Here is a 72,089-nt window from a genome sequence, read left to right on the forward strand (position 1 = left end):
CAGAAAAACAGTGACATACCTTTAAACAATACAATACAGAAAAACAGTGACATACCTTTAAACAACACAATACAGAAAAACAGTCACAAACAGATAAACAATACAATACAGAAAAACAGTGACAAACCTTTAAACAATACAATACAGAAAAAACAGTGACATACCTTTAAACAACACAATACAGGAAAAACAGTGACAAACCTTTAAACAATACAATACAGAAAAAACAGTGACATACCTTTAAACAACACAATACAGGAAAAACAGTGACAAACCTTTAAACAATACAATACAGAAAAAACAGTGACATACCTTTAAACAACACAATACAGAAAAACAGTCACAAACAGATAAACAATACAATACAGAAAAACAGTGAGAAACCTTTAAACAACACAATACAGAAAAACAGTGACAAACCTTTAAACAACACAATACAGAAAAACAGTCACAAACAGATAAACAATACAATACAGAAAAACAGTGACATACCTTTAAACAACACAATACAGAAAAACAGTGAGAAACCTTTAAACAACACAATACAGAAAAACAGTGACATACCTTTAAACAACACAATACAGAAAAACAGTGACATACCTTTAAACAATACAATACAGAAAAACAGTGACATACCTTTAAACAACACAATACAGAAAAACAGTGAGAAACCTTTAAACAACACAATACAGAAAAACAGTGACATACCTTTAAACAACACAATACAGAAAAACAGTGACAAACCTTTAAACAACACAATACAGAAAAACAGTGACATACCTTTAAACAATACAATACAGAAAAACAGTGACAAACCTTTAAACAACACAATACAGAAAAACAGTGACAAACCTTTAAACAACACAATACAGAAAAACAGTGACATACCTTTAAACAACACAATACAGAAAAACAGTCACAAACAGATAAACAATACAATACAGAAAAACAGTGACATACCTTTAAACAACACAATACAGAAAAACAGTCACAAACCTTTAAACAATACAATACAGAAAAACAGTGACAAACCTTTAAACAATACAATACAGAAAAACAGTGACATACCTTTAAACAACACAATACAGAAAAACAGTCACAAACCTTTAAACAATACAATACAGAAAAACAGTGACATACCTTTAAACAACACAATACAGGAAAACAGTGACATACCTTTAAACAATACAATACAGAAAAACAGTGACAAACAGATAAACAATACAATACAGAAAAACAGTGACAAACAGATAAACAATACAATACAGAAAAACAGTGACATACCTTTAAACAACACAATACAGGAAAACAGTGACATACCTTTAAACAATACAATACAGAAAAACAGTGACAAACCTTTAAACAATACAATACAGAAAAACAGTGACAAATATTTAAACAATACAATACAGAAAAACAGTGACAAATATTTAAACAATACAATACAGAAAAACAGTGACAAACCTTTAAACAATACAATACAGAAAAACAGTCACAAACAGATAAACAACACAATACAGAAAAACAGTGACAAACCTTTAAACAACACAATACAGAAAAACAGTCACAAACAGATAAACAATACAATACAGAAAAACAGTGACATACCTTTAAACAACACAATACAGAAAAACAGTCACAAACCTTTAAACAATACAATACAGAAAAACAGTGACAAACCTTTAAACAATACAATACAGAAAAACAGTGACAAACCTTTAAACAACACAATACAGAAAAACAGTGACATACCTTTAAACAATACAATACAGAAAAACAGTGACAAACCTTTAAACAACACAATACAGAAAAACAGTGACAAACCTTTAAACAACACAATACAGAAAAACAGTGACATACCTTTAAACAACACAATACAGAAAAACAGTCACAAACAGATAAACAATACAATACAGAAAAACAGTGACATACCTTTAAACAACACAATACAGAAAAACAGTCACAAACCTTTAAACAATACAATACAGAAAAACAGTGACATACCTTTAAACAATACAATACAGAAAAACAGTGACAAACAGATAAACAATACAATACAGAAAAACAGTGACATACCTTTAAACAACACAATACAGGAAAACAGTGACATACCTTTAAACAATACAATACAGAAAAACAGTGACAAACCTTTAAACAATACAATACAGAAAAACAGTGACAAATATTTAAACAATACAATACAGAAAAACAGTCACAAACAGATAAACAATACAATACAGAAAAACAGTGACATACCTTTAAACAATACAATACAGAAAAACAGTGACAAACCTTTAAACAACACAATACAGGAAAACAGTGACAAACCTTTAAACAATACAATACAGGAAAACAGTCACAAACCTTTAAACAATACAATACAGAAAAACAGTGACATACCTTTAAACAATACAATACAGAAAAACAGTGACAAACCTTTAAACAACACAATACAGGAAAACAGTGACAAACCTTTAAACAATACAATACAGGAAAACAGTCACAAACCTTTAAACAATACAATACAGAAAAACAGTGACATACCTTTAAACAACACAATACAGAAAAACAGTCACAAACAGATAAACAATACAATACAGAAAAACAGTGACAAACCTTTAAACAATACAATACAGAAAAACAGTGACAAACCTTTAAACAACACAATACAGGAAAAACAGTGACATACCTTTAAACAATACAATACAGAAAAACAGTGACATACCTTTAAACAACACAATACAGGAAAACAGTGACATACCTTTAAACAATACAATACAGAAAAACAGTGACATACCTTTAAACAATACAATACAGAAAAACAGTGACAAACCTTTAAACAACACAATACAGAAAAACAGTCACAAACAGATAAACAATACAATACAGAAAAACAGTCACAAACAGATAAACAATACAATACAGAAAAACAGTGACATACCTTTAAACAACACAATACAGAAAAACAGTCACAAACAGATAAACAATACAATACAGAAAAACAGTGACATACCTTTAAACAATACAATACAGAAAAACAGTGACAAACCTTTAAACAACACAATACAGGAAAACAGTGACATACCTTTAAACAACACAATACAGAAAAACAGTGACAAACCTTTAAACAATACAATACAGAAAAACAGTCACAAACAGATAAACAATACGATACAGAAAAACAGTGACAAACCTTTAAACAATACAATACAGAAAAACAGTGACATACCTTTAAACAACACAATACAGGAAAACAGTGACATACCTTTAAACAATACAATACAGAAAAACAGTGACAAACCTTTAAACAATACAATACAGAAAAAACAGTGACATACCTTTAAACAACACAATACAGAAAAACAGTCACAAACAGATAAACAATACAATACAGAAAAACAGTGACATACCTTTAAACAACACAATACAGAAAAACAGTGACATACCTTTAAACAACACAATACAGGAAAACAGTGACATACCTTTAAACAACACAATACAGGAAAACAGTGACAAACCTTTAAACATCACAATACAGAAAAACAGTGACATACCTTTAAACAACACAATACAGAAAAACAGTCACAAACAGATAAACAATACAATACAGGAAAACAGTGACATACCTTTAAACAATACAATACAGAAAAACAGTGACATACCTTTAAACAACACAATACAGGAAAACAGTGACATACCTTTAAACAACACAATACAGAAAAACAGTCACAAACAGATAAACAATACAATACAGGAAAACAGTGACATACCTTTAAACAATACAATACAGAAAAACAGTGACATACCTTTAAACAACACAATACAGGAAAACAGTGACATACCTTTAAACAACACAATACAGAAAAACAGTGACATACCTTTAAACAATACAATACAGAAAAACAGTGACATACCTTTAAACAACACAATACAGGAAAACAGTGACATACCTTTAAACAACACAATACAGAAAAACAGTGACATACCTTTAAACAATACAATACAGAAAAACAGTGACATACCTTTAAACAACACAATACAGGAAAACAGTGACATACCTTTAAACAACACAATACAGGAAAACAGTGACATACCTTTAAACAACACAATACAGGAAAACAGTGACATACCTTTAAACAACACAATACAGGAAAACAGTGACATACCTTTAAACAACACAATACAGGAAAACAGTGACATACCTTTAAACAACACAATACAGGAAAACAGTGACATACCTTTAAACAATACAATACAGAAAAACAGTGACATACCTTTAAACAACACAATACAGGAAAACAGTGACATACCTTTAAACAACACAATACAGGAAAACAGTGACATACCTTTAAACAATACAATACAGAAAAACAGTGACATACCTTTAAACAATACAATACAGAAAAACAGTGACATACCTTTAAACAACACAATACAGAAAAACAGTCACAAACAGATAAACAATACAATACAGAAAAACAGTGACAAACCTTTAAACAACACAATACAGAAAAACAGTGACAAACCTTTAAACAACACAATACAGAAAAACAGTGACAAACCTTTAAACAACACAATACAGAAAAACAGTGACAAACCTTTAAACAACACAATACAGAAAAACAGTGACAAACCTTTAAACAACACAATACAGAAAAACAGTGACATACCTTTAAACAACACAATACAGGAAAACAGTGACATACCTTTAAACAATACAATACAGAAAAACAGTGACAAACCTTTAAACAATACAATACAGAAAAACAGTGACATACCTTTAAACAATACAATACAGAAAAACAGTCACAAACCTTTAAACAATACAATACAGAAAAACAGTGACATACCTTTAAACAACACAATACAGAAAAACAGTGACATACCTTTAAACAATACAATACAGAAAAACAGTGACAAACCTTTAAACAATACAATACAGAAAAACAGTGACATACCTTTAAACAATACAATACAGAAAAACAGTCACAAACCTTTAAACAATACAATACAGAAAAAAAGTGACAAACCTTTAAACAATACAATACAGAAAAACAGTGACATACCTTTAAACAACACAATACAGAAAAACAGTCACAAACAGATAAACAATACAATACAGAAAAACAGTGACATACCTTTAAACAATACAATACAGAAAAACAGTGACATACCTTTAAACAATACAATACAGAAAAACAGTGACATACCTTTAAACAACACAATACAGGAAAACAGTGACATACCTTTAAACAATACAATACAGAAAAACAGTGACAAACCTTTAAACAATACAATACAGAAAAACAGTCACAAACAGATAAACAATACAATACAGAAAAACAGTGACAAACCTTTAAACAACACAATACAGAAAAACAGTGACATACCTTTAAACAACACAATACAGAAAAACAGTGACATACCTTTAAACAATACAATACAGAAAAACAGTGACATACCTTTAAACAATACAATACAGAAAAACAGTGACATACCTTTAAACAACACAATACAGAAAAACAGTGACATACCTTTAAACAACACAATACAGAAAAACAGTGACAAACCTTTAAACAACACAATACAGAAAAACAGTGACATACCTTTAAACAATACAATACAGAAAAACAGTGACATACCTTTAAACAATACAATACAGAAAAACAGTGACATACCTTTAAACAATACAATACAGAAAAACAGTGACATACCTTTAAACAATACAATACAGAAAAACAGTGACATACCTTTAAACAACACAATACAGGAAAACAGTGACATACCTTTAAACAATACAATACAGAAAAACAGTGACATACCTTTAAACAACACAATACAGAAAAACAGTGACAAACCTTTAAACAATACAATACAGAAAAACAGTGACATACCTTTAAACAATACAATACAGGAAAACACTGACATACCTTTAAACAATACAATACAGAAAAACAGTGACAAACCTTTAAACAATACAATACAGAAAAACAGTGACATACCTTTAAACAACACAATACAGGAAAACAGTGACATACCTTTAAACAACACAATACAGAAAAACAGTGACATACCTTTAAACAACACAATACAGAAAAACAGTCACAAACCTTTAAACAATACAATACAGAAAAACAGTGACAAACCTTTAAACAATACAATACAGAAAAACAGTGACAAACCTTTAAACAATACAATACAGAAAAACAGTGACATACCTTTAAACAACACAATACAGGAAAACAGTGACATACCTTTAAACAACACAATACAGAAAAACAGTGACATACCTTTAAACAATACAATACAGAAAAACAGTCACAAACCTTTAAACAATACAATACAGAAAAACAGTGACAAACCTTTAAACAATACAATACAGAAAAACAGTCACAAACAGATAAACAATACAATACAGAAAAACAGTGACATACCTTTAAACAACACAATACAGAAAAACAGTGACATACCTTTAAACAACACAATACAGAAAAACAGTGACAAACCTTTAAACAACACAATACAGAAAAACAGTGACATACCTTTAAACAATACAATACAGAAAAACAGTGACATACCTTTAAACAATACAATACAGAAAAACAGTGACATACCTTTAAACAATACAATACAGAAAAACAGTGACATACCTTTAAACAATACAATACAGAAAAACAGTGACATACCTTTAAACAACACAATACAGGAAAACAGTGACATACCTTTAAACAATACAATACAGAAAAACAGTGACATACCTTTAAACAACACAATACAGAAAAACAGTGACAAACCTTTAAACAATACAATACAGAAAAACAGTGACATACCTTTAAACAATACAATACAGGAAAACACTGACATACCTTTAAACAATACAATACAGAAAAACAGTGACAAACCTTTAAACAATACAATACAGAAAAACAGTGACATACCTTTAAACAACACAATACAGGAAAACAGTGACATACCTTTAAACAACACAATACAGAAAAACAGTGACATACCTTTAAACAACACAATACAGAAAAACAGTCACAAACAGATAAACAATACAATACAGAAAAACAGTGACATACCTTTAAACAATACAATACAGAAAAACAGTGACAAACCTTTAAACAACACAATACAGAAAAACAGTGACAAACCTTTAAACAATACAATACAGAAAAACAGTGACAAACCTTTAAACAACACAATACAGAAAAACAGTGACATACCTTTAAACAATACAATACAGAAAAACAGTCACAAACCTTTAAACAATACAATACAGAAAAACAGTGACAAACCTTTAAACAACACAATACAGAAAAACAGTGACATACCTTTAAACAACACAATACAGAAAAACAGTCACAAACCTTTAAACAATACAATACAGAAAAACAGTGACAAACCTTTAAACAACACAATACAGAAAAACAGTGACATACCTTTAAACAATACAATACAGAAAAACAGTCACAAACCTTTAAACAATACAATACAGAAAAACAGTGACATACCTTTAAACAATACAATACAGAAAAACAGTGACATACCTTTAAACAATACAATACAGAAAAACAGTGACATACCTTTAAACAATACAATACAGAAAAACAGTGACATACCTTTAAACAACACAATACAGAAAAACAGTGACAAACCTTTAAACAATACAATACAGAAAAACAGTGACATACCTTTAAACAACACAATACAGAAAAACAGTCACAAACAGATAAACAATACAATACAGAAAAACAGTGACATACCTTTAAACAATACAATACAGAAAAACAGTGACATACCTTTAAACAATACAATACAGAAAAACAGTGACAAACCTTTAAACAACACAATACAGAAAAACAGTGACATACCTTTAAACAATACAATACAGAAAAACAGTGACATACCTTTAAACAACACAATACAGAAAAACAGTCACAAACAGATAAACAATACAATACAGAAAAACAGTGACATACCTTTAAACAATACAATACAGAAAAACAGTGACATACCTTTAAACAATACAATACAGGAAAACAGTGACATACCTTTAAACAATACAATACAGAAAAACAGTGACAAACCTTTAAACAATACAATACAGAAAAACAGTCACAAACAGATAAACAACACAATACAGGAAAACAGTGACATACCTTTAAACAATACAATACAGAAAAACAGTGACAAACCTTTAAACAATACAATACAGAAAAACAGTGACATACCTTTAAACAACACAATACAGAAAAACAGTCACAAACAGATAAACAACACAATACAGGAAAACAGTGACATACCTTTAAACAATACAATACAGAAAAACAGTGACATACCTTTAAACAATACAATACAGAAAAACAGTGACATACCTTTAAACAACACAATACAGAAAAACAGTCACAAACAGATAAACAACACAATACAGGAAAACAGTGACATACCTTTAAACAATACAATACAGAAAAACAGTGACAAACCTTTAAACAATACAATACAGAAAAACAGTGACATACCTTTAAACAATACAATACAGAAAAACAGTGACATACCTTTAAACAACACAATACAGAAAAACAGTCACAAACAGATAAACAACACAATACAGGAAAACAGTGACAAACCTTTAAACAATACAATACAGAAAAACAGTGACATACCTTTAAACAATACAATACAGAAAAACAGTGACAAACAGATAAACAACACAATACAGGAAAACAGTGACATACCTTTAAACAATACAATACAGAAAAACAGTGACAAACCTTTAAACAATACAATACAGAAAAACAGTCACAAACAGATAAACAATACAATACAGAAAAACAGTGACATACCTTTAAACAACACAATACAGAAAAACAGTGACATACCTTTAAACAACACAATACAGAAAAACAGTGACATACCTTTAAACAACACAATACAGAAAAACAGTGACATACCTTTAAACAACACAATACAGAAAAACAGTGACAAACCTTTAAACAACACAATACAGAAAAACAGTGACATACCTTTAAACAACACAATACAGGAAAACAGTGACATACCTTTAAACAATACAATACAGAAAAACAGTGACAAACCTTTAAACAATACAATACAGAAAAACAGTCACAAACAGATAAACAATACAATACAGAAAAACAGTGACATACCTTTAAACAACACAATACAGAAAAACAGTGACATACCTTTAAACAACACAATACAGAAAAACAGTGACAAACCTTTAAACAACACAATACAGAAAAACAGTGACATACCTTTAAACAATACAATACAGAAAAACAGTGACATACCTTTAAACAATACAATACAGAAAAACAGTGACAAACCTTTAAACAACACAATACAGAAAAACAGTGACAAACCTTTAAACAACACAATACAGAAAAACAGTGACATACCTTTAAACAACACAATACAGAAAAACAGTGACATACCTTTAAACAACACAATACAGAAAAACAGTGACATACCTTTAAACAATACAATACAGAAAAACAGTGACATACCTTTAAACAATACAATACAGAAAAACAGTGACATACCTTTAAACAACACAATACAGAAAAACAGTGACATACCTTTAAACAATACAATACAGAAAAACAGTGACATACCTTTAAACAACACAATACAGAAAAACAGTGACAAACCTTTAAACAACACAATACAGAAAAACAGTGACATACCTTTAAACAATACAATACAGAAAAACAGTGACATACCTTTAAACTATACAATACAGAAAAACAGTGACATACCTTTAAACAACACAATACAGAAAAACAGTGACATACCTTTAAACAATACAATACAGAAAAACAGTGACATACCTTTAAACAATACAATACAGAAAAACAGTGACATACCTTTAAACAACACAATACAGAAAAACAGTGACATACCTTTAAACAATACAATACAGAAAAACAGTGACATACCTTTAAACAATACAATACAGAAAAACAGTGACATACCTTTAAACAACACAATACAGAAAAACAGTGACATACCTTTAAACAATACAATACAGAAAAACAGTGACATACCTTTAAACAACACAATACAGAAAAACAGTGACAAACCTTTAAACAACACAATACAGAAAAACAGTGACATACCTTTAAACAATACAATACAGAAAAACAGTGACATACCTTTAAACAATACAATACAGAAAAACAGTGACAAACCTTTAAACAATACAATACAGAAAAACAGTGACATACCTTTAAACAACACAATACAGAAAAACAGTCACAAACAGATAAACAATACAATACAGAAAAACAGTGACAAACCTTTAAACAATACAATACAGAAAAACAGTCACAAACAGATAAACAATACAATACAGAAAAACAGTGACATACCTTTAAACAATACAATACAGAAAAACAGTCACAAACAGATAAACAATACAATACAGAAAAACAGTGACATACCTTTAAACAATACAATACAGAAAAACAGTGACATACCTTTAAACAACACAATACAGAAAAACAGTCACAAACAGATAAACAATACAATACAGAAAAACAGTGACAAACCTTTAAACAATACAATACAGAAAAACAGTGACATACCTTTAAACAATACAATACAGAAAAACAGTCACAAACAGATAAACAATACAATACAGAAAAACAGTGACATACCTTTAAACAATACAATACAGAAAAACAGTGACATACCTTTAAACAATACAATACAGAAAAACAGTGACATACCTTTAAACAATACAATACAGAAAAACAGTGACATACCTTTAAACAATACAATACAGAAAAACAGTGACATACCTTTAAACAACACAATACAGAAAAACAGTGACAAACCTTTAAACAACACAATACAGAAAAACAGTGACATACCTTTAAACAATACAATACAGAAAAACAGTGACATACCTTTAAACAATACAATACAGAAAAACAGTGACATACCTTTAAACAATACAATACAGAAAAACAGTGACATACCTTTAAACAATACAATACAGAAAAACAGTGACAAACCTTAAAACAATACAATACAGAAAAACAGTGACATACCTTTAAACAATACAATACAGAAAAACAGTGACATACCTTTAAACAACACAATACAGAAAAACAGTCACAAACAGATAAACAATACAATACAGAAAAACAGTGACAAACCTTTAAACAATACAATACAGAAAAACAGTGACATACCTTTAAACAATACAATACAGAAAAACAGTCACAAACAGATAAACAATACAATACAGAAAAACAGTGACATACCTTTAAACAATACAATACAGAAAAACAGTGACATACCTTTAAACAACACAATACAGAAAAACAGTCACAAACAGATAAACAATACAATACAGAAAAACAGTCACAAACAGATAAACAATACAATACAGAAAAACAGTGACATACCTTTAAACAATACAATACAGAAAAACAGTCACAAACAGATAAACAATACAATACAGAAAAACAGTGACATACCTTTAAACAACACAATACAGAAAAACAGTGACAAACCTTTAAACAACACAATACAGAAAAACAGTGACAAACCTTTAAACAATACAATACAGAAAAACAGTGACATACCTTTAAACAATACAATACAGAAAAACAGTCACAAACAGATAAACAATACAATACAGAAAAACAGTGACATACCTTTAAACAATACAATACAGAAAAACAGTGACATACCTTTAAACAACACAATACAGAAAAACAGTCACAAACAGATAAACAATACAATACAGAAAAACAGTGACATACCTTTAAACAATACAATACAGAAAAACAGTGACATACCTTTAAACAACACAATACAGAAAAACAGTGACAAACCTTTAAACAATACAATACAGAAAAACAGTGACATACCTTTAAACAATACAATACAGAAAAACAGTGACAAACCTTTAAACAACACAATACAGAAAAACAGTGACAAACCTTTAAACAACACAATACAGAAAAACAGTGACAAACCTTTAAACAATACAATACAGAAAAACAGTGACATACCTTTAAACAATACAATACAGAAAAACAGTCACAAACAGATAAACAATACAATACAGAAAAACAGTCACAAACAGATAAACAACACAATACAGAAAAACAGTGACATACCTTTAAACAATACAATACAGAAAAACAGTGACATACCTTTAAACAATACAATACAGAAAAACAGTGACATACCTTTAAACAATACAATACAGAAAAACAGTGACATACCTTTAAACAATACAATACAGAAAAACAGTGACATACCTTTAAACAATACAATACAGAAAAACAGTGACAAACCTTTAAACAACACAATACAGAAAAACAGTGACAAACCTTTAAACAACACAATACAGAAAAACAGTGACAAACCTTTAAACAATACAATACAGAAAAACAGTGACATACCTTTAAACAATACAATACAGAAAAACAGTCACAAACAGATAAACAATACAATACAGAAAAACAGTCACAAACAGATAAACAACACAATACAGAAAAACAGTGACATACCTTTAAACAATACAATACAGAAAAACAGTGACATACCTTTAAACAATACAATACAGAAAAACAGTGACATACCTTTAAACAATACAATACAGAAAAACAGTGACATACCTTTAAACAATACAATACAGAAAAACAGTGACATACCTTTAAACAATACAATACAGAAAAACAGTGACATACCTTTAAACAATACAATACAGAAAAACAGTGACATACCTTTAAACAATACAATACAGAAAAACAGTGACATACCTTTAAACAATACAATACAGAAAAACAGTGACATACCTTTAAACAATACAATACAGAAAAACAGTGACATACCTTTAAACAACACAATACAGAAAAACAGTCACAAACAGATAAACAATACAATACAGAAAAACAGTGACATACCTTTAAACAATACAATACAGAAAAACAGTGACATACCTTTAAACAATACAATACAGAAAAACAGTGACAAACCTTTAAACAATACAATACAGAAAAACAGTGACATACCTTTAAACAATACAATACAGAAAAACAGTGACATACCTTTAAACAACACAATACAGAAAAACAGTGACATACCTTTAAACAATACAATACAGAAAAACAGTGACAAACCTTTAAACAACACAATACAGGAAAACAGTGACATACCTTTAAACAACACAATACAGGAAAACAGTGACATACCTTTAAACAATACAATACAGAAAAACAGTGACAAACCTTTAAACAATACAATACAGAAAAACAGTGACATACCTTTAAACAATACAATACAGAAAAACAGTGACATACCTTTAAACAACACAATACAGAAAAACAGTCACAAACAGATAAACAATACAATACAGAAAAACAGTGACATACCTTTAAACAATACAATACAGAAAAACAGTGACATACCTTTAAACAATACAATACAGAAAAACAGTGACAAACCTTTAAACAATACAATACAGAAAAACAGTGACATACCTTTAAACAATACAATACAGAAAAACAGTGACATACCTTTAAACAACACAATACAGAAAAACAGTGACATACCTTTAAACAACACAATACAGGAAAACAGTGACATACCTTTAAACAATACAATACAGAAAAACAGTGACAAACCTTTAAACAATACAATACAGAAAAACAGTGACATACCTTTAAACAATACAATACAGAAAAAACAGTGACAAACCTTTAAACAACACAATACAGAAAAACAGTCACAAACAGATAAACAATACAATACAGAAAAACAGTGACATACCTTTAAACAATACAATACAGAAAAACAGTGACATACCTTTAAACAACACAATACAGGAAAACAGTGACATACCTTTAAACAATACAATACAGAAAAACAGTGACATACCTTTAAACAACACAATACAGGAAAACAGTGACATACCTTTAAACAATACAATACAGAAAAACAGTGACATACCTTTAAACAACACAATACAGGAAAACAGTGACATACCTTTAAACAATACAATACAGAAAAACAGTGACATACCTTTAAACAACACAATACAGGAAAACAGTGACATACCTTTAAACAATACAATACAGAAAAACAGTGACATACCTTTAAACAACACAATACAGGAAAACAGTGACATACCTTTAAACAATACAATACAGAAAAACAGTGACAAACCTTTAAACAATACAATACAGAAAAACAGTGACATACCTTTAAACAATACAATACAGAAAAACAGTGACATACCTTTAAACAACACAATACAGGAAAACAGTGACATACCTTTAAACAATACAATACAGAAAAACAGTGACATACCTTTAAACAACACAATACAGGAAAACAGTGACATACCTTTAAACAATACAATACAGAAAAACAGTGACAAACCTTTAAACAACACAATACAGAAAAACAGTGACATACCTTTAAACAATACAATACAGAAAAACAGTGACATACCTTTAAACAACACAATACAGGAAAACAGTGACATACCTTTAAACAATACAATACAGAAAAACAGTGACAAACCTTTAAACAATACAATACAGAAAAACAGTGACATACCTTTAAACAATACAATACAGAAAAACAGTGACATACCTTTAAACAACACAATACAGAAAAACAGTCACAAACAGATAAACAATACAATACAGAAAAACAGTGACATACCTTTAAACAATACAATACAGAAAAACAGTGACATACCTTTAAACAATACAATACAGAAAAACAGTGACAAACCTTTAAACAATACAATACAGAAAAACAGTGACATACCTTTAAACAATACAATACAGAAAAACAGTGACATACCTTTAAACAACACAATACAGAAAAACAGTGACATACCTTTAAACAACACAATACAGGAAAACAGTGACATACCTTTAAACAATACAATACAGAAAAACAGTGACAAACCTTTAAACAATACAATACAGAAAAACAGTGACATACCTTTAAACAATACAATACAGAAAAAACAGTGACAAACCTTTAAACAACACAATACAGAAAAACAGTCACAAACAGATAAACAATACAATACAGAAAAACAGTGACATACCTTTAAACAACACAATACAGAAAAACAGTGACATACCTTTAAACAACACAATACAGGAAAACAGTGACATACCTTTAAACAACACAATACAGGAAAACAGTGACAAACCTTTAAACATCACAATACAGAAAAACAGTGACATACCTTTAAACAATACAATACAGAAAAACAGTGACATACCTTTAAACAATACAATACAGAAAAACAGTGACATACCTTTAAACAACACAATACAGAAAAACAGTCACAAACAGATAAACAATACAATACAGGAAAACAGTGACATACCTTTAAACAATACAATACAGAAAAACAGTGACATACCTTTAAACAACACAATACAGGAAAACAGTGACAAACCTTTAAACATCACAATACAGAAAAACAGTGACATACCTTTAAACAATACAATACAGAAAAACAGTGACATACCTTTAAACAATACAATACAGAAAAACAGTGACATACCTTTAAACAACACAATACAGAAAAACAGTCACAAACAGATAAACAATACAATACAGAAAAACAGTGACATACCTTTAAACAACACAATACAGGAAAACAGTGACATACCTTTAAACATCACAATACAGGAAAACAGTGACATACCTTTAAACAATACAATACAGAAAAACAGTGACATACCTTTAAACAATACAATACAGAAAAACAGTGACATACCTTTAAACAACACAATACAGAAAAACAGTCACAAACAGATAAACAATACAATACAGAAAAACAGTGACAAACCTTTAAACAATACAATACAGAAAAAACAGTGACATACCTTTAAACAACACAATACAGGAAAAACAGTGACAAACCTTTAAACAATACAATACAGAAAAAACAGTGACATACCTTTAAACAACACAATACAGGAAAAACAGTGACAAACCTTTAAACAATACAATACAGAAAAAACAGTGACATACCTTTAAACAACACAATACAGGAAAAACAGTGACAAACCTTTAAACAATACAATACAGAAAAAACAGTGACATACCTTTAAACAACACAATACAGAAAAACAGTCACAAACAGATAAACAATACAATACAGAAAAACAGTGACAAACCTTTAAACAATACAATACAGAAAAACAGTGACAAACCTTTAAACAATACAATACAGAAAAAACAGTGACATACCTTTAAACAACACAATACAGGAAAAACAGTGACAAACCTTTAAACAATACAATACAGAAAAACAGTCACAAACAGATAAACAATACAATACAGAAAAACAGTGACATACCTTTAAACAACACAATACAGAAAAACAGTGACATACCTTTAAACAATACAATACAGAAAAAACAGTGACAAACCTTTAAACAATACAATACAGAAAAACAGTCACAAACCTTTAAACAATACAATACAGAAAAACAGTGACAAACCTTTAAACAACACAATACAGAAAAACAGTGACATACCTTTAAACAACACAATACAGAAAAACAGTGACATACCTTTAAACAATACAATACAGAAAAACAGTCACAAACCTTTAAACAATACAATACAGAAAAACAGTGACAAACCTTTAAACAACACAATACAGAAAAACAGTGACATACCTTTAAACAACACAATACAGAAAAACAGTCACAAACCTTTAAACAATACAATACAGAAAAACAGTGACAAACCTTTAAACAACACAATACAGAAAAACAGTGACATACCTTTAAACAATACAATACAGAAAAACAGTGACATACCTTTAAACAATACAATACAGAAAAACAGTGACATACCTTTAAACAATACAATACAGAAAAAGAGTGACATACCTTTAAACAATACAATACAGAAAAACAGTCACAAACCTTTAAACAATACAATACAGAAAAACAGTGACATACCTTTAAACAATACAATACAGAAAAACAGTCACAAACCTTTAAACAATACAATACAGAAAAACAGTGACAAACCTTTAAACAACACAATACAGAAAAACAGTGACATACCTTTAAACAACACAATACAGAAAAACAGTGACATACCTTTAAACAATACAATACAGAAAAAACAGTGACAAACCTTTAAACAATACAATACAGAAAAACAGTCACAAACCTTTAAACAATACAATACAGAAAAACAGTGACAAACCTTTAAACAACACAATACAGAAAAACAGTGACATACCTTTAAACAATACAATACAGAAAAACAGTCACAAACCTTTAAACAATACAATACAGAAAAACAGTGACATACCTTTAAACAATACAATACAGAAAAACAGTGACATACCTTTAAACAACACAATACAGAAAAACAGTGACATACCTTTAAACAACACAATACAGAAAAACAGTGACAAACCTTTAAACAACACAATACAGAAAAACAGTGACATACCTTTAAACAATACAATACAGAAAAACAGTGACATACCTTTAAACAATACAATACAGAAAAACAGTGACAAACCTTTAAACAACACAATACAGAAAAACAGTGACATACCTTTAAACAACACAATACAGAAAAACAGTGACATACCTTTAAACAATACAATACAGAAAAACAGTGACATACCTTTAAACAATACAATACAGAAAAACAGTGACAAACCTTTAAACAACACAATACAGAAAAACAGTGACATACCTTTAAACAATACAATACAGAAAAACAGTGACATACCTTTAAACAATACAATACAGAAAAACAGTGACATACCTTTAAACAATACAATACAGAAAAACAGTGACATACCTTTAAACAACACAATACAGAAAAACAGTGACAAACCTTTAAACAACACAATACAGAAAAACAGTCACAAACAGATAAACAATACAATACAGAAAAACAGTGACATACCTTTAAACAATACAATACAGAAAAACAGTGACATACCTTTAAACAACACAATACAGAAAAACAGTGACAAACCTTTAAACAATACAATACAGAAAAACAGTGACATACCTTTAAACAACACAATACAGAAAAACAGTGACAAACCTTTAAACAACACAATACAGAAAAACAGTCACAAACAGATAAACAATACAATACAGAAAAACAGTGACATACCTTTAAACAACACAATACAGAAAAACAGTGACAAACCTTTAAACAATACAATACAGAAAAACAGTGACATACCTTTAAACAACACAATACAGAAAAACAGTCACAAACAGATAAACAATACAATACAGAAAAACAGTGACATACCTTTAAACAACACAATACAGAAAAACAGTGACAAACCTTTAAACAACACAATACAGAAAAACAGTGACAAACCTTTAAACAACACAATACAGAAAAACAGCGACATACCTTTAAACAACACAATACAGAAAAACAGTGACAAACCTTTAAACAACACAATACAGAAAAACAGCGACATACCTTTAAACAACACAATACAGAAAAACAGTGACAAACCTTTAAACAACACAATACAGAAAAACAGCGACATACCTTTAAACAACACAATACAGAAAAACAGTGACAAACCTTTAAACAACACAATACAGGAAAAACAGTGACAAACCTTTAAACAACACAATACAGAAAAACAGTGACAAACCTTTAAACAACACAATACAGAAAAACAGTGACAAACCTTTAAACAACACAATACAGAAAAACAGTGACAAACCTTTAAACAACACAATACAGAAAAACAGTGACAAACCTTTAAACAACACAATACAGAAAAACAGTGACATACCTTTAAACAACACAATACAGAAAAACAGTGACAAACCTTTAAACAACACAATACAGAAAAACAGTGACAAACCTTTAAACAACACAATACAGAAAAACAGTGACAAACCTTTAAACAACACAATACAGAAAAACAGTGACAAACCTTTAAACAACACAATACAGAAAAACAGTGACAAACCTTTAAACAACACAATACAGAAAAACAGTGACATACCTTTAAACAACACAATACAGGAAAACAGTGACATACCTTTAAACAATACAATACAGAAAAACAGTGACAAACCTTTAAACAATACAATACAGAAAAACAGTGACATACCTTTAAACAACACAATACAGAAAAACAGTGACATACCTTTAAACAATACAATACAGAAAAACAGTGACAAACCTTTAAACAATACAATACAGAAAAACAGTCACAAACCTTTAAACAATACAATACAGAAAAACAGTGACATACCTTTAAACAACACAATACAGAAAAACAGTGACATACCTTTAAACAATACAATACAGAAAAACAGTGACAAACCTTTAAACAATACAATACAGAAAAACAGTGACATACCTTTAAACAATACAATACAGAAAAACAGTCACAAACCTTTAAACAATACAATACAGAAAAAAAGTGACAAACCTTTAAACAATACAATACAGAAAAACAGTGACATACCTTTAAACAACACAATACAGAAAAACAGTCACAAACAGATAAACAATACAATACAGAAAAACAGTGACATACCTTTAAACAATACAATACAGAAAAACAGTGACATACCTTTAAACAACACAATACAGAAAAACAGTGACAAACCTTTAAACAATACAATACAGAAAAACAGTCACAAACCTTTAAACAATACAATACAGAAAAAAAGTGACAAACCTTTAAACAATACAATACAGAAAAACAGTGACATACCTTTAAACAACACAATACAGAAAAACAGTCACAAACAGATAAACAATACAATACAGAAAAACAGTGACATACCTTTAAACAATACAATACAGAAAAACAGTGACATACCTTTAAACAACACAATACAGAAAAACAGTGACATACCTTTAAACAACACAATACAGAAAAACAGTGACAAACCTTTAAACAACACAATACAGAAAAACAGTGACATACCTTTAAACAATACAATACAGAAAAACAGTGACATACCTTTAAACAATACAATACAGAAAAACAGTGACATACCTTTAAACAATACAATACAGAAAAACAGTGACATACCTTTAAACAATACAATACAGAAAAACAGTGACATACCTTTAAACAACACAATACAGGAAAACAGTGACATACCTTTAAACAATACAATACAGAAAAACAGTGACATACCTTTAAACAACACAATACAGAAAAACAGTGACAAACCTTTAAACAATACAATACAGAAAAACAGTGACATACCTTTAAACAATACAATACAGGAAAACACTGACATACCTTTAAACAATACAATACAGAAAAACAGTGACAAACCTTTAAACAATACAATACAGAAAAACAGTGACAAACCTTTAAACAATACAATACAGAAAAACAGTGACATACCTTTAAACAATACAATACAGAAAAACAGTGACATACCTTTAAACAACACAATACAGAAAAACAGTGACAAACCTTTAAACAATACAATACAGAAAAACAGTGACAAACCTTTAAACAATACAATACAGAAAAACAGTGACAAACCTTTAAACAATACAATACAGAAAAACAGTGACATACCTTTAAACAACACAATACAGGAAAACAGTGACATACCTTTAAACAACACAATACAGAAAAACAGTGACATACCTTTAAACAACACAATACAGAAAAACAGTCACAAACAGATAAACAATACAATACAGAAAAACAGTGACATACCTTTAAACAATACAATACAGAAAAACAGTGACATACCTTTAAACAACACAATACAGAAAAACAGTCACAAACAGATAAACAATACAATACAGAAAAACAGTGACATACCTTTAAACAACACAATACAGAAAAACAGTGACATACCTTTAAACAACACAATACAGAAAAACAGTGACAAACCTTTAAACAACACAATACAGAAAAACAGTGACATACCTTTAAACAATACAATACAGAAAAACAGTGACATACCTTTAAACAATACAATACAGAAAAACAGTCACAAACAGATAAACAATACAATACAGAAAAACAGTGACATACCTTTAAACAATACAATACAGAAAAACAGTGACATACCTTTAAACAATACAATACAGAAAAACAGTGACATACCTTTAAACAATACAATACAGAAAAACAGTGACAAACCTTTAAACAATACAATACAGAAAAACAGTCACAAACAGATAAACAATACAATACAGAAAAACAGTGACATACCTTTAAACAACACAATACAGAAAAACAGTGACATACCTTTAAACAACACAATACAGAAAAACAGTGACATACCTTTAAACAATACAATACAGAAAAACAGTGACATACCTTTAAACAATACAATACAGAAAAACAGTGACATACCTTTAAACAATACAATACAGAAAAACAGTGACATACCTTTAAACAATACAATACAGAAAAACAGTGACATACCTTTAAACAATACAATACAGAAAAACAGTGACATACCTTTAAACAATACAATACAGAAAAACAGTGACATACCTTTAAACAATACAATACAGAAAAACAGTGACAAACCTTTAAACAACACAATACAGAAAAACAGTGACAAACCTTTAAACAACACAATACAGAAAAACAGTGACATACCTTTAAACAATACAATACAGAAAAACAGTGACATACCTTTAAACAATACAATACAGAAAAACAGTGACATACCTTTAAACAATACAATACAGAAAAACAGTGACATACCTTTAAACAATACAATACAGAAAAACAGTGACAAACCTTTAAACAACACAATACAGAAAAACAGTGACAAACCTTTAAACAACACAATACAGAAAAACAGTGACATACCTTTAAACAATACAATACAGAAAAACAGTGACATACCTTTAAACAATACAATACAGAAAAACAGTGACATACCTTTAAACAATACAATACAGAAAAACAGTGACAAACCTTTAAACAACACAATACAGAAAAACAGTGACATACCTTTAAACAATACAATACAGAAAAACAGTGACATACCTTTAAACAACACAATACAGAAAAACAGTGACAAACCTTTAAACAATACAATACAGAAAAACAGTGACATACCTTTAAACAACACAATACAGAAAAACAGTCACAAACAGATAAACAATACAATACAGAAAAACAGTGACATACCTTTAAACAATACAATACAGAAAAACAGTGACATACCTTTAAACAACACAATACAGAAAAACAGTCACAAACAGATAAACAATACAATACAGAAAAACAGTGACATACCTTTAAACAATACAATACAGAAAAACAGTGACATACCTTTAAACAATACAATACAGAAAAACAGTGACAAACCTTTAAACAACACAATACAGAAAAACAGTGACATACCTTTAAACAATACAATACAGAAAAACAGTGACATACCTTTAAACAACACAATACAGAAAAACAGTCACAAACAGATAAACAATACAATACAGAAAAACAGTGACATACCTTTAAACAATACAATACAGAAAAACAGTGACAAACCTTTAAACAATACAATACAGAAAAACAGTGACAAACCTTTAAACAATACAATACAGAAAAACAGTGACATACCTTTAAACAATACAATACAGAAAAACAGTGACAAACCTTTAAACAATACAATACAGGAAAACAGTGACATACCTTTAAACAATACAATACAGAAAAACAGTGACAAACCTTTAAACAATACAATACAGAAAAACAGTGACAAACCTTTAAACAATACAATACAGAAAAACAGTGACATACCTTTAAACAATACAATACAGAAAAACAGTGACATACCTTTAAACAACACAATACAGAAAAACAGTCACAAACAGATAAACAACACAATACAGGAAAACAGTGACATACCTTTAAACAATACAATACAGAAAAACAGTGACAAACCTTTAAACAATACAATACAGGAAAACAGTGACATACCTTTAAACAATACAATACAGAAAAACAGTGACAAACCTTTAAACAATACAATACAGAAAAACAGTGACAAACCTTTAAACAATACAATACAGAAAAACAGTGACATACCTTTAAACAATACAATACAGGAAAAACAGTGACATACCTTTAAACAACACAATACAGGAAAACAGTGACAAACCTTTAAACAATACAATACAGAAAAACAGTGACATACCTTTAAACAACACAATACAGAAAAACAGTCACAAACAGATAAACAACACAATACAGGAAAACAGTGACAAACCTTTAAACAATACAATACAGAAAAACAGTGACATACCTTTAAACAATACAATACAGAAAAACAGTGACAAACAGATAAACAACACAATACAGGAAAACAGTGACATACCTTTAAACAATACAATACAGAAAAACAGTGACAAACCTTTAAACAATACAATACAGAAAAACAGTGACATACCTTTAAACAACACAATACAGGAAAACAGTGACATACCTTTAAACAATACAATACAGAAAAACAGTGACAAACCTTTAAACAATACAATACAGAAAAACAGTCACAAACAGATAAACAATACAATACAGAAAAACAGTGACATACCTTTAAACAACACAATACAGAAAAACAGTGACATACCTTTAAACAACACAATACAGAAAAACAGTGACAAACCTTTAAACAACACAATACAGAAAAACAGTGACATACCTTTAAACAATACAATACAGAAAAACAGTGACATACCTTTAAACAATACAATACAGAAAAACAGTGACAAACCTTTAAACAACACAATACAGAAAAACAGTGACAAACCTTTAAACAACACAATACAGAAAAACAGTGACATACCTTTAAACAATACAATACAGAAAAACAGTGACATACCTTTAAACAATACAATACAGAAAAACAGTGACATACCTTTAAACAATACAATACAGAAAAACAGTGACATACCTTTAAACAACACAATACAGAAAAACAGTGACATACCTTTAAACAATACAATACAGAAAAACAGTGACATACCTTTAAACAACACAATACAGAAAAACAGTGACAAACCTTTAAACAACACAATACAGAAAAACAGTGACATACCTTTAAACAACACAATACAGAAAAACAGTGACATACCTTTAAACAATACAATACAGAAAAACAGTGACATACCTTTAAACAATACAATACAGAAAAACAGTGACATACCTTTAAACAATACAATACAGAAAAACAGTGACAAACCTTTAAACAATACAATACAGAAAAACAGTGACATACCTTTAAACAATACAATACAGAAAAACAGTGACATACCTTTAAACAACACAATACAGAAAAACAGTCACAAACAGATAAACAATACAATACAGAAAAACAGTGACAAACCTTTAAACAATACAATACAGAAAAACAGTGACATACCTTTAAACAATACAATACAGAAAAACAGTCACAAACAGATAAACAATACAATACAGAAAAACAGTGACATACCTTTAAACAATACAATACAGAAAAACAGTGACATACCTTTAAACAACACAATACAGAAAAACAGTCACAAACAGATAAACAATACAATACAGAAAAACAGTCACAAACAGATAAACAATACAATACAGAAAAACAGTGACATACCTTTAAACAATACAATACAGAAAAACAGTCACAAACAGATAAACAATACAATACAGAAAAACAGTGACATACCTTTAAACAACACAATACAGAAAAACAGTGACATACCTTTAAACAATACAATACAGAAAAACAGTCACAAACAGATAAACAATACAATACAGAAAAACAGTGACATACCTTTAAACAACACAATACAGAAAAACAGTGACAAACCTTTAAACAACACAATACAGAAAAACAGTGACAAACCTTTAAACAATACAATACAGAAAAACAGTGACATACCTTTAAACAATACAATACAGAAAAACAGTCACAAACAGATAAACAATACAATACAGAAAAACAGTGACATACCTTTAAACAATACAATACAGAAAAACAGTGACATACCTTTAAACAACACAATACAGAAAAACAGTCACAAACAGATAAACAATACAATACAGAAAAACAGTGACATACCTTTAAACAATACAATACAGAAAAACAGTGACATACCTTTAAACAACACAATACAGAAAAACAGTGACAAACCTTTAAACAACACAATACAGAAAAACAGTGACAAACCTTTAAACAATACAATACAGAAAAACAGTGACATACCTTTAAACAATACAATACAGAAAAACAGTCACAAACAGATAAACAATACAATACAGAAAAACAGTGACAAACCTTTAAACAACACAATACAGAAAAACAGTGACAAACCTTTAAACAACACAATACAGAAAAACAGTCACAAACAGATAAACAATACAATACAGAAAAACAGTGACAAACCTTTAAACAACACAATACAGAAAAACAGTCACAAACAGATAAACAATACAATACAGAAAAACAGTGACAAACCTTTAAACAACACAATACAGAAAAACAGTGACAAACCTTTAAACAATACAATACAGAAAAACAGTCACAAACAGATAAACAATACAATACAGAAAAACAGTGACAAACCTTTAAACAACACAATACAGAAAAACAGTGACAAACCTTTAAACAACACAATACAGAAAAACAGTGACAAACCTTTAAACAATACAATACAGAAAAACAGTGACATACCTTTAAACAATACAATACAGAAAAACAGTCACAAACAGATAAACAATACAATACAGAAAAACAGTCACAAACAGATAAACAACACAATACAGAAAAACAGTGACATACCTTTAAACAACACAATACAGAAAAACAGTCACAAACAGATAAACAATACAATACAGAAAAACAGTGACATACCTTTAAACAATACAATACAGAAAAACAGTGACATACCTTTAAACAACACAATACAGAAAAACAGTGACAAACCTTTAAACAACACAATACAGAAAAACAGTGACAAACCTTTAAACAATACAATACAGGAAAACAGTGACATACCTTTAAACAATACAATACAGAAAAACAGTCACAAACAGATAAACAATACAATACAGAAAAACAGTGACATACCTTTAAACAATACAATACAGAAAAACAGTGACATACCTTTAAACAACACAATACAGAAAAACAGTGACAAACCTTTAAACAACACAATACAGAAAAACAGTGACATACCTTTAAACAATACAATACAGAAAAACAGTCACAAACAGATAAACAATACAATACAGAAAAACAGTGACATACCTTTAAACAATACAATACAGAAAAACAGTGACATACCTTTAAACAACACAATACAGAAAAACAGTCACAAACAGATAAACAATACAATACAGAAAAACAGTGACATACCTTTAAACAATACAATACAGAAAAACAGTGACATACCTTTAAACAACACAATACAGGAAAAACAGTGACAAACCTTTAAACAACACAATACAGGAAAAACAGTGACAAACCTTTAAACAACACAATACAGAAAAACAGTGACAAACCTTTAAACAACACAATACAGGAAAAACAGTGACAAACCTTTAAACAACACAATACAGAAAAACAGTGACAAACCTTTAAACAACACAATACAGAAAAACAGTGACAAACCTTTAAACAACACAATACAGAAAAACAGTGACAAACCTTTAAACAACACAATACAGAAAAACAGTGACAAACCTTTAAACAACACAATACAGAAAAACAGTGACATACCTTTAAACAACACAATACAGAAAAACAGTGACAAACCTTTAAACAACACAATACAGAAAAACAGTGACAAACCTTTAAACAACACAATACAGAAAAACAGTGACAAACCTTTAAACAACACAATACAGAAAAACAGTCACAAACAGATAAACAATACAATACAGAAAAACAGTGACATACCTTTAAACAATACAATACAGGAAAACAGTGACATACCTTTAAACAACACAATACAGAAAAACAGTGACAAACCTTTAAACAATACAATACAGAAAAACAGTGACAAACCTTTAAACAACACAATACAGAAAAACAGTGACAAACCTTTAAACAATACAATACAGAAAAACAGTGACATACCTTTAAACAACACAATACAGAAAAACAGTGACAAACCTTTAAACAATACAATACAGAAAAACAGTGACATACCTTTAAACAACACAATACAGAAAAACAGTGACAAACCTTTAAACAATACAATACAGAAAAACAGTGACATACCTTTAAACAACACAATACAGAAAAACAGTCACAAACAGATAAACAATACAATACAGAAAAACAGTGACATACCTTTAAACAATACAATACAGAAAAACAGTGACATACCTTTAAACAATACAATACAGAAAAACAGTGACATACCTTTAAACAACACAATACAGGAAAACAGTGACATACCTTTAAACAATACAATACAGAAAAACAGTGACATACCTTTAAACAACACAATACAGGAAAAACAGTGACATACCTTTAAACAATACAATACAGAAAAACAGTGACAAACCTTTAAACAATACAATACAGAAAAACAGTCACAAACAGATAAACAATACAATACAGAAAAACAGTGACATACCTTTAAACAACACAATACAGGAAAACAGTGACATACCTTTAAACAATACAATACAGAAAAACAGTGACAAACCTTTAAACAATACAATACAGAAAAACAGTCACAAACAGATAAACAATACAATACAGAAAAACAGTGACATACCTTTAAACAACACAATACAGAAAAACAGTGACATACCTTTAAACAACACAATACAGAAAAACAGTGACAAACCTTTAAACAACACAATACAGAAAAACAGTGACATACCTTTAAACAATACAATACAGAAAAACAGTGACAAACCTTTAAACAACACAATACAGAAAAACAGTGACAAACCTTTAAACAACACAATACAGAAAAACAGTGACATACCTTTAAACAATACAATACAGAAAAACAGTGACATACCTTTAAACAATACAATACAGAAAAACAGTGACATACCTTTAAACAATACAATACAGAAAAACAGTGACATACCTTTAAACAACACAATACAGAAAAACAGTGACAAACCTTTAAACAACACAATACAGAAAAACAGTGACATACCTTTAAACAATACAATACAGAAAAACAGTGACATACCTTTAAACAATACAATACAGAAAAACAGTGACATACCTTTAAACAATACAATACAGAAAAACAGTGACATACCTTTAAACAATACAATACAGAAAAACAGTGACAAACCTTTAAACAATACAATACAGAAAAACAGTGACATACCTTTAAACAATACAATACAGAAAAACAGTGACATACCTTTAAACAACACAATACAGAAAAACAGTCACAAACAGATAAACAATACAATACAGAAAAACAGTGACATACCTTTAAACAATACAATACAGAAAAACAGTGACATACCTTTAAACAATACAATACAGAAAAACAGTGACAAACCTTTAAACAATACAATACAGAAAAACAGTGACATACCTTTAAACAATACAATACAGAAAAACAGTGACATACCTTTAAACAACACAATACAGAAAAACAGTCACAAACAGATAAACAATACAATACAGAAAAACAGTGACATACCTTTAAACAATACAATACAGAAAAACAGTGACAAACCTTTAAACAATACAATACAGAAAAACAGTGACAAACCTTTAAACAATACAATACAGAAAAACAGTGACAAACCTTTAAACAATACAATACAGAAAAACAGTGACAAACCTTTAAACAATACAATACAGAAAAACAGTGACAAACCTTTAAACAATACAATACAGGAAAACAGTGACAAACCTTTAAACAATACAATACAGAAAAACAGTGACAAACCTTTAAACAATACAATACAGAAAAACAGTGACAAACCTTTAAACAACACAATACAGAAAAACAGTGACAAACCTTTAAACAACACAATACAGAAAAACAGTGACATACCTTTAAACAATACAATACAGAAAAACAGTGACATACCTTTAAACAATACAATACAGAAAAACAGTGACATACCTTTAAACAATACAATACAGAAAAACAGTGACATACCTTTAAACAACACAATACAGAAAAACAGTGACAAACCTTTAAACAACACAATACAGAAAAACAGTGACATACCTTTAAACAATACAATACAGAAAAACAGTGACATACCTTTAAACAATACAATACAGAAAAACAGTGACATACCTTTAAACAATACAATACAGAAAAACAGTGACATACCTTTAAACAATACAATACAGAAAAACAGTGACATACCTTTAAACAACACAATACAGAAAAACAGTGACATACCTTTAAACAATACAATACAGAAAAACAGTGACATACCTTTAAACAACACAATACAGAAAAACAGTGACAAACCTTTAAACAACACAATACAGAAAAACAGTGACATACCTTTAAACAATACAATACAGAAAAACAGTGACATACCTTTAAACAATACAATACAGAAAAACAGTGACATACCTTTAAACAATACAATACAGAAAAACAGTGACATACCTTTAAACAATACAATACAGAAAAACAGTGACATACCTTTAAACAATACAATACAGAAAAACAGTGACATACCTTTAAACAATACAATACAGAAAAACAGTGACACAATACAGAAAAACAGTCACAAACAGATAAACAATACAATACAGAAAAACAGTGACAAACCTTTAAACAATACAATACAGAAAAACAGTCACAAACAGATAAACAATACAATACAGAAAAACAGTGACATACCTTTAAACAATACAATACAGAAAAACAGTGACATACCTTTAAACAACACAATACAGAAAAACAGTCACAAACAGATAAACAATACAATACAGAAAAACAGTGACAAACCTTTAAACAATACAATACAGAAAAACAGTGACATACCTTTAAACAATACAATACAGAAAAACAGTGACATACCTTTAAACAATACAATACAGAAAAACAGTGACATACCTTTAAACAATACAATACAGAAAAACAGTGACATACCTTTAAACAACACAATACAGAAAAACAGTGACAAACCTTTAAACAACACAATACAGAAAAACAGTGACATACCTTTAAACAATACAATACAGAAAAACAGTGACATACCTTTAAACAATACAATACAGAAAAACAGTGACATACCTTTAAACAACACAATACAGAAAAACAGTGACATACCTTTAAACAATACAATACAGAAAAACAGTGACATACCTTTAAACAATACAATACAGAAAAACAGTGACATACCTTTAAACAATACAATACAGAAAAACAGTGACATACCTTTAAACAATACAATACAGAAAAACAGTGACAAACCTTTAAACAATACAATACAGAAAAACAGTGACATACCTTTAAACAATACAATACAGAAAAACAGTGACATACCTTTAAACAATACAATACAGAAAAACAGTGACATACCTTTAAACAATACAATACAGAAAAACAGTGACATACCTTTAAACAATACAATACAGAAAAACAGTGACATACCTTTAAACAACACAATACAGAAAAACAGTCACAAACAGATAAACAATACAATACAGAAAAACAGTCACAAACAGATAAACAATACAATACAGAAAAACAGTGACATACCTTTAAACAATACAATACAGAAAAACAGTCACAAACAGATAAACAATACAATACAGAAAAACAGTGACATACCTTTAAACAACACAATACAGAAAAACAGTGACATACCTTTAAACAATACAATACAGAAAAACAGTCACAAACAGATAAACAATACAATACAGAAAAACAGTGACATACCTTTAAACAACACAATACAGAAAAACAGTGACAAACCTTTAAACAACACAATACAGAAAAACAGTGACAAACCTTTAAACAATACAATACAGAAAAACAGTGACATACCTTTAAACAATACAATACAGAAAAACAGTCACAAACAGATAAACAATACAATACAGAAAAACAGTGACATACCTTTAAACAATACAATACAGAAAAACAGTGACATACCTTTAAACAACACAATACAGAAAAACAGTCACAAACAGATAAACAATACAATACAGAAAAACAGTGACATACCTTTAAACAACACAATACAGAAAAACAGTGACAAACCTTTAAACAACACAATACAGAAAAACAGTGACATACCTTTAAACAATACAATACAGAAAAACAGTGACATACCTTTAAACAATACAATACAGGAAAACAGTGACATACCTTTAAACAACACAATACAGGAAAAACAGTGACAAACCTTTAAACAACACAATACAGGAAAAACAGTGACAAACCTTTAAACAACACAATACAGAAAAACAGTGACAAACCTTTAAACAACACAATACAGGAAAAACAGTGACAAACCTTTAAACAACACAATACAGAAAAACAGTGACAAACCTTTAAACAACACAATACAGAAAAACAGTGACAAACCTTTAAACAACACAATACAGAAAAACAGTGACAAACCTTTAAACAACACAATACAGAAAAACAGTGACAAACCTTTAAACAACACAATACAGAAAAACAGTGACATACCTTTAAACAACACAATACAGAAAAACAGTGACAAACCTTTAAACAACACAATACAGAAAAACAGTGACAAACCTTTAAACAACACAATACAGAAAAACAGTGACAAACCTTTAAACAACACAATACAGAAAAACAGTCACAAACAGATAAACAATACAATACAGAAAAACAGTGACATACCTTTAAACAATACAATACAGGAAAACAGTGACATACCTTTAAACAACACAATACAGAAAAACAGTGACAAACCTTTAAACAATACAATACAGAAAAACAGTGACAAACCTTTAAACAACACAATACAGAAAAACAGTGACAAACCTTTAAACAATACAATACAGAAAAACAGTGACATACCTTTAAACAACACAATACAGAAAAACAGTGACAAACCTTTAAACAACACAATACAGAAAAACAGTCACAAACAGATAAACAATACAATACAGAAAAACAGTGACATACCTTTAAACAATACAATACAGGAAAACAGTGACATACCTTTAAACAACACAATACAGAAAAACAGTGACAAACCTTTAAACAACACAATACAGAAAAACAGTGACAAACCTTTAAACAATACAATACAGAAAAACAGTGACATACCTTTAAACAACACAATACAGAAAAACAGTGACAAACCTTTAAACAATACAATACAGAAAAACAGTGACATACCTTTAAACAACACAATACAGAAAAACAGTCACAAACAGATAAACAATACAATACAGAAAAACAGTGACATACCTTTAAACAACACAATACAGAAAAACAGTGACAAACCTTTAAACAATACAATACAGAAAAACAGTGACAAACCTTTAAACAACACAATACAGAAAAACAGTGACATACCTTTAAACAACACAATACAGAAAAACAGTGACAAACCTTTAAACAACACAATACAGAAAAACAGTGACATACCTTTAAACAACACAATACAGAAAAACAGTGACAAACCTTTAAACAATACAATACAGAAAAACAGTGACAAACCTTTAAACAACACAATACAGAAAAACAGTGACATACCTTTAAACAACACAATACAGAAAAACAGTGACAAACCTTTAAACAATACAATACAGAAAAACAGTGACAAACCTTTAAACAATACAATACAGAAAAACAGTGACAAACCTTTAAACAACACAATACAGAAAAACAGTGACATACCTTTAAACAACACAATACAGAAAAACAGTGACAAACCTTTAAACAACACAATACAGAAAAACAGTGACATACCTTTAAACAACACAATACAGAAAAACAGTGACAAACCTTTAAACAATACAATACAGAAAAACAGTGACATACCTTTAAACAACACAATACAGAAAAACAGTGACAAACCTTTAAACAATACAATACAGAAAAACAGTGACATACCTTTAAACAATACAATACAGAAAAACAGTGACATACCTTTAAACAATACAATACAGAAAAACAGTGACATACCTTTAAACAATACAATACAGAAAAACAGTGACAAACCTTTAAACAATACAATACAGAAAAACAGTGACAAACCTTTAAACAACACAATACAGAAAAACAGTGACATACCTTTAAACAATACAATACAGAAAAACAGTGACATACCTTTAAACAATACAATACAGAAAAACAGTGACATACCTTTAAACAATACAATACAGAAAAACAGTGACATACCTTTAAACAACACAATACAGAAAAACAGTGACAAACCTTTAAACAATACAATACAGAAAAACAGTGACATACCTTTAAACAATACAATACAGAAAAACAGTGACATACCTTTAAACAATACAATACAGAAAAACAGTGACATACCTTTAAACAATACAATACAGAAAAACAGTGACATACCTTTAAACAATACAATACAGAAAAACAGTGACATACCTTTAAACAACACAATACAGAAAAACAGTCACAAACAGATAAACAATACAATACAGAAAAACAGTCACAAACAGATAAACAATACAATACAGAAAAACAGTGACATACCTTTAAACAATACAATACAGAAAAACAGTCACAAACAGATAAACAATACAATACAGAAAAACAGTGACATACCTTTAAACAACACAATACAGAAAAACAGTGACATACCTTTAAACAATACAATACAGAAAAACAGTCACAAACAGATAAACAATACAATACAGAAAAACAGTGACATACCTTTAAACAACACAATACAGAAAAACAGTGACAAACCTTTAAACAACACAATACAGAAAAACAGTGACAAACCTTTAAACAATACAATACAGAAAAACAGTGACATACCTTTAAACAATACAATACAGAAAAACAGTCACAAACAGATAAACAATACAATACAGAAAAACAGTGACATACCTTTAAACAATACAATACAGAAAAACAGTGACATACCTTTAAACAACACAATACAGAAAAACAGTCACAAACAGATAAACAATACAATACAGAAAAACAGTGACATACCTTTAAACAATACAATACAGGAAAACAGTGACATACCTTTAAACAATACAATACAGAAAAACAGTGACATACCTTTAAACAACACAATACAGAAAAACAGTCACAAACAGATAAACAATACAATACAGAAAAACAGTCACAAACAGATAAACAATACAATACAGAAAAACAGTGACATACCTTTAAACAATACAATACAGAAAAACAGTCACAAACAGATAAACAATACAATACAGAAAAACAGTGACATACCTTTAAACAACACAATACAGAAAAACAGTGACATACCTTTAAACAATACAATACAGAAAAACAGTCACAAACAGATAAACAATACAATACAGAAAAACAGTGACATACCTTTAAACAACACAATACAGAAAAACAGTGACAAACCTTTAAACAACACAATACAGAAAAACAGTGACAAACCTTTAAACAATACAATACAGAAAAACAGTGACATACCTTTAAACAATACAATACAGAAAAACAGTCACAAACAGATAAACAATACAATACAGAAAAACAGTGACATACCTTTAAACAATACAATACAGAAAAACAGTGACATACCTTTAAACAACACAATACAGAAAAACAGTCACAAACAGATAAACAATACAATACAGAAAAACAGTGACATACCTTTAAACAATACAATACAGGAAAACAGTGACATACCTTTAAACAACACAATACAGGAAAAACAGTGACAAACCTTTAAACAACACAATACAGGAAAAACAGTGACAAACCTTTAAACAACACAATACAGAAAAACAGTGACAAACCTTTAAACAACACAATACAGGAAAAACAGTGACAAACCTTTAAACAACACAATACAGAAAAACAGTGACAAACCTTTAAACAACACAATACAGAAAAACAGTGACAAACCTTTAAACAACACAATACAGAAAAACAGTGACAAACCTTTAAACAACACAATACAGAAAAACAGTGACAAACCTTTAAACAACACAATACAGAAAAACAGTGACATACCTTTAAACAACACAATACAGAAAAACAGTGACAAACCTTTAAACAACACAATACAGAAAAACAGTCACAAACAGATAAACAACACAATACAGAAAAACAGTGACAAACCTTTAAACAACACAATACAGAAAAACAGTCACAAACAGATAAACAATACAATACAGAAAAACAGTGACATACCTTTAAACAATACAATACAGAAAAACAGTCACAAACCTTTAAACAACACAATACAGAAAAACAGTGACATACCTTTAAACAACACAATACAGAAAAACAGTGACAAACCTTTAAACAACACAATACAGAAAAACAATGACATACCTTTAAACAATACAATACAGAAAAACAGTGACATACCTTTAAACAACACAATACAGAAAAACAGTGACATACCTTTAAACAATACAATACAGAAAAACAGTGACAAACCTTTAAACAACACAATACAGAAAAACAGTGACATACCTTTAAACAACACAATACAGAAAAACAGTGACAAACCTTTAAACAACACAATACAGGAAAAACAGTGACAAACCTTTAAACAATACAATACAGAAAAACAGTGACATACCTTTAAACAATACAATACAGAAAAACAGTGACAAACCTTTAAACAACACAATACAGGAAAAACAGTGACAAACCTTTAAACAATACAATACAGGAAAAACAGTGACATACCTTTAAACAATACAATACAGAAAAACAGTGACAAACCTTTAAACAATACAATACAGGAAAAACAGTGACATACCTTTAAACAATACAATACAGGAAAAACAGTGACAAACCTTTAAACAACACAATACAGGAAAAACAGTGACATACCTTTAAACAATACAATACAGAAAAACAGTGACAAACCTTTAAACAACACAATACAGGAAAAACAGTGACAAACCTTTAAACAACACAATACAGGAAAAACAGTGACAAACCTTTAAACAATACAATACAGAAAAACAGTGACAAACCTTTAAACATCACAATACAGAAAAACAGTGACAAACCTTTAAACAATACAATACAGGAAAAACAGTGACAAACCTTTAAACAACACAATACAGGAAAAACAGTGACAAACCTTTAAACATCACAATACAGGAAAAACAGTGACAAACCTTTAAACAATACAATACAGAAAAACAGTGACAAACCTTTAAACATCACAATACAGAAAAACAGTGACAAACCTTTAAACAATACAATACAGAAAAACAGTGACATACCTTTAAACAATACAATACAGAAAAACAGTGACAAACCTTTAAACAATACAATACAGGAAAAACAGTGACATACCTTTAAACAATACAATACAGAAAAACAGTGACAAACCTTTAAACAATACAATACAGGAAAAACAGTGACAAACCTTTAAACAATACAATACAGAAAAACAGTGACATACCTTTAAACAATACAATACAGAAAAACAGTGACAAACCTTTAAACAATACAATACAGAAAAACAGTGACAAACCTTTAAACATCACAATACAGAAAAACAGTGACAAACCTTTAAACAATACAATACAGAAAAACAGTGACATACCTTTAAACAATACAATACAGAAAAACAGTGACAAACCTTTAAACAATACAATACAGAAAAACAGTGACAAACCTTTAAACATCACAATACAGAAAAACAGTGACATACCTTTAAACAATACAATACAGAAAAACAGTGACATACCTTTAAACAATACAATACAGAAAAACAGTGACAAACCTTTAAACAATACAATACAGGAAAAACAGTGACATACCTTTAAACAATACAATACAGAAAAACAGTGACAAACCTTTAAACAACACAATACAGAAAAACAGTGACAAACCTTTAAACAATACAATACAGGAAAAACAGTGACATACCTTTAAACAATACAATACAGAAAAACAGTGACAAACCTTTAAACAATACAATACAGGAAAAACAGTGACATACCTTTAAACAACACAATACAGAAAAACAGTGACAAACCTTTAAACAACACAATACAGGAAAAACAGTGACAAACCTTTAAACAACACAATACAGGAAAAACAGTGACAAACCTTTAAACAACACAATACAGGAAAAACAGTGACATACCTTTAAACAATACAATACAGAAAAACAGTGACAAACCTTTAAACAACACAATACAGGAAAAACAGTGACAAACCTTTAAACAACACAATACAGGAAAAACAGTGACAAACCTTTAAACAATACAATACAGGAAAAACAGTGACAAACCTTTAAACAACACAATACAGAAAAACAGTGACATACCTTTAAACAACACAATACAGAAAAACAGTGACAAACCTTTAAACAATACAATACAGAAAAACAGTGACAAACCTTTAAACAACACAATACAGGAAAAACAGTGACAAACCTTTAAACAACACAATACAGGAAAAACAGTGACAAACCTTTAAACAATACAATACAGAAAAACAGTGACATACCTTTAAACAATACAATACAGAAAAACAGTGACAAACCTTTAAACAACACAATACAGAAAAACAGTGACAAACCTTTAAACAATACAATACAGGAAAAACAGTGACAAACCTTTAAACAACACAATACAGGAAAAACAGTGACAAACCTTTAAACAATACAATACAGAAAAACAGTGACAAACCTTTAAACAATACAATACAGAAAAACAGTGACAAACCTTTAAACAATACAATACAGAAAAACAGTGACATACCTTTAAACAATACAATACAGAAAAACAGTGACATACCTTTAAACAATACAATACAGAAAAACAGTGACAAACCTTTAAACAATACAATACAGAAAAACAGTGACAAACCTTTAAACAATACAATACAGAAAAACAGTGACATACCTTTAAACAATACAATACAGAAAAACAGTGACAAACCTTTAAACAATACAATACAGAAAAACAGTGACATACCTTTAAACAATACAATACAGAAAAACAGTGACAAACCTTTAAACAATACAATACAGGAAAAACAGTGACAAACCTTTAAACAATACAATACAGGAAAAACAGAGACAAATATTTACACAATACAATACAGGAAAAACAGTGACATACCTTTAAACAATACAATACAGAAAAACAGTGACAAACCTTTAAACAACACAATACAGGAAAAACAGTGACAAACCTTTAAACAATACAATACAGAAAAACAGTGACATACCTTTAAACAATACAATACAGAAAAACAGTGACAAACCTTTAAACAACACAATACAGGAAAAACAGTGACAAATATTTAAACAATACAATACAGAAAAACAGTGACAAACCTTTAAACAATACAATACAGAAAAACAGTGACAAACCTTTAAACAACACAATACAGGAAAAACAGTGACAAATATTTAAACAATACAATACAGAAAAACAGTGACAAACCTTTAAACAATACAATACAGAAAAACAGTGACATACCTTTAAACAATACAATACAGAAAAACAGTGACATACCTTTAAACAACACAATACAGAAAAACAGTGACATACCTTTAAACAATACAATACAGAAAAACAGTGACATACCTTTAAACAATACAATACAGAAAAACAGTGACATACCTTTAAACAATACAATACAGAAAAACAGTGACATACCTTTAAACAACACAATACAGGAAAACAGTGACAAACCTTTAAACAATACAATACAGAAAAACAGTGACATACCTTTAAACAATACAATACAGAAAAACAGTGACAAACCTTTAAACAACACAATACAGAAAAACAGTGACATACCTTTAAACAACACAATACAGAAAAACAGTGACATACCTTTAAACAACACAATACAGAAAAACAGTGACATACCTTTAAACAATACAATACAGAAAAACAGTGACATACCTTTAAACAATACAATACAGAAAAACAGTGACATACCTTTAAACAACACAATACAGAAAAACAGTGACAAACCTTTAAACAATACAATACAGAAAAACAGTGACATACCTTTAAACAACACAATACAGAAAAACAGTGACATACCTTTAAACAATACAATACAGAAAAACAGTGACATACCTTTAAACAACACAATACAGAAAAACAGTGACAAACCTTTAAACAACACAATACAGAAAAACAGTGACATACCTTTAAACAACACAATACAGAAAAACAGTGACATACCTTTAAACAACACAATACAGAAAAACAGTGACATACCTTTAAACAATACAATACAGAAAAACAGTGACAAACCTTTAAACAACACAATACAGAAAAACAGTGACATACCTTTAAACAACACAATACAGAAAAACAGTGACAAACCTTTAAACAACACAATACAGAAAAACAGTGACAAACCTTTAAACAACACAATACAGAAAAACAGTGACATACCTTTAAACAACACAATACAGAAAAACAGTGACATACCTTTAAACAACACAATACAGAAAAACAGTGACATACCTTTAAACAATACAATACAGAAAAACAGTGACAAACCTTTAAACAACACAATACAGAAAAACAGTGACAAACCTTTAAACAACACAATACAGAAAAACAGTGACAAACCTTTAAACAACACAATACAGAAAAACAGTGACATACCTTTAAACAACACAATACAGAAAAACAGTGACATACCTTTAAACAACACAATACAGGAAAACAGTGACATACCTTTAAACAACACAATACAGAAAAACAGTGACAAACCTTTAAACAACACAATACAGAAAAACAGTGACATACCTTTAAACAACACAATACAGAAAAACAGTGACATACCTTTAAACAACACAATACAGAAAAACAGTGACATACCTTTAAACAACACAATACAGAAAAACAGTGACAAACCTTTAAACAACACAATACAGGAAAAACAGTGACAAACCTTTAAACAACACAATACAGGAAAAACAGTGACAAACCTTTAAACAACACAATACAGGAAAAACAGTGACAAACCTTTAAACAACACAATACAGGAAAAACAGTGACAAACCTTTAAACAATACAATACAGGAAAAACAGTGACATACCTTTAAACAACACAATACAGGAAAAACAGTGACAAACCTTTAAACAACACAATACAGGAAAAACAGTGACAAACCTTTAAACAATACAATACAGAAAAACAGTGACAAACCTTTAAACATCACAATACAGGAAAAACAGTGACATACCTTTAAACAATACAATACAGGAAAAACAGTGACAAACCTTTAAACAATACAATACAGAAAAACAGTGACAAACCTTTAAACATCACAATACAGGAAAAACAGTGACATACCTTTAAACAACACAATACAGGAAAAACAGTGACAAACCTTTAAACAACACAATACAGGAAAAACAGTGACAAACCTTTAAACAACACAATACAGGAAAAACAGTGACAAACCTTTAAACAATACAATACAGAAAAACAGTGACAAACCTTTAAACATCACAATACAGGAAAAACAGTGACATACCTTTAAACAATACAATACAGGAAAAACAGTGACAAACCTTTAAACAACACAATACAGGAAAAACAGTGACATACCTTTAAACAATACAATACAGAAAAACAGTGACAAACCTTTAAACAACACAATACAGGAAAAACAGTGACAAACCTTTAAACAACACAATACAGGAAAAACAGTGACAAACCTTTAAACAATACAATACAGAAAAACAGTGACATACCTTTAAACAATACAATACAGAAAAACAGTGACAAACCTTTAAACAACACAATACAGGAAAAACAGTGACAAACCTTTAAACAATACAATACAGGAAAAACAGTGACATACCTTTAAACAATACAATACAGAAAAACAGTGACAAACCTTTAAACAATACAATACAGGAAAAACAGTGACATACCTTTAAACAATACAATACAGGAAAAACAGTGACAAACCTTTAAACAACACAATACAGGAAAAACAGTGACATACCTTTAAACAATACAATACAGAAAAACAGTGACAAACCTTTAAACAACACAATACAGGAAAAACAGTGACAAACCTTTAAACAACACAATACAGGAAAAACAGTGACAAACCTTTAAACAATACAATACAGGAAAAACAGTGACAAACCTTTAAACAACACAATACAGAAAAACAGTGACATACCTTTAAACAACACAATACAGAAAAACAGTGACAAACCTTTAAACAATACAATACAGAAAAACAGTGACAAACCTTTAAACAATACAATACAGGAAAAACAGTGACAAACCTTTAAACAACACAATACAGGAAAAACAGTGACAAACCTTTAAACAATACAATACAGAAAAACAGTGACAAACCTTTAAACAACACAATACAGAAAAACAGTGACAAACCTTTAAACAATACAATACAGGAAAAACAGTGACAAACCTTTAAACAACACAATACAGGAAAAACAGTGACAAACCTTTAAACAATACAATACAGAAAAACAGTGACAAACCTTTAAACAATACAATACAGAAAAACAGTGACAAACCTTTAAACAATACAATACAGAAAAACAGTGACAAACCTTTAAACAATACAATACAGGAAAAACAGTGACAAACCTTTAAACAACACAATACAGGAAAAACAGTGACAAACCTTTAAACAATACAATACAGAAAAACAGTGACAAACCTTTAAACAATACAATACAGAAAAACAGTGACAAACCTTTAAACAATACAATACAGAAAAACAGTGACAAACCTTTAAACAATACAATACAGGAAAAACAGTGACAAACCTTTAAACAATACAATACAGAAAAACAGTGACAAACCTTTAAACAATACAATACAGAAAAACAGTGACAAACCTTTAAACAATACAATACAGAAAAACAGTGACAAACCTTTAAACAATACAATACAGGAAAAACAGTGACAAACCTTTAAACAATACAATACAGGAAAAACAGTGACATACCTTTAAACAATACAATACAGAAAAACAGTGACAAACCTTTAAACAACACAATACAGGAAAAACAGTGACAAACCTTTAAACAATACAATACAGAAAAACAGTGACATACCTTTAAACAATACAATACAGAAAAACAGTGACAAACCTTTAAACAACACAATACAGGAAAAACAGTGACAAATATTTAAACAATACAATACAGAAAAACAGTGACAAACCTTTAAACAATACAATACAGAAAAACAGTGACAAACCTTTAAACAACACAATACAGGAAAAACAGTGACAAATATTTAAACAATACAATACAGAAAAACAGTGACAAACCTTTAAACAATACAATACAGAAAAACAGTGACATACCTTTAAACAATACAATACAGAAAAACAGTGACAAATATTTAAACAATACAATACAGGAAAAACAGTGACATACCTTTAAACAATACAATACAGAAAAACAGTGACATACCTTTAAACAATACAATACAGAAAAACAGTGACATACCTTTAAACAATACAATACAGAAAAACAGTGACATACCTTTAAACAATACAATACAGAAAAACAGTGACATACCTTTAAACAATACAATACAGAAAAACAGTGACATACCTTTAAACAACACAATACAGGAAAAACAGTGACATACCTTTAAACAATACAATACAGAAAAACAGTGACAAACCTTTAAACAATACAATACAGAAAAACAGTGACAAACCTTTAAACAACACAATACAGGAAAAACAGTGACATACCTTTAAACAATACAATACAGAAAAACAGTGACAAACCTTTAAACAATACAATACAGAAAAACAGTGACAAACCTTTAAACAACACAATACAGGAAAAACAGTGACATACCTTTAAACAACACAATACAGGAAAAACAGTGACATACCTTTAAACAATACAATACAGAAAAACAGTGACATACCTTTAAACAATACAATACAGAAAAACAGTGACATACCTTTAAACAACACAATACAGGAAAAACAGTGACATACCTTTAAACAATACAATACAGAAAAACAGTGACAAACCTTTAAACAATACAATACAGAAAAACAGTGACATACCTTTAAACAATACAATACAGAAAAACAGTGACATACCTTTAAACAATACAATACAGGAAAAACAGTGACATACCTTTAAACAATACAATACAGAAAAACAGTGACATACCTTTAAACAATACAATACAGAAAAACAGTGACAAACCTTTAAACAATACAATACAGAAAAACAGTGACATACCTTTAAACAACACAATACAGAAAAACAGTGACAAACCTTTAAACAACACAATACAGGAAAAACAGTGACAAACCTTTAAACAACACAATACAGGAAAAACAGTGACAAACCTTTAAACAATACAATACAGGAAAAACAGTGACAAACCTTTAAACAACACAATACAGAAAAACAGTGACAAACCTTTAAACAATACAATACAGAAAAACAGTGACAAACCTTTAAACAATACAATACAGAAAAACAGTGACAAACCTTTAAACAATACAATACAGAAAAACAGTGACAAACCTTTAAACAATACAATACAGGAAAAACAGTGACAAACCTTTAAACAATACAATACAGGAAAAACAGTGACAAACCTTTAAACAATACAATACAGGAAAAACAGTGACAAACCTTTAAACAATACAATACAGAAAAACAGTGACAAACCTTTAAACAATACAATACAGGAAAAACAGTGACAAACCTTTAAACAATACAATACAGGAAAAACAGTGACAAACCTTTAAACAATACAATACAGGAAAAACAGTGACATACCTTTAAACAATACAATACAGGAAAAACAGTGACAAACCTTTAAACAATACAATACAGGAAAAACAGTGACAAACCTTTAAACAATACAATACAGGAAAAACAGTGACAAACCTTTAAACAATACAATACAGAAAAACAGTGACAAACCTTTAAACAACACAATACAGGAAAAACAGTGACAAACCTTTAAACAATACAATACAGGAAAAACAGTGACAAACCTTTAAACAATACAATACAGGAAAAACAGTGACAAACCTTTAAACAATACAATACAGAAAAACAGTGACAAACCTTTAAACAATACAATACAGGAAAAACAGTGACAAACCTTTAAACAATACAATACAGGAAAAACAGTGACAAACCTTTAAACAATACAATACAGGAAAAACAGTGACAAACCTTTAAACAATACAATACAGAAAAACAGTGACAAACCTTTAAACAATACAATACAGGAAAAACAGTGACAAACCTTTAAACAATACAATACAGAAAAACAGTGACAAACCTTTAAACAATACAATACAGGAAAAACAGTGACAAACCTTTAAACAATACAATACAGGAAAAACAGTGACAAACCTTTAAACAATACAATACAGGAAAAACAGTGACATACCTTTAAACAATACAATACAGGAAAAACAGTGACAAACCTTTAAACAACACAATACAGGAAAAACAGTGACAAACCTTTAAACAACACAATACAGGAAAAACAGTGACAAACCTTTAAACAATACAATACAGGAAAAACAGTGACAAACCTTTAAACAATACAATACAGGAAAAACAGTGACATACCTTTAAACAATACAATACAGAAAAACAGTGACAAACCTTTAAACAATACAATACAGGAAAAACAGTGACAAACCTTTAAACAATACAATACAGAAAAACAGTGACAAACCTTTAAACAACACAATACAGGAAAAACAGTGACAAACCTTTAAACAATACAATACAGGAAAAACAGTGACAAACCTTTAAACAATACAATACAGGAAAAACAGTGACAAACCTTTAAACAATACAATACAGAAAAACAGTGACAAACCTTTAAACAATACAATACAGGAAAAACAGTGACAAACCTTTAAACAATACAATACAGGAAAAACAGTGACAAACCTTTAAACAATACAATACAGGAAAAACAGTGACAAACCTTTAAACAATACAATACAGGAAAAACAGTGACAAACCTTTAAACAACACAATACAGGAAAAACAGTGACAAACCTTTAAACAATACAATACAGAAAAACAGTGACAAACCTTTAAACAATACAATACAGGAAAAACAGTGACAAACCTTTAAACAACACAATACAGGAAAAACAGTGACAAACCTTTAAACAATACAATACAGAAAAACAGTGACAAACCTTTAAACAATACAATACAGGAAAAACAGTGACAAACCTTTAAACAATACAATACAGAAAAACAGTGACAAACCTTTAAACAATACAATACAGAAAAACAGTGACAAACCTTTAAACAATACAATACAGAAAAACAGTGACAAACCTTTAAACAACACAATACAGAAAAACAGTGACAAATATTTAAACAATACAATACAGGAAAAACAGTGACAAACCTTTAAACAATACAATACAGGAAAAACAGTGACAAACCTTTAAACAACACAATACAGGAAAAACAGTGACAAACCTTTAAACAATACAATACAGGAAAAACAGTGACAAACCTTTAAACAATACAATACAGGAAAAACAGTGACAAACCTTTAAACAACACAATACAGGAAAAACAGTGACAAACCTTTAAACAATACAATACAGAAAAACAGTGACAAACCTTTAAACAATACAATACAGGAAAAACAGTGACAAACCTTTAAACAATACAATACAGAAAAACAGTGACAAATATTTAAACAATACAATACAGGAAAAACAGTGACAAACCTTTAAACAATACAATACAGGAAAAACAGTGACAAACCTTTAAACAATACAATACAGGAAAAACAGTGACAAACCTTTAAACAATACAATACAGGAAAAACAGTGACAAACCTTTAAACAATACAATACAGGAAAAACAGTGACAAACCTTTAAACAATACAATACAGAAAAAACAGTGACAAACCTTTAAACAATACAATACAGGAAAAACAGTGACATACCTTTAAACAATACAATACAGGAAAAACAGTGACAAACCTTTAAACAATACAATACAGGAAAAACAGTGACAAACCTTTAAACAATACAATACAGGAAAAACAGTGACAAACCTTTAAACAATACAATACAGGAAAAACAGTGACAAACCTTTAAACAACACAATACAGGAAAAACAGTGACAAACCTTTAAACAATACAATACAGAAAAACAGTGACAAACCTTTAAACAATACAATACAGGAAAAACAGTGACAAACCTTTAAACAACACAATACAGAAAAACAGTGACAAATATTTAAACAATACAATACAGGAAAAACAGTGACAAACCTTTAAACAACACAATACAGGAAAAACAGTGACAAACCTTTAAACAATACAATACAGGAAAAACAGTGACAAACCTTTAAACAATACAATACAGGAAAAACAGTGACAAACCTTTAAACAATACAATACAGGAAAAACAGTGACAAACCTTTAAACAATACAATACAGAAAAACAGTGACAAACCTTTAAACAATACAATACAGGAAAAACAGTGACAAACCTTTAAACAATACAATACAGGAAAAACAGTGACAAACCTTTAAACAATACAATACAGGAAAAACAGTGACAAACCTTTAAACAATACAATACAGGAAAAACAGTGACATACCTTTAAACAATACAATACAGAAAAAACAGTGACAAACCTTTAAACAATACAATACAGAAAAACAGTGACAAACCTTTAAACAATACAATACAGAAAAACAGTGACAAACCTTTAAACAATACAATACAGAAAAACAGTGACAAACCTTTAAACAATACAATACAGAAAAACAGTGACAAACCTTTAAACAATACAATACAGGAAAAACAGTGACAAACCTTTAAACAACACAATACAGGAAAAACAGTGACAAACCTTTAAACAATACAATACAGAAAAACAGTGACAAACCTTTAAACAATACAATACAGAAAAACAGTGACAAACCTTTAAACAATACAATACAGAAAAACAGTGACAAACCTTTAAACAATACAATACAGGAAAAACAGTGACAAACCTTTAAACAATACAATACAGAAAAACAGTGACAAACCTTTAAACAACACAATACAGAAAAACAGTGACAAATATTTAAACAATACAATACAGAAAAACAGTGACAAACCTTTAAACAATACAATACAGGAAAAACAGTGACAATTTAAACAACACAATACAGAAAAACAGTGACAAACCTTTAAACAATACAATACAGAAAAACAGTGACAAACCTTTAAACAATACAATACAGAAAAACAGTGACATATTTAAACAACACAATACAGAAAAACAGTGACAAACCTTTAAACAATACAATACAGGAAAAACAGTGACAAACCTTTAAACAATACAATACAGGAAAAACAGTGACAAACCTTTAAACATTACAATACAGAAAAACACTGACATATTTAAACAGCACAATACAGAAAAACAGTGACAAACCTTTAAACAATACAATACAGGAAAAACAGTGACATACCTTTAAACAATACAATACAGAAAAACAGTGACAAACCTTTAAACAACACAATACAGAAAAACAGTGACAACCTTTAAACAACACAATACAGAAAAACAGTGACATACCTTTAAACAATACAATACAGGAAAAACAGTGACATACCTTTAAACAATACAATACAGGAAAAACAGTGACATACCTTTAAACAATACAATACAGAAAAACAGTGACAAACCTTTAAACAATACAATACAGGAAAAACAGTGACAAACCTTTAAACAATACAATACAGAAAAACAGTGACATACCTTTAAACAATACAATACAGGAAAAACAGTGACAAACCTTTAAACAATACAATACAGGAAAAACAGTGACAAACCTTTAAACAATACAATACAGAAAAACAGTGACAAACCTTTAAACAATACAATACAGAAAAACAGTGACAAACCTTTAAACAATACAATACAGAAAAAACAGTGACATACCTTTAAACAATACAATACAGAAAAACAGTGACAAACCTTTAAACAATACAATACAGGAAAAACAGTGACAAACCTTTAAACAATACAATACAGAAAAACAGTGACAAACCTTTAAACAATACAATACAGGAAAAACAGTGACAAACCTTTAAACAATACAATACAGGAAAAACAGTGACAAACCTTTAAACAATACAATACAGAAAAACAGTGACATACCTTTAAACAATACAATACAGAAAAACAGTGACATACCTTTAAACAATACAATACAGGAAAAACAGTGACAAACCTTTAAACAACACAATACAGAAAAACAGTGACAAACCTTTAAACAATACAATACAGGAAAAACAGTGACAAACCTTTAAACAATACAATACAGGAAAAACAGTGACATACCTTTAAACAATACAATACAGAAAAACAGTGACAAACCTTTAAACAATACAATACAGGAAAAACAGTGACAAACCTTTAAACAATACAATACAGAAAAACAGTGACAAACCTTTAAACAATACAATACAGAAAAACAGTGACATACCTTTAAACAATACAATACAGAAAAACAGTGACAAACCTTTAAACAATACAATACAGGAAAAACAGTGACAAACCTTTAAACAATACAATACAGAAAAACAGTGACAAACCTTTAAACAATACAATACAGGAAAAACAGTGACAAACCTTTAAACAATACAATACAGGAAAAACAGTGACAAACCTTTAAACAATACAATACAGAAAAAACAGTGACAAACCTTTAAACAATACAATACAGAAAAACAGTGACAAACCTTTAAACAACACAATACAGGAAAAACAGTGACATACCTTTAAACAATACAATACAGAAAAACAGTGACAAACCTTTAAACAATACAATACAGGAAAAACAGTGACAAACCTTTAAACAATACAATACAGAAAAACAGTGACAAACCTTTAAACAATACAATACAGAAAAACAGTGACATACCTTTAAACAATACAATACAGAAAAACAGTGACATACCTTTAAACAATACAATACAGGAAAAACAGTGACAAACCTTTAAACAATACAATACAGAAAAACAGTGACATACCTTTAAACAATACAATACAGGAAAAACAGTGACAAACCTTTAAACAATACAATACAGGAAAAACAGTGACAAACCTTTAAACAATACAATACAGAAAAACAGTGACAAACCTTTAAACAATACAATACAGAAAAACAGTGACAAACCTTTAAACAATACAATACAGGAAAAACAGTGACAAACCTTTAAACAACACAATACAGAAAAACAGTGACAAACCTTTAAACAATACAATACAGAAAAACAGTGACAAACCTTTAAACAATACAATACAGGAAAAACAGTGACAAACCTTTAAACAATACAATACAGAAAAACAGTGACAAACCTTTAAACAATACAATACAGGAAAAACAGTGACAAACCTTTAAACAATACAATACAGAAAAACAGTGACAAACCTTTAAACAATACAATACAGAAAAACAGTGACATACCTTTAAACAATACAATACAGAAAAACAGTGACAAACCTTTAAACAATACAATACAGAAAAACAGTGACAAACCTTTAAACAATACAATACAGGAAAAACAGTGACAAACCTTTAAACAATACAATACAGGAAAACAGTGACAAACCTTTAAACAATACAATACAGAAAAACAGTGACAAACCTTTAAACAATACAATACAGAAAAACAGTGACAAACCTTTAAACAATACAATACAGAAAAACAGTGACAAACCTTTAAACAATACAATACAGGAAAAACAGTGACAAACCTTTAAACAACACAATACAGAAAAACAGTGACAAACCTTTAAACAATACAATACAGGAAAAACAGTGACAAACCTTTAAACAACACAATACAGGAAAAACAGTGACATACCTTTAAACAATACAATACAGAAAAACAGTGACAAACCTTTAAACAATACAATACAGGAAAAACAGTGACAAACCTTTAAACAATACAATACAGAAAAACAGTGACAAACCTTTAAACAATACAATACAGGAAAAACAGTGACAAACCTTTAAACAATACAATACAGAAAAACAGTGACAAACCTTTAAACAATACAATACAGGAAAAACAGTGACAAACCTTTAAACAATACAATACAGAAAAACAGTGACAAACCTTTAAACAATACAATACAGGAAAAACAGTGACAAACCTTTAAACAATACAATACAGGAAAAACAGTGACAAACCTTTAAACAATACAATACAGAAAAAACAGTGACAAACCTTTAAACAATACAATACAGAAAAACAGTGACAAACCTTTAAACAACACAATACAGGAAAAACAGTGACAAACCTTTAAACAATACAATACAGAAAAACAGTGACATACCTTTAAACAATACAATACAGAAAAACAGTGACAAACCTTTAAACAATACAATACAGGAAAAACAGTGACATACCTTTAAACAACACAATACAGAAAAACAGTGACAAACCTTTAAACAATACAATACAGGAAAAACAGTGACAAACCTTTAAACAACACAATACAGGAAAAACAGTGACAAACCTTTAAACAATACAATACAGGAAAAACAGTGACAAACCTTTAAACAATACAATACAGGAAAAACAGTGACAAACCTTTAAACAATACAATACAGGAAAAACAGTGACAAACCTTTAAACAATACAATACAGAAAAAACAGTGACAAACCTTTAAACAATACAATACAGGAAAAACAGTGACAAACCTTTAAACAATACAATACAGGAAAAACAGTGACAAACCTTTAAACAATACAATACAGGAAAAACAGTGACAAACCTTTAAACAATACAATACAGGAAAAACAGTGACAAACCTTTAAACAATACAATACAGGAAAAACAGTGACAAACCTTTAAACAACACAATACAGGAAAAACAGTGACAAACCTTTAAACAATACAATACAGAAAAACAGTGACAAACCTTTAAACAATACAATACAGGAAAAACAGTGACAAACCTTTAAACAATACAATACAGAAAAACAGTGACATACCTTTAAACAATACAATACAGGAAAAACAGTGACAAACCTTTAAACAATACAATACAGGAAAAACAGTGACAAACCTTTAAACAATACAATACAGGAAAAACAGTGACAAACCTTTAAACAATACAATACAGAAAAACAGTGACAAACCTTTAAACAATACAATACAGGAAAAACAGTGACATACCTTTAAACAATACAATACAGAAAAACAGTGACAAACCTTTAAACAATACAATACAGGAAAAACAGTGACAAACCTTTAAACAATACAATACAGGAAAAACAGTGACATACCTTTAAACAATACAATACAGGAAAAACAGTGACAAACCTTTAAACAATACAATACAGGAAAAACAGTGACATACCTTTAAACAATACAATACAGAAAAACAGTGACAAACCTTTAAACAATACAATACAGAAAAACAGTGACAAACCTTTAAACAATACAATACAGGAAAAACAGTGACATACCTTTAAACAATACAATACAGAAAAACAGTGACAAACCTTTAAACAATACAATACAGAAAAACAGTGACAAACCTTTAAACAATACAATACAGGAAAAACAGTGACAAACCTTTAAACAACACAATACAGGAAAAACAGTGACAAACCTTTAAACAATACAATACAGAAAAACAGTGACAAACCTTTAAACAATACAATACAGAAAAACAGTGACAAATATTTAAACAGCACAATACAGAAAAACAGTGACAAACCTTTAAACAATACAATACAGGAAAAACAGTGACAAACCTTTAAACAATACAATACAGAAAAACAGTGACAAACCTTTAAACAACACAATACAGAAAAACACTGACAAATATTTAAACAGCACAATCAGAAAAAAAGTGACAAACCTTTAAACAATACAATACAGGAAAAACAGTGACAAATATTTAAACAACACAATACAGAAAAACAGTGACAAACCTTTAAACAATACAATACAGAAAAACAGTGACAAACCTTTAAACAATACAATACAGAAAAACACTGACAAATATTTAAACAGCACAATACAGAAAAAAAGTGACAAACCTTTAAACAATACAATACAGGAAAAACAGTGACAAACCTTTAAACAATACAATACAGGAAAAACAGTGACAAACCTTTAAACATTACAATACAGAAAAACACTGACAATAAACAGCACAATACAGAAAAACAGTGACAAACCTTTAAACAATACAATACAGGAAAAACAGTGACCTTTAAACAATACAATACAGAAAAACAGTGACAAACCTTTACAATACAGAAAAACAACAGTGACAAACCTTTAAACAATACAATACAGGAAAAACAGTGACATACCTTTAAACAATACAATACAGGAAAAACAGTGACAAACCTTTAAACAATACAATACAGAAAAACAGTGACAAACCTTTAAACAATACAATACAGGAAAAACAGTGACATACCTTTAAACAATACAATACAGAAAAACAGTGACATACCTTTAAACAATACAATACAGGAAAAACAGTGACAAACCTTTAAACAATACAATACAGGAAAAACAGTGACATACCTTTAAACAATACAATACAGAAAAACAGTGACAAACCTTTAAACAATACAATACAGAAAAACAGTGACATACCTTTAAACAATACAATACAGAAAAAACAGTGACATACCTTTAAACAATACAATACAGAAAAACAGTGACAAACCTTTAAACAATACAATACAGGAAAAACAGTGACAAACCTTTAAACAATACAATACAGAAAAACAGTGACAAACCTTTAAACAATACAATACAGGAAAAACAGTGACATACCTTTAAACAATACAATACAGGAAAAACAGTGACAAACCTTTAAACAATACAATACAGGAAAAACAGTGACAAACCTTTAAACAATACAATACAGAAAAACAGTGACAAACCTTTAAACAATACAATACAGGAAAAACAGTGACAAACCTTTAAACAACACAATACAGAAAAACAGTGACAAACCTTTAAACAATACAATACAGGAAAAACAGTGACAAACCTTTAAACAACACAATACAGGAAAAACAGTGACATACCTTTAAACAATACAATACAGAAAAACAGTGACAAACCTTTAAACAATACAATACAGGAAAAACAGTGACAAACCTTTAAACAATACAATACAGAAAAACAGTGACAAACCTTTAAACAATACAATACAGAAAAACAGTGACAAACCTTTAAACAATACAATACAGAAAAACAGTGACAAACCTTTAAACAATACAATACAGGAAAAACAGTGACAAACCTTTAAACAATACAATACAGAAAAACAGTGACAAACCTTTAAACAATACAATACAGGAAAAACAGTGACAAACCTTTAAACAATACAATACAGGAAAAACAGTGACAAACCTTTAAACAATACAATACAGAAAAACAGTGACAAACCTTTAAACAATACAATACAGAAAAACAGTGACAAACCTTTAAACAACACAATACAGGAAAAACAGTGACATACCTTTAAACAATACAATACAGAAAAACAGTGACAAACCTTTAAACAATACAATACAGGAAAAACAGTGACAAACCTTTAAACAATACAATACAGAAAAACAGTGACAAACCTTTAAACAATACAATACAGAAAAACAGTGACAAACCTTTAAACAATACAATACAGAAAAACAGTGACAAACCTTTAAACAATACAATACAGGAAAAACAGTGACAAACCTTTAAACAATACAATACAGAAAAACAGTGACAAACCTTTAAACAATACAATACAGGAAAACAGTGACAAACCTTTAAACAATACAATACAGGAAAAACAGTGACAAACCTTTAAACAATACAATACAGAAAAACAGTGACAAACCTTTAAACAATACAATACAGAAAAACAGTGACAAACCTTTAAACAATACAATACAGGAAAAACAGTGACAAACCTTTAAACAACACAATACAGAAAAACAGTGACAAACCTTTAAACAATACAATACAGAAAAACAGTGACAAACCTTTAAACAATACAATACAGGAAAAACAGTGACAAACCTTTAAACAATACAATACAGAAAAACAGTGACAAACCTTTAAACAATACAATACAGGAAAAACAGTGACATACCTTTAAACAATACAATACAGAAAAACAGTGACAAACCTTTAAACAATACAATACAGAAAAACAGTGACAAACCTTTAAACAATACAATACAGAAAAACAGTGACAAACCTTTAAACAATACAATACAGAAAAACAGTGACAAACCTTTAAACAATACAATACAGAAAAACAGTGACAAACCTTTAAACAATACAATACAGAAAAACAGTGACAAACCTTTAAACAATACAATACAGGAAAAACAGTGACAAACCTTTAAACAATACAATACAGAAAAACAGTGACAAACCTTTAAACAATACAATACAGAAAAACAGTGACAAACCTTTAAACAATACAATACAGGAAAAACAGTGACATACCTTTAAACAACACAATACAGGAAAAACAGTGACATACCTTTAAACAATACAATACAGAAAAACAGTGACAAACCTTTAAACAATACAATACAGGAAAAACAGTGACAAACCTTTAAACAATACAATACAGAAAAACAGTGACAAACCTTTAAACAATACAATACAGGAAAAACAGTGACAAACCTTTAAACAATACAATACAGAAAAACAGTGACAAACCTTTAAACAATACAATACAGGAAAAACAGTGACAAACCTTTAAACAATACAATACAGAAAAACAGTGACAAACCTTTAAACAATACAATACAGAAAAACAGTGACAAACCTTTAAACAATACAATACAGAAAAACAGTGACAAACCTTTAAACAATACAATACAGGAAAAACAGTGACATACCTTTAAACAATACAATACAGAAAAACAGTGACAAACCTTTAAACAATACAATACAGGAAAAACAGTGACAAACCTTTAAACAATACAATACAGGAAAAACAGTGACAAACCTTTAAACAATACAATACAGAAAAACAGTGACAAACCTTTAAACAATACAATACAGAAAAACAGTGACAAACCTTTAAACAATACAATACAGGAAAAACAGTGACAAACCTTTAAACAACACAATACAGAAAAACAGTGACAAACCTTTAAACAATACAATACAGGAAAAACAGTGACAAACCTTTAAACAACACAATACAGGAAAAACAGTGACATACCTTTAAACAATACAATACAGAAAAACAGTGACAAACCTTTAAACAATACAATACAGGAAAAACAGTGACAAACCTTTAAACAATACAATACAGAAAAACAGTGACAAACCTTTAAACAATACAATACAGGAAAAACAGTGACAAACCTTTAAACAATACAATACAGAAAAACAGTGACAAACCTTTAAACAATACAATACAGGAAAAACAGTGACAAACCTTTAAACAATACAATACAGAAAAACAGTGACAAACCTTTAAACAATACAATACAGGAAAAACAGTGACAAACCTTTAAACAATACAATACAGGAAAAACAGTGACAAACCTTTAAACAATACAATACAGAAAAAACAGTGACAAACCTTTAAACAATACAATACAGAAAAACAGTGACAAACCTTTAAACAACACAATACAGGAAAAACAGTGACAAACCTTTAAACAATACAATACAGAAAAACAGTGACAAACCTTTAAACAATACAATACAGGAAAAACAGTGACAAACCTTTAAACAATACAATACAGAAAAACAGTGACAAACCTTTAAACAATACAATACAGAAAAACAGTGACATACCTTTAAACAATACAATACAGAAAAACAGTGACAAACCTTTAAACAATACAATACAGGAAAAACAGTGACAAACCTTTAAACAATACAATACAGAAAAACAGTGACAAACCTTTAAACAATACAATACAGAAAAACAGTGACAAACCTTTAAACAATACAATACAGGAAAAACAGTGACAAACCTTTAAACAATACAATACAGAAAAACAGTGACAAACCTTTAAACAATACAATACAGAAAAACAGTGACAAACCTTTAAACAATACAATACAGGAAAAACAGTGACAAACCTTTAAACAACACAATACAGAAAAACAGTGACAAACCTTTAAACAATACAATACAGAAAAACAGTGACAAACCTTTAAACAATACAATACAGGAAAAACAGTGACAAACCTTTAAACAATACAATACAGAAAAACAGTGACAAACCTTTAAACAATACAATACAGAAAAACAGTGACAAACCTTTAAACAATACAATACAGAAAAACAGTGACAAACCTTTAAACAATACAATACAGGAAAAACAGTGACAAACCTTTAAACAATACAATACAGGAAAAACAGTGACAAACCTTTAAACAATACAATACAGGAAAAACAGTGACAAACCTTTAAACAATACAATACAGAAAAACAGTGACAAACCTTTAAACAATACAATACAGGAAAAACAGTGACATACCTTTAAACAATACAATACAGAAAAACAGTGACAAACCTTTAAACAATACAATACAGAAAAACAGTGACAAACCTTTAAACAATACAATACAGGAAAAACAGTGACATACCTTTAAACAACACAATACAGGAAAAACAGTGACAAACCTTTAAACAATACAATACAGAAAAACAGTGACAAACCTTTAAACAATACAATACAGGAAAAACAGTGACAAACCTTTAAACAATACAATACAGAAAAACAGTGACAAACCTTTAAACAATACAATACAGAAAAACAGTGACAAACCTTTAAACAATACAATACAGAAAAACAGTGACAAACCTTTAAACAATACAATACAGGAAAAACAGTGACAAACCTTTAAACAATACAATACAGAAAAACAGTGACAAACCTTTAAACAATACAATACAGAAAAACAGTGACAAACCTTTAAACAATACAATACAGAAAAACAGTGACAAACCTTTAAACAATACAATACAGGAAAAACAGTGACATACCTTTAAACAATACAATACAGAAAAACAGTGACAAACCTTTAAACAATACAATACAGGAAAAACAGTGACAAACCTTTAAACAACACAATACAGAAAAACAAACCTTTAAACAATACAATACAGGAAAAACAGTGACAAACCTTTAAACAATACAATACAGGAAAAACAGTGACATACCTTTAAACAATACAATACAGAAAAACAGTGACAAACCTTTAAACAATACAATACAGGAAAAACAGTGACAAACCTTTAAACAATACAATACAGAAAAACAGTGACATACCTTTAAACAATACAATACAGGAAAAACAGTGACAAACCTTTAAACAATACAATACAGGAAAAACAGTGACAAACCTTTAAACAATACAATACAGGAAAAACAGTGACAAACCTTTAAACAATACAATACAGGAAAAACAGTGACAAACCTTTAAACAATACAATACAGGAAAAACAGTGACAAACCTTTAAACAATACAATACAGGAAAAACAGTGACAAACCTTTAAACAATACAATACAGGAAAAACAGTGACAAACCTTTAAACAATACAATACAGGAAAAACAGTGACATACCTTTAAACAATACAATACAGGAAAAACAGTGACAAACCTTTAAACAATACAATACAGGAAAAACAGTGACATACCTTTAAACAATACAATACAGGAAAAACAGTGACAAACCTTTAAACAATACAATACAGGAAAAACAGTGACAAACCTTTAAACAATACAATACAGGAAAAACAGTGACATACCTTTAAACAATACAATACAGGAAAAACAGTGACAAACCTTTAAACAATACAATACAGGAAAAACAGTGACAAACCTTTAAACAATACAATACAGGAAAAACAGTGACAAACCTTTAAACAATACAATACAGAAAAACAGTGACAAACCTTTAAACAATACAATACAGAAAAACAGTGACAAACCTTTAAACAATACAATACAGAAAAACAGTGACAAACCTTTAAACAATACAATACAGAAAAACAGTGACATACCTTTAAACAATACAATACAGGAAAAACAGTGACAAACCTTTAAACAATACAATACAGGAAAAACAGTGACATACCTTTAAACAATACAATACAGAAAAACAGTGACAAACCTTTAAACAATACAATACAGGAAAAACAGTGACAAACCTTTAAACAATACAATACAGGAAAAACAGTGACAAACCTTTAAACAACACAATACAGGAAAAACAGTGACATACCTTTAAACAATACAATACAGAAAAACAGTGACAAACCTTTAAACAATACAATACAGGAAAAACAGTGACAAACCTTTAAACAACACAATACAGGAAAAACAGTGACAAACCTTTAAACAATACAATACAGAAAAACAGTGACAAACCTTTAAACAACACAATACAGGAAAAACAGTGACAAACCTTTAAACAATACAATACAGGAAAAACAGTGACAAACCTTTAAACAATACAATACAGAAAAACAGTGACAAACCTTTAAACAATACAATACAGAAAAACAGTGACAAACCTTTAAACAACACAATACAGGAAAAACAGTGACATACCTTTAAACAATACAATACAGAAAAACAGTGACAAACCTTTAAACAATACAATACAGGAAAAACAGTGACAAACCTTTAAACAATACAATACAGAAAAACAGTGACAAACCTTTAAACAATACAATACAGAAAAACAGTGACAAACCTTTAAACAATACAATACAGGAAAAACAGTGACAAACCTTTAAACAACACAATACAGGAAAAACAGTGACAAACCTTTAAACAATACAATACAGAAAAACAGTGACAAACCTTTAAACAATACAATACAGGAAAAACAGTGACATACCTTTAAACAACACAATACAGAAAAACAGTGACAAACCTTTAAACAACACAATACAGGAAAAACAGTGACATACCTTTAAACAATACAATACAGAAAAACAGTGACAAACCTTTAAACAATACAATACAGGAAAAACAGTGACAAACCTTTAAACAACACAATACAGGAAAAACAGTGACATACCTTTAAACAATACAATACAGAAAAACAGTGACAAACCTTTAAACAACACAATACAGAAAAACAGTGACATACCTTTAAACAATACAATACAGGAAAAACAGTGACAAACCTTTAAACAACACAATACAGGAAAAACAGTGACATACCTTTAAACAATACAATACAGAAAAACAGTGACAAACCTTTAAACAATACAATACAGAAAAACAGTGACAAACCTTTAAACAATACAATACAGGAAAAACAGTGACATACCTTTAAACAATACAATACAGAAAAACAGTGACATACCTTTAAACAATACAATACAGAAAAACAGTGACAAACCTTTAAACAATACAATACAGAAAAACAGTGACATACCTTTAAACAACACAATACAGGAAAAACAGTGACATACCTTTAAACAATACAATACAGAAAAACAGTGACATACCTTTAAACAATACAATACAGGAAAAACAGTGACAAATATTTAAACAATACAATACAGGAAAAACAGTGACAAACCTTTAAACAATACAATACAGAAAAACAGTGACAAACCTTTAAACAATACAATACAGGAAAAACAGTGACAAACCTTTAAACAATACAATACAGAAAAACAGTGACATACCTTTAAACAATACAATACAGGAAAAACAGTGACAAATATTTAAACAATACAATACAGGAAAAACAGTGACAAACCTTTAAACAATACAATACAGAAAAACAGTGACAAACCTTTAAACAATACAATACAGGAAAAACAGTGACATACCTTTAAACAATACAATACAGAAAAACAGTGACAAACCTTTAAACAATACAATACAGGAAAAACAGTGACATACCTTTAAACAATACAATACAGAAAAACAGTGACAAACCTTTAAACAACACAATACAGGAAAAACAGTGACATACCTTTAAACAATACAATACAGAAAAACAGTGACAAACCTTTAAACAATACAATACAGAAAAACAGTGACAAACCTTTAAACAATACAATACAGAAAAACAGTGACAAACCTTTAAACAATACAATACAGAAAAACAGTGACAAACCTTTAAACAATACAATACAGGAAAAACAGTGACATACCTTTAAACAATACAATACAGAAAAACAGTGACAAATATTTAAACAATACAATACAGGAAAAACAGTGACAAACCTTTAAACAACACAATACAGGAAAAACAGTGACAAACCTTTAAACAATACAATACAGGAAAAACAGTGACAAACCTTTAAACAATACAATACAGAAAAACAGTGACATACCTTTAAACAATACAATACAGAAAAACAGTGACAAACCTTTAAACAATACAATACAGGAAAAACAGTGACATACCTTTAAACAATACAATACAGAAAAACAGTGACAAACCTTTAAACAATACAATACAGGAAAAACAGTGACAAACCTTTAAACAATACAATACAGAAAAACAGTGACAAACCTTTAAACAATACAATACAGGAAAAACAGTGACATACCTTTAAACAATACAATACAGAAAAACAGTGACAAACCTTTAAACAATACAATACAGAAAAACAGTGACAAATATTTAAACAATACAATACAGGAAAAACAGTGACAAACCTTTAAACAATACAATACAGAAAAACAGTGACATACCTTTAAACAATACAATACAGAAAAACAGTGACAAACCTTTAAACAATACAATACAGGAAAAACAGTGACAAACCTTTAAACAATACAATACAGGAAAAACAGTGACAAACCTTTAAACAATACAATACAGAAAAACAGTGACAAACCTTTAAACAATACAATACAGGAAAAACAGTGACAAACCTTTAAACAATACAATACAGGAAAAACAGTGACAAACCTTTAAACAATACAATACAGGAAAAACAGTGACATACCTTTAAACAATACAATACAGAAAAACAGTGACAAACCTTTAAACAATACAATACAGAAAAACAGTGACATACCTTTAAACAATACAATACAGAAAAACAGTGACATACCTTTAAACAATACAATACAGAAAAACAGTGACAAACCTTTAAACAATACAATACAGAAAAACAGTGACAAACCTTTAAACAATACAATACAGAAAAACAGTGACAAACCTTTAAACAACACAATACAGGAAAAACAGTGACATACCTTTAAACAATACAATACAGAAAAACAGTGACAAACCTTTAAACAATACAATACAGAAAAACAGTGACAAATATTTAAACAACACAATACAGGAAAAACAGTGACATACCTTTAAACAATACAATACAGAAAAACAGTGACAAACCTTTAAACAATACAATACAGGAAAAACAGTGACAAATATTTAAACAATACAATACAGGAAAAACAGTGACAAACCTTTAAACAATACAATACAGAAAAACAGTGACAAATATTTAAACAATACAATACAGAAAAACAGTGACAAACCTTTAAACAATACAATACAGGAAAAACAGTGACAAACCTTTAAACAATACAATACAGAAAAACAGTGACAAATATTTAAACAATACAATACAGGAAAAACAGTGACATACCTTTAAACAATACAATACAGAAAAACAGTGACAAACCTTTAAACAACACAATACAGGAAAAACAGTGACATACCTTTAAACAATACAATACAGAAAAACAGTGACATACCTTTAAACAATACAATACAGAAAAACAGTGACAAACCTTTAAACAACACAATACAGGAAAAACAGTGACATACCTTTAAACAATACAATACAGAAAAACAGTGACAAACCTTTAAACAACACAATACAGGAAAAACAGTGACAAACCTTTAAACAATACAATACAGAAAAACAGTGACAAACCTTTAAACAATACAATACAGAAAAACAGTGACAAACCTTTAAACAATACAATACAGGAAAAACAGTGACATACCTTTAAACAATACAATACAGAAAAACAGTGACAAACCTTTAAACAATACAATACAGGAAAAACAGTGACATACCTTTAAACAATACAATACAGAAAAACAGTGACAAATATTTAAACAATACAATACAGGAAAAACAGTGACATACCTTTAAACAATACAATACAGGAAAAACAGTGACAAATATTTAAACAATACAATACAGGAAAAACAGTGACAAACCTTTAAACAACACAATACAGAAAAACAGTGACAAACCTTTAAACAATACAATACAGAAAAACAGTGACAAACCTTTAAACAATACAATACAGGAAAAACAGTGACAAACCTTTAAACAATACAATACAGAAAAACAGTGACAAACCTTTAAACAACACAATACAGGAAAAACAGTGACATACCTTTAAACAATACAATACAGAAAAACAGTGACAAACCTTTAAACAATACAATACAGGAAAAACAGTGACATACCTTTAAACAATACAATACAGGAAAAACAGTGACAAACCTTTAAACAATACAATACAGAAAAACAGTGACAAACCTTTAAACAATACAATACAGGAAAAACAGTGACAAACCTTTAAACAATACAATACAGAAAAACAGTGACATACCTTTAAACAATACAATACAGGAAAAACAGTGACATACCTTTAAACAATACAATACAGAAAAACAGTGACATACCTTTAAACAATACAATACAGAAAAACAGTGACAAACCTTTAAACAATACAATACAGAAAAACAGTGACAAACCTTTAAACAACACAATACAGGAAAAACAGTGACAAACCTTTAAACAACACAATACAGGAAAAACAGTGACAAACCTTTAAACAACACAATACAGGAAAAACAGTGACAAACCTTTAAACAATACAATACAGAAAAACAGTGACATACCTTTAAACAATACAATACAGAAAAACAGTGACATACCTTTAAACAATACAATACAGGAAAAACAGTGACATACCTTTAAACAATACAATACAGAAAAAACAGTGACATACCTTTAAACAATACAATACAGGAAAAACAGTGACATACCTTTAAACAATACAATACAGAAAAACAGTGACATACCTTTAAACAATACAATACAGAAAAACAGTGACATACCTTTAAACAATACAATACAGAAAAACAGTGACATACCTTTAAACAATACAATACAGAAAAACAGTGACATACCTTTAAACAATACAATACAGGAAAAACAGTGACAAACCTTTAAACAATACAATACAGGAAAAACAGTGACATACCTTTAAACAATACAATACAGAAAAACAGTGACAAACCTTTAAACAATACAATACAGGAAAAACAGTGACAAACCTTTAAACAATACAATACAGAAAAACAGTGACAAATATTTAAACAATACAATACAGGAAAAACAGTGACATACCTTTAAACAATACAATACAGAAAAACAGTGACAAACCTTTAAACAATACAATACAGGAAAAACAGTGACAAACCTTTAAACAATACAATACAGGAAAAACAGTGACAAACCTTTAAACAATACAATACAGAAAAACAGTGACAAACCTTTAAACAATACAATACAGGAAAAACAGTGACAAACCTTTAAACAATACAATACAGAAAAACAGTGACAAATATTTAAACAACACAATACAGGAAAAACAGTGACATACCTTTAAACAATACAATACAGAAAAACAGTGACAAACCTTTAAACAATACAATACAGGAAAAACAGTGACAAATATTTAAACAATACAATACAGGAAAAACAGTGACAAACCTTTAAACAATACAATACAGAAAAACAGTGACAAACCTTTAAACAATACAATACAGGAAAAACAGTGACAAACCTTTAAACAATACAATACAGAAAAACAGTGACAAACCTTTAAACAACACAATACAGGAAAAACAGTGACAAACCTTTAAACAATACAATACAGAAAAACAGTGACATACCTTTAAACAATACAATACAGAAAAACAGTGACAAACCTTTAAACAATACAATACAGAAAAACAGTGACAAATATTTAAACAACACAATACAGGAAAAACAGTGACAAACCTTTAAACAACACAATACAGAAAAACAGTGACAAACCTTTAAACAATACAATACAGGAAAAACAGTGACAAACCTTTAAACAATACAATACAGAAAAAACAGTGACAAACCTTTAAACAATACAATACAGAAAAACAGTGACAAACCTTTAAACAATACAATACAGAAAAAACAGTGACAAATATTTAAACAATACAATACAGGAAAAACAGTGACAAACCTTTAAACAATACAATACAGAAAAACAGTGACAAATATTTAAACAATACAATACAGGAAAAACAGTGACAAACCTTTAAACAATACAATACAGAAAAACAGTGACAAACCTTTAAACAACACAATACAGGAAAAACAGTGACATACCTTTAAACAATACAATACAGAAAAACAGTGACAAACCTTTAAACAACACAATACAGGAAAAACAGTGACATACCTTTAAACAATACAATACAGAAAAACAGTGACAAACCTTTAAACAATACAATACAGAAAAACAGTGACAAATATTTAAACAACACAATACAGGAAAAACAGTGACATACCTTTAAACAATACAATACAGAAAAACAGTGACAAACCTTTAAACAACACAATACAGGAAAAACAGTGACAAACCTTTAAACAATACAATACAGAAAAACAGTGACAAACCTTTAAACAATACAATACAGAAAAACAGTGACAAACCTTTAAACAACACAATACAGGAAAAACAGTGACATACCTTTAAACAATACAATACAGAAAAACAGTGACAAACCTTTAAACAACACAATACAGGAAAAACAGTGACAAACCTTTAAACAATACAATACAGAAAAACAGTGACAAACCTTTAAACAACACAATACAGGAAAAACAGTGACATACCTTTAAACAATACAATACAGGAAAAACAGTGACAAATATTTAAACAATACAATACAGGAAAAACAGTGACAAACCTTTAAACAACACAATACAGAAAAACAGTGACAAATATTTAAACAATACAATACAGAAAAACAGTGACAAACCTTTAAACAATACAATACAGGAAAAACAGTGACAAACCTTTAAACAATACAATACAGAAAAACAGTGACAAATATTTAAACAACACAATACAGGAAAAACAGTGACATACCTTTAAACAATACAATACAGAAAAACAGTGACAAACCTTTAAACAACACAATACAGGAAAAACAGTGACAAATATTTAAACAATACAATACAGGAAAAACAGTGACAAACCTTTAAACAATACAATACAGAAAAACAGTGACAAACCTTTAAACAATACAATACAGGAAAAACAGTGACAAACCTTTAAACAATACAATACAGAAAAACAGTGACAAATATTTAAACAACACAATACAGGAAAAACAGTGACATACCTTTAAACAATACAATACAGAAAAACAGTGACATACCTTTAAACAATACAATACAGAAAAACAGTGACAAACCTTTAAACAATACAATACAGAAAAACAGTGACAAACCTTTAAACAACACAATACAGGAAAAACAGTGACAAACCTTTAAACAACACAATACAGGAAAAACAGTGACAAACCTTTAAACAACACAATACAGGAAAAACAGTGACATACCTTTAAACAATACAATACAGAAAAAACAGTGACAAACCTTTAAACAATACAATACAGAAAAACAGTGACAAACCTTTAAACAATACAATACAGGAAAAACAGTGACAAACCTTTAAACAATACAATACAGAAAAACAGTGACAAACCTTTAAACAATACAATACAGGAAAAACAGTGACAAACCTTTAAACAATACAATACAGAAAAACAGTGACAAACCTTTAAACAATACAATACAGAAAAACAGTGACAAACCTTTAAACAATACAATACAGAAAAACAGTGACAAACCTTTAAACAACACAATACAGAAAAACAGTGACAAACCTTTAAACAATACAATACAGGAAAAACAGTGACAAACCTTTAAACAATACAATACAGGAAAAACAGTGACATACCTTTAAACAATACAATACAGAAAAACAGTGACAAACCTTTAAACAATACAATACAGGAAAAACAGTGACAAACCTTTAAACAATACAATACAGAAAAACAGTGACAAATATTTAAACAACACAATACAGGAAAAACAGTGACATACCTTTAAACAATACAATACAGAAAAACAGTGACAAACCTTTAAACAACACAATACAGGAAAAACAGTGACATACCTTTAAACAATACAATACAGGAAAAACAGTGACAAACCTTTAAACAATACAATACAGAAAAACAGTGACAAACCTTTAAACAATACAATACAGGAAAAACAGTGACAAACCTTTAAACAATACAATACAGAAAAACAGTGACAAATATTTAAACAACACAATACAGGAAAAACAGTGACATACCTTTAAACAATACAATACAGAAAAACAGTGACAAACCTTTAAACAACACAATACAGGAAAAACAGTGACAAATATTTAAACAATACAATACAGGAAAAACAGTGACAAACCTTTAAACAATACAATACAGAAAAACAGTGACAAACCTTTAAACAATACAATACAGGAAAAACAGTGACAAACCTTTAAACAATACAATACAGAAAAACAGTGACAAATATTTAAACAACACAATACAGGAAAAACAGTGACATACCTTTAAACAATACAATACAGAAAAACAGTGACATACCTTTAAACAATACAATACAGAAAAACAGTGACAAACCTTTAAACAATACAATACAGAAAAACAGTGACAAATATTTAAACAACACAATACAGGAAAAACAGTGACAAACCTTTAAACAACACAATACAGAAAAACAGTGACAAACCTTTAAACAACACAATACAGGAAAAACAGTGACAAACCTTTAAACAATACAATACAGAAAAACAGTGACAAACCTTTAAACAATACAATACAGAAAAACAGTGACAAACCTTTAAACAATACAATACAGAAAAAACAGTGACAAATATTTAAACAATACAATACAGGAAAAACAGTGACAAACCTTTAAACAATACAATACAGAAAAAACAGTGACAAATATTTAAACAATACAATACAGGAAAAACAGTGACAAACCTTTAAACAATACAATACAGAAAAACAGTGACAAACCTTTAAACAACACAATACAGGAAAAACAGTGACAAACCTTTAAACAACACAATACAGAAAAAACAGTGACAAACTTTAAACAATACAATACAGAAAAAACAGTGACATACCTTTAAACAACACAATACAGAAAAACAGTGACAAATATTTAAACAACACAATACAGGAAAAACAGTGACAAACCTTTAAACAATACAATACAGGAAAAACAGTGACAAACCTTTAAACAATACAATACAGAAAAAACAGTGACAAATATTTAAACAATACAATACAGGAAAAACAGTGACAAACCTTTAAACAATACAATACAGAAAAAACAGTGACAAACCTTTAAACAATACAATACAGGAAAAACAGTGACAAACCTTTAAACAATACAATACAGAAAAACAGTGACAAACCTTTAAACAATACAATACAGGAAAAACAGTGACAAACCTTTAAACAATACAATACAGGAAAAACAGTGACAAACCTTTAAACAATACAATACAGAAAAAACAGTGACAAATATTTAAACAACACAATACAGAAAAACAGTGACATACCTTTAAACAATACAATACAGAAAAAACAGTGACAAACCTTTAAACAACACAATACAGAAAAACAGTGACAAACCTTTAAACAATACAATACAGGAAAAACAGTGACAAACCTTTAAACAATACAATACAGAAAAAACAGTGACAAATATTTAAACAATACAATACAGGAAAAACAGTGACAAACCTTTAAACAACACAATACAGGAAAAACAGTGACAAACCTTTAAACAATACAATACAGGAAAAACAGTGACAAACCTTTAAACAATACAATACAGAAAAACAGTGACAAATATTTAAACAATACAATACAGAAAAAACAGTGACAAATATTTAAACAATACAATACAGAAAAAACAGTGACAAATATTTAAACAATACAATACAGAAAAACAGTGACAAACCTTTAAACAATACAATACAGGAAAAACAGTGACAAACCTTTAAACAATACAATACAGAAAAACAGTGACAAATATTTAAACAACACAATACAGGAAAAACAGTGACATACCTTTAAACAATACAATACAGAAAAACAGTGACAAACCTTTAAACAACACAATACAGGAAAAACAGTGACAAATATTTAAACAATACAATACAGGAAAAACAGTGACAAATATTTAAACAATACAATACAGGAAAAACAGTGACAAACCTTTAAACAACACAATACAGGAAAAACAGTGACAAACCTTTAAACAACACAATACAGGAAAAACAGTGACAAACCTTTAAACAATACAATACAGAAAAAACAGTGACAAATATTTAAACAATACAATACAGAAAAAACAGTGACAAATATTTAAACAACACAATACAGGAAAAACAGTGACAAACCTTTAAACAATACAATACAGAAAAAACAGTGACAAATATTTAAACAATACAATACAGGAAAAACAGTGACAAACCTTTAAACAACACAATACAGGAAAAACAGTGACAAACCTTTAAACAACACAATACAGGAAAAACAGTGACATACCTTTAAACAATACAATACAGAAAAAACAGTGACAAATATTTAAACAATACAATACAGGAAAAACAGTGACAAACCTTTAAACAATACAATACAGAAAAACAGTGACAAATATTTAAACAATACAATACAGGAAAAACAGTGACAAACCTTTAAACAATACAATACAGAAAAACAGTGACAAATATTTAAACAATACAATACAGGAAAAACAGTGACAAACCTTTAAACAACACAATACAGGAAAAACAGTGACAAACCTTTAAACAACACAATACAGGAAAAACAGTGACAAACCTTTAAACAATACAATACAGAAAAACAGTGACAAATATTTAAACAATACAATACAGGAAAAACAGTGACATACCTTTAAACAACACAATACAGGAAAAACAGTGACAAACCTTTAAACAACACAATACAGGAAAAACAGTGACAAACCTTTAAACAATACAATACAGAAAAACAGTGACAAATATTTAAACAACACAATACAGGAAAAACAGTGACAAACCTTTAAACAATACAATACAGAAAAACAGTGACAAACCTTTAAACAACACAATACAGGAAAAACAGTGACAAACCTTTAAACAATACAATACAGAAAAAACAGTGACAAATATTTAAACAACACAATACAGGAAAAACAGTGACAAACCTTTAAACAACACAATACAGGAAAAACAGTGACAAATATTTAAACAATACAATACAGAAAAAACAGTGACAAATATTTAAACAATACAATACAGGAAAAACAGTGACAAACCTTTAAACAATACAATACAGAAAAACAGTGACAAATATTTAAACAATACAATACAGGAAAAACAGTGACAAACCTTTAAACAACACAATACAGGAAAAACAGTGACAAACCTTTAAACAACACAATACAGGAAAAACAGTGACAAACCTTTAAACAATACAATACAGAAAAAACAGTGACAAATATTTAAACAATACAATACAGGAAAAACAGTGACAAACCTTTAAACAACACAATACAGAAAAACAGTGACAAACCTTTAAACAACACAATACAGGAAAAACAGTGACAAACCTTTAAACAATACAATACAGAAAAAACAGTGACAAATATTTAAACAACACAATACAGGAAAAACAGTGACAAACCTTTAAACAATACAATACAGAAAAACAGTGACAAACCTTTAAACAACACAATACAGGAAAAACAGTGACAAACCTTTAAACAATACAATACAGAAAAAACAGTGACAAATATTTAAACAATACAATACAGGAAAAACAGTGACAAACCTTTAAACAACACAATACAGGAAAAACAGTGACATACCTTTAAACAATACAATACAGAAAAACAGTGACAAATATTTAAACAATACAATACAGAAAAAACAGTGACAAATATTTAAACAATACAATACAGGAAAAACAGTGACAAACCTTTAAACAATACAATACAGAAAAACAGTGACAAATATTTAAACAACACAATACAGGAAAAACAGTGACAAACCTTTAAACAACACAATACAGAAAAACAGTGACAAACCTTTAAACAACACAATACAGGAAAAACAGTGACATACCTTTAAACAATACAATACAGAAAAAAACAGTGACAAACCTTTAAACAACACAATACAGGAAAAACAGTGACAAACCTTTAAACAATACAATACAGAAAAACAGTGACATACCTTTAAACAATACAATACAGAAAAAACAGTGACAAATATTTAAACAATACAATACAGGAAAAACAGTGACAAATATTTAAACAATACAATACAGAAAAAGCAATGACAAGTCTGAAAATGTTTATCTGAAAACATATGAAATATGGATGAAAATTATGGATTAAGTCATTAATGGTTAGTTGATTGACTTTACCGATCGATTAACGATTAACTGATAAGTGGCTATTTTCCTGGGAATGTAAATTTCTCACTGTATCAGTAGTGTGTCTTTAACATAAAAAGCTAAATATTGCTTATATACACGGAATAAAACTGCATGTTGCTCAGTTGATGTTTTATTTTAACAGTTGGGATACAGAACAGATAATGGCATTTATGTAGTTTAACTAAATAAATTATCCACAGAAAATGAAAATACATAAACAATAATTGTGCACTGGCTGACCTGTTGCATTTGAAACATTAAGGGTGGGTTGCACCAACAAGGATTAGGCCTAAATCTGGTTTAAATCAAGGCTTATATTTAATAATTCTGTTGCACCAAACTTTAACCAAACTTTTAACCCGTTTAAAAATAATCAGGGTTACACTGTCATTTTGATCCAGGTTTAAATTGTACAGTAAAACTAGATTATCTTTAATCCTGTTGCTCTATTACTTTAAACTCTGTTTTAAATCTCAGTTAGGGATTAACTTTAAACTTGCATATGAGGTTGAAATATTTTTTTTACAATTCAATGTGTGGATAAATTATCAGAAACAAACATCGCGACCGTGGTGGCACTATTCAAAGATGCGTTCATTATAACGTCTAAACAGAGCGAGTTTGTGGCAGCTCAAAAAAAGCAGCTACCGATGCTCATATGCGCTTTTCTTCTGTCACGCGCTCCAGTCAGAAACCATGAACAGACATACGACGACGCTTCATGACAAATGCGTTGGCACATTTTGTTCATTATATGACAATTTCTGAGCTTCAAAATATTTCCTGCCACGTTGCTCTGTTAATCAATACAATAGATTGTTTTAAAAGACTGTTCTTATTTGCGCAGATCCCCCACCCCACGTATAAAAAACAAAACACAATATATATTATATTATATTAAATATATGTATATTAAATATATACTATGCACATTTAAGGACATTTTACGTAATTTATTAGTTTATATTTTTCTTAAGTGGGATTTGGATGTGAAAAGCGCTGCATAATAAACTTAGCCTAACTAAACTAAAACATAAGAGGTGATGTATAGCTTTAGCCTAAATAAATGCTACTTGCTTTAATGTTGCGAGTTCCTCTTCAGCCATTTCATGCTATATTTATAATAGTTCATTGTTCAGAGTTCATATTGATGATCTTATAGATGATCTTTTCCTTTACCTGTCGCTGTTCTCTGTGCTTGTGTGTCTCCTCACACGTGTCCTTCGTCAAAAAGTGTGACCGGCTAAAGTAGTCTATTAAAAATGAATATGACGTTGATTTTTAAAAGCCATAAGCACGCCGCAATCAAATGTGCTGTTAAATTTGCTCTG

The sequence above is a fragment of the Misgurnus anguillicaudatus genome, chromosome 18, assembly GCF_027580225.2.
Source record: "Misgurnus anguillicaudatus chromosome 18, ASM2758022v2, whole genome shotgun sequence".
In the NCBI taxonomy this organism is placed as follows: Eukaryota; Metazoa; Chordata; class Actinopteri; order Cypriniformes; family Cobitidae; genus Misgurnus; species Misgurnus anguillicaudatus.